The sequence below is a fragment of the Mangifera indica genome, chromosome 3 (genome assembly GCF_011075055.1).
Source record: "Mangifera indica cultivar Alphonso chromosome 3, CATAS_Mindica_2.1, whole genome shotgun sequence".
NCBI classification, from domain to species: Eukaryota; Viridiplantae; Streptophyta; class Magnoliopsida; order Sapindales; family Anacardiaceae; genus Mangifera; species Mangifera indica.
Genome location: NC_058139.1, coordinates 12,381,608 through 12,452,297, shown reverse-complemented (window position 1 = coordinate 12,452,297; position 70,690 = coordinate 12,381,608). Strand labels below are relative to the sequence as shown.

At 31.6% G+C, this 70,690-nt stretch overlaps 8 protein-coding genes, 3 long non-coding RNA genes, 1 other non-coding gene and 1 pseudogene across 18 annotated transcripts in view; 6 read left to right on the top strand and 7 right to left on the bottom strand.

The window, feature by feature from the left end:
* LOC123210565 (GATA transcription factor 1-like) overlaps positions 1–353 on the bottom strand; it is a 1,990-nt gene extending 1,637 nt beyond the window's left edge. Inside the window, exon 1 of the mRNA XM_044629004.1 lies at positions 1–353. This exon is cut by the window's left edge and continues 32 nt beyond it. Coding sequence (XP_044484939.1) covers positions 1–172 — 172 coding nt within the window. The 5' untranslated portion in view covers positions 173–353.
* A 9,822-nt stretch (positions 354–10,175) lies between these two features.
* LOC123211706 (protein PAM71-homolog, chloroplastic-like) lies at positions 10,176–22,626 on the top strand. Its single transcript, XM_044630548.1, has 10 exons — positions 10,176–10,494; positions 14,757–14,916; positions 15,663–15,846; positions 16,414–16,461; positions 20,388–20,484; positions 20,605–20,768; positions 20,987–21,052; positions 21,475–21,525; positions 22,084–22,188; positions 22,282–22,626. Exons 1-10 carry the CDS (start codon positions 10,377–10,379, stop codon positions 22,345–22,347), a joined length of 1,059 nt encoding a protein of 352 aa, XP_044486483.1. The 5' UTR covers positions 10,176–10,376; the 3' UTR covers positions 22,348–22,626.
* A 1,588-nt stretch (positions 22,627–24,214) lies between these two features.
* Positions 24,215–25,332, top strand: LOC123212581. The gene is made up of 4 exons (XM_044631757.1): positions 24,215–24,552; positions 24,634–24,670; positions 24,760–24,881; positions 24,954–25,332. The coding sequence occupies exons 1-4, from the start codon at positions 24,235–24,237 to the stop codon at positions 25,014–25,016; spliced, it is 540 nt and encodes a 179-aa protein (XP_044487692.1). The 5' UTR covers positions 24,215–24,234; the 3' UTR covers positions 25,017–25,332.
* Positions 25,272–30,771, bottom strand: LOC123212582. The gene is made up of 3 exons (XR_006501566.1): positions 30,382–30,771; positions 30,130–30,205; positions 25,272–25,859 (listed from the first exon to the last, which is right to left on the bottom strand). It is a non-coding gene; the product is annotated as an uncharacterized LOC123212582 (long non-coding RNA).
* Positions 30,667–30,738, bottom strand: TRNAM-CAU. The gene has a single exon. It is a non-coding gene; the product is annotated as a tRNA-Met (tRNA).
* A 10,811-nt stretch (positions 30,772–41,582) lies between the features above and the next one.
* On the top strand, positions 41,583–44,540 carry LOC123209998 (hydroxyethylthiazole kinase). Of its 5 annotated transcripts, XR_006501188.1 has the most exons (4): positions 41,583–42,086; positions 42,524–42,936; positions 43,658–43,902; positions 44,012–44,540. XR_006501188.1 is itself a non-coding variant. In XM_044628137.1 (3 exons), exons 1-2 carry the CDS (start codon positions 41,619–41,621, stop codon positions 42,914–42,916), a joined length of 861 nt encoding a protein of 286 aa, XP_044484072.1. In that variant the 5' UTR covers positions 41,583–41,618; the 3' UTR covers positions 42,917–42,936; positions 43,658–44,540. The 5 variants fall into 5 exon arrangements, 4 of the variants coding, with proteins under 4 accessions (XP_044484072.1, XP_044484073.1, XP_044484074.1 ...); XM_044628137.1 differs by having other exon boundaries at positions 43,658–44,540; XM_044628138.1 differs by lacking the exons at positions 43,658–43,902; positions 44,012–44,540 and adding an exon at positions 43,204–43,398.
* LOC123211561 lies at positions 43,575–44,987 on the bottom strand (annotated as a pseudogene).
* Positions 44,988–45,186: 199 nt separating this feature from the next.
* LOC123209999 (dirigent protein 16-like) lies at positions 45,187–46,050 on the bottom strand. The gene has a single exon (XM_044628140.1). The coding sequence runs from the start codon at positions 46,021–46,023 to the stop codon at positions 45,289–45,291; it is 735 nt and encodes a 244-aa protein (XP_044484075.1). The 5' UTR covers positions 46,024–46,050; the 3' UTR covers positions 45,187–45,288.
* Positions 46,051–46,484: 434 nt separating this feature from the next.
* LOC123212607 lies at positions 46,485–48,203 on the bottom strand. The gene is made up of 2 exons (XR_006501570.1): positions 48,149–48,203; positions 46,485–46,789 (listed from the first exon to the last, which is right to left on the bottom strand). It is a non-coding gene; the product is annotated as an uncharacterized LOC123212607 (long non-coding RNA).
* Positions 48,204–51,794: 3,591 nt separating this feature from the next.
* LOC123210547 (PHD finger protein ING1-like) lies at positions 51,795–56,380 on the top strand. 3 transcript variants are annotated; one of them, XM_044628972.1, is made up of 7 exons: positions 51,795–51,925; positions 52,522–52,593; positions 53,232–53,419; positions 54,407–54,470; positions 54,615–54,708; positions 55,783–55,933; positions 56,025–56,380. In XM_044628972.1, the coding sequence occupies exons 1-7, from the start codon at positions 51,898–51,900 to the stop codon at positions 56,133–56,135; spliced, it is 708 nt and encodes a 235-aa protein (XP_044484907.1). In that variant the 5' UTR covers positions 51,795–51,897; the 3' UTR covers positions 56,136–56,380. The 3 variants fall into 3 exon arrangements, with proteins under 3 accessions (XP_044484907.1, XP_044484906.1, XP_044484908.1); XM_044628971.1 differs by having other exon boundaries at positions 52,498–52,593; XM_044628973.1 differs by lacking the exon at positions 52,522–52,593.
* Positions 56,381–57,370: 990 nt separating this feature from the next.
* On the top strand, positions 57,371–59,517 carry LOC123212170. The gene is made up of 2 exons (XR_006501505.1): positions 57,371–57,647; positions 59,292–59,517. It is a non-coding gene; the product is annotated as an uncharacterized LOC123212170 (long non-coding RNA).
* A 680-nt stretch (positions 59,518–60,197) lies between these two features.
* Positions 60,198–64,945, bottom strand: LOC123212169 (chaperonin CPN60-2, mitochondrial). The gene is made up of 18 exons (XM_044631233.1): positions 64,719–64,945; positions 64,523–64,547; positions 64,293–64,424; positions 63,519–63,678; positions 63,228–63,403; positions 63,029–63,124; positions 62,817–62,921; positions 62,614–62,700; positions 62,419–62,508; positions 62,230–62,310; positions 62,067–62,135; positions 61,748–61,825; positions 61,558–61,653; positions 61,336–61,435; positions 61,133–61,236; positions 60,793–60,898; positions 60,621–60,699; positions 60,198–60,516 (listed from the first exon to the last, which is right to left on the bottom strand). Exons 1-18 carry the CDS (start codon positions 64,754–64,756, stop codon positions 60,411–60,413), a joined length of 1,728 nt encoding a protein of 575 aa, XP_044487168.1. The 5' UTR covers positions 64,757–64,945; the 3' UTR covers positions 60,198–60,410.
* A 2,444-nt stretch (positions 64,946–67,389) lies between these two features.
* On the top strand, positions 67,390–68,574 carry LOC123210047 (F-box/LRR-repeat protein At3g26922-like). The gene is made up of 2 exons (XM_044628210.1): positions 67,390–68,299; positions 68,401–68,574. Exons 1-2 carry the CDS (start codon positions 67,391–67,393, stop codon positions 68,572–68,574), a joined length of 1,083 nt encoding a protein of 360 aa, XP_044484145.1. The 5' UTR covers position 67,390.
* Positions 68,575–70,690: the final 2,116 nt, after the last annotated feature.

Below are 70,690 nucleotides of genomic sequence, written 5' to 3'. Positions count from 1 at the left end.
CGAAAACATCGAAGGCGGTGGTGGTGGCGTTATGGTTAAGGGGAGACAAAGCCTTTCTGGGTCTTTTGTTGGTGTTCATCATCTTGTCATCATCGTCCTCTTGCTCGCCTATGTCAGAGGAGAAGTCGAGCAACTCGTCCATGAAAGAAGCCTCGGTGTCTAAACCATCCATGTCTTTCTTTTCCTGTTTGTTCGGTTGGTTTTGAAAAAAAAAAAAAACACAAGAACCAGAAATGTCGACGAGGGAAGAAGATAGTTTTTTGGTTAGGTTATTATTGAAGGGGTTTGCCTTTGGTGGGAACCAAACGAGGGGATGTCGATTTTTTCCTTCGTTTTTTTTTTTTTAATTAATTTTCTTGAGTATAAATAAACAATAAAACTATATGTACCTATTTTGGATATACAACTATGTACATATTTATATGTGTCATTATATGATTGGATGATTTTAAATTAAAAATAAAACAATAACTAATCATATGATGACACATGTGAGTGTATATATATTTGTGTATCCAAAATAGGTATACATAGTATTACTCATAAATAAAACTCACTCACTTTCAGTATTTCTGTCCCAAGCCGCACACAATTCAGACTCAGACGGATTTTTAAATTAATTTTTTTCTATTATTACCTAATTACAATTAATGTTGGGATTCTGATTAATTTTGAGAGAATGAGAGCCGTAGGATGATGATTAGATGGTATGAAATCCACACCTAACGATAATTAAGGAAAAAGATCTGAAAGTGAATTTCCAATTATATCACGTGGATGTTTTTCTTTGGGTAGATAAGGGGTATAAAGGTAAATTCGGGGCAATGTAGAGGGTAAAGGAGGAATAATAATTACAAGGCAAAGAAGCTAGGCGGGGCGGGTCGCTAACGAAGGCCTGCGCAAAAAGGACGACCAAACCAAAGCTCCTCCCTCCCAATCAGCTCCAATAAACACGTCATTGATCCAATCAGATACCGACACGTCTTCATAGAAATGTCAATTGTTTTATTTTTTTTAACGAAATTATTTGAAGTCATTGACTATTAGTGGTTAGTCTAATAGTAACCTCCGAGACAGCGCACGTGGCGGCGAAGATCTTGTGATTCTGTAGTGTGCAGTTGCATGTTAGTCCAAGTAGTTTCAGGGTCAGACACACCGGATTTGACTTCTTTGTGATTGTTGTTTTATGGGGCCTCTTATCTTGCATGGTGTACAGTGTTTTGCATGTGAGTGGGGCCGTTTCCTATTTTAATTACTAGGCCAAAAGACTTATTCATTTATAAAGATACTGAAATCTTAAACTCTCACCCTCCAATTTTTTAAAATTTAAATACTTATTTATAATCAAATTTTTATTAAAAATTTTAGTTAAGATTAGAGATAAAACTATCTTTTATCAAAAAAATTAAAGTTTCATCATATTTTTCTCTCTCATATTTAAACGCTTATATTTTTTTACAATCTAAAATTTAAAAAGTGACAAAAAAACCCCTAGAGTTTGTTCCTCTTCCTTCAAGGTCGATTTCTTCTTCTCTAGCCATCAGTCGTCCTCTCTTCCCCTTTTATGTTTCTTACAGTCTTTTTCCCTTGCCTCTTCGGCCTTCTTCGGTAGGAGAAGAAGACGAAATCATCTTTGTGTCTCAGACGAAAACATTGTCTTCGTCATGTCGTCTTTGTCTCTCTGTCAAAGACTCATCGTCTTCGTTTGAGAGACAAAGACAATACGTCTTCATCTCAGACGAAAATATATCGTTTTCATCTAAGACATATATTCGTCTCTACGAAGATCGACCATCTTCATCTAAGACAAAGATAATTTCATCTTCGTATCCGACCGAAGATGGTTGGAGAGATAAGAGAGAGAGACTGGAAGAGAGATAAAGGGGGAAGGAAGGACGATTGATGGCCGGAGAAGGAGAAATCAGCGTATGAGAAAAAGGAACAAACCCTAGGGAGGTTTTACATTTTTCAAACTTTGGGTGGGGGGGGGGGGGGGAATGTAAGTTTTTAAATATGAGAGAAGAAATATGATAAAACTTTAATTTTTTTTTATAAATAACGGTTTTATCCCTAACTTTAATTGAAATTTTTAACGAAAATTTGGTTGTGAGTGAGTATTTGGGTTTTTAAAAATTAGAAAGTGAGAGTTTAAAATTTTACTATACCTTGAGTGGGAATAATCTATTGGCCTAATTACTAAATGTAAAATGGAATTTTAACTAAAATTATCTCCATAATAAAATTAAGATAATTTAATAATTACACAATAATTATAATTTATGTTTATTTTCAGACACTCCAACTTTTGTTTTTCTTGATAATATCCACGCTTGAAGTATAGAAAAAAATTAGATTCTGGAACTTACTTTTTAGTTGACAAATGGACTAGAATTTTAGCCTAACACGTCAAATGACAAATGTCTTTGGCTTCTTTAATTTTATTTTCAAATTTGATGATAAAATATTGAATAAAATAAATATGTTGTTATCGTATCATCAGGTACAGGATCAATGGCAATTCCATGCAATTGCCGTCTTGGATTGAATGTTTGAATGCTCAATTCTGTTATGGTTTGGTCAGAGGACTATCCCACCTAAAATACCGCCTAATTTTATGTTTCGCCCTATTAACTTTAAAAATTTTATTTATATACCTATAGATAATTAAATTAACAGAACTTTAATCCATTAAAATTTTATTTTATTTTTTTCTAAGCTCTAAAAATTAACCATTTCTCTTATAGACCAAGTTTTAAAAAATGACATTTCTCCTATAAGGTTTAGTTTTCAAACTCTAGCTTCATTGTTGGTGTCTTTTCTCTCCCAAAGCTTTCTCTTTTTCTGTTGATCTCTTTCCTTTTAGTTAGACGTCCAATCAGCATCGAATCAAGCTACAAAGACGAAGAGCTTCGTCTTTCCGATAAAGCTTTAAGAGGGAGAGACCACCAACAATGGTGTCAGAGATGACGTCATAGTTTGAAAACTAAACCCTTTGAGAGAAAATATCATTTTTTAAAATTTTGCCTATAAGGAAAATGGTTACTTTTTAGGGTTTGGGAGAAAAAAGAAATTAAATTTTAATTTATTTTTAATATTACAGATAAAATAATGATTTTATCATTAAAACTAACAGACTTAACTCTCAATAGGTGAGAGTTTGAGATTTTTATAATTAAGGGTGAAAACTTGATATTAGAAGATAATTTGGATAGGAATAAGTCCTTTGGCCACATGGTTTCGCCCATATATATAGTATTATGTTATATACGATATGTATCATATAAGATAATATAATACAGATAAAAAATAATATTTATTATAAGATATATCATAATTAATATGATATAATAAATATATCATATAATACGATATTATAATTAAGTTTTTGATATATAACCCTACTATTATGATTTCAATAAAAGTAGAATTGATGTAACTTGTCATTCCATAATTTCTTGTCATACGTTTATTTATTTTGAAATTACCAAACGTATTGGCAATTGAAAAAACGAATTAAATGTATAAACAATTGGATGGATTTTTCAGCATTTTGTCTCAATTAATGTGTCAGGCAACAATGAATCAGTTGTTCACGCTCCAGGTTGGTTCGTCTCGGCAAGGTCGACGGACTATCTATTATCCAAAATATCTTCTAATATTAAGTTTTTATTTTATAATTTTAAAAATCTTATTTATCTATTTATAAATAATTAAAATTAATAAAATTTTAATCTCTTAAAATTTTTTTTCTAAATTTTAAAATCTAACAATTTCTTTTATAAGCTAAGTTTTAAAAAATAATATATCCCCCCCTATGGTTGGTTTTCAATGATCTGATATCATCTTTGGTAGCGTCTCTTCTCTCTTCCTCTAACGGTCACTCTCTCACCATCTTTTCCTCTGGCCAACAGTCTTAAACCTTACAAAAGACGATGTTTCGTTGGAAATGGCGAAATATCATCTCCCCCAATGAAGACAAGATCTCTTATTTTCATCGGATCTTATTTTCATCTTTCTGATGAATCCAAGTTATTTCTGATATCAATCAACATCGTTTAAGCTTCCAAACGAGGGAAGTTTCACCGCCGAAAGGAGAGAAAGCATGGGGAGATATTTATTGTTGACAACCGCATTGAATTTTATTTTTAAAACCATTAATTTTAATCATTTTTAAATGTATATTTAAGATTTTTAAAATTAAGAAGTGGAAATGTGAAATCAAAATATACTTTGGGTGGGAATAGATCCTTTGGCCTCTCAACAAAATTTAACCCCAATTAAAAAAATATTTTAGCAACCATATTTTTAACATTTTATTATTATATCTATCTATAATTTTTTTTTTAATTTTAATCAATTTTAGCGTCAATACTATTTTAAGGTCAGTGCATAGGGAATTACGAATATGCATCATTAACTGCACAGTTACAGGTATTGCTATCAATCTATTTTAAATTGTTTACTTTTAGGACAAAAATATTTTAATTTTTAATTAAAATAACAACATGAAATTATAATAGAAAAAATAATTAATTAATTAATTTCATAATTTAACAAGAAGTCCTAATATATTATTAAGATGAAAAATATTTTAAAGAATATATAAAACAAATATATAACATAAAGACATGTTAGTATAATTAAACAAGATATTAATTTATAATGAATAATCTTTCAAAAGTATTTAAGTAAAATAATATATTAATATTTTTTATTATTATTATTCAAAACAATAATTATTTATATACAATAAAGTTTTTGGTAATCTATTTTTATGATAATATTTTTTTAATAAATAAAAAATTATACAAACCAAACACACTCTAAAAGTAATTTATAAAATTACATTGTAGAGATGTTGTTATGTTTGCAATATAGTTTATACAATTCCATTTTTTTCTTTTTTTTTTTTTCTAATATTTTCTGTCCATTTTTTATAGGTGTTGAAAAACTTCAAATGGTTAATAATCTTAGAGAAAGGTGAATAGAATTATTTAAAACTTTTTAACCAAATAAAAATCTTGAACAAATTTATAATCAATCACAATTTCACAAACAATTTCAATGAATATACTCAAACTAAATCAATGTCCAACAAATTTACTCAAGTAATTAAATATAGATAATATTCAACAATTTATCAAAAACATATAACATAAATATAATACATAAAGTAAAGAGAATAGAGAAAGGAAATGTTCAATAATTTATAGTGGGTCGGAATTTTTTCTTCCAAGCCTCTTACGTCTACTTTTTCGAATAACCCGTTTAAAGTTTTACTTGTAAAGATAATATCTCTTTACAATAGTTATCCAAGATTTTGCCAACCACAATAGTTATTCGAGATTTTGCCAACTTTTGTTTGAATACATAAAAATTAAATGTAAAATGTCTCTATAAGATTGATACAAAGATTAAGTGTAGGATGTCTCTCAATGATATGAGTTATAAGCTTTTGGAGAAAAGAAAAGTATAAGATTTTACATTAGTAATCTCTAACCTATTCTCTATTAAAGAGTTTTTAATTTATAGTCTTGTATTGTTGGAATGGCTCAAATGACTGTTGGTTGGGATAATGTATTCGTTAAGCTTCGAAAATGATATTTTAGCCTTGAAAACACGACGAGACAGGTGTCCACTTACACATTTCGACTTTGATAGCTTTAAATCAAACATCGAATGATCGAATTTTTGAAACATACCACTCGAGGGATCAACATCCCCTTTTTTCGAGATAGACAACCTGCTTTGCACCTTTAAAATTCCAGAATGCTTCAGAAATGAAAGGATGACCACCATGTTGACTTTGTTGACCATCCCAAATTAACTTTCGAATACATTGGAGACGTGCATCACATGGTTGTTGTCCAAGCTTGGACAAGCATCCCTTAATTTAAAACGAACGTTGTTATCCATTTGACAAAAATTTCTGAGAGCTCCAAACTTACAAGGACGAGCATGGAACGGTTAGAGCAACTAGTGTCCCACAAAGGATGAGCATCTCATATCTGAAAAATTGAAAACATAAATTGTATCCATCTTTCATTCATAAAAATTTAATGTTATAAATTTATTTAACTCATTAAATATTAATTAACAATTTTAAACTTAGTTTTGACATAATTAATCTTTCAGTCATAAGAACTTTATGTTATAAAATTAATTAACTCATTAAATATTAATTAATAACTTTCAACTTAGTTTTGACATAATTAAAACACCTAGTGATCCAATAGGTATAACTTATAATTATTATGTTATAATTATGAATTTTATATTATACCATACAATCTTTTAAATACTTCTTAAAAATATTTTGTATTATTAAGTTTTCTCAAAATAATTTATACGTTTTCATGCAAAAAGTTTTTACGCAAAATGTGTTCTATTTATCAAAAAAAACATGTGTGTGTGTCTCTCTCTTTATATATATTATATATAAAAATAAATTTACTAATTTATTTATATAAACTATGATAGCAATATATGATTAGGTGATATAATTTACTTTTTCTCTCACTTTAAAATCATTTAATCAAATGTTAATATACTAATTTGTATAAATAAATTAATAAAATTTGTTTGTATATGAAGTAACTGTTATATATATATATATATATTAAAATAGTGATTTACAATTAGATTTAGTTTCAGTTGACTCAAAGAACCACTATAACAAACTAATATATCCCTAAACATATTATCTAATGTCTTTACTTGAGTGTAAATTTTAGATTGCAATAATTCTCTTAATGTATTTGAAGAATGATAAATGTGATAAATCAAAGACAAAACTCAAATGAAGAATTTTTTAAGATTTGAAGAAAAACTCAAGTTTAGGTAGATGTATTTGTAATTTTGAAACATTAGTTTTGATTAGAATATTTATTTGAATGTAAAAGCTCTCTTAAAAATTTTTGGGTTAAAGTGTTATTTTTCAAACCTAATGAGTTAAATAGCTTTATGTCAAATTCTAATGATCTATTTGAAATTATAAAGTTTTGTGAACTAAAAAATTATATCTCAAATTTAGGTTTGAATAAGTTTTCTAAAAATAAGTTAAATTGTAATTTTTCATATCTTTCAAATTTTTGAGTTAAAAAATCATTTTTTAAACTTAATGAGTTAAACCAGTTTTGATCAAATTTCAATAATTCATTTGAAATTATGAAGTTTTGTAGACTAAAAATTTATATCTCAAAGTTGGTTTTAAAGAAGTTTTCTAAATTGGGTTAAATAGTCATTTTTCAAAGTTTTAGCAAGAAAACTATGAATTTTCAAAATTTTAGGGGTCCAAATGTAATAAAATTTGGTTGATCGAATTAACCAACTAAATTTTTAGAATTATGACTATTGAATTATCTAGAAGTCATGTTTTTTATTTTAAAAAATTCAGTTTACCAAATTCTTTTTGGTAAACCGAATCGGGCAATGAAATTTCTAATAGCTAGTGTTATATAGACATACAAAAGTATCATGCCATATCTAGTTGACCAAAATACAGTTGATCAACTAAATTATGGGTTTTCTAAAAATTTAGTTTTGTACATAACAAATACTTTCTATATTTTTTCATATATAAACTCAATCAAATCTACTTGAAAATGACTTTTGCAAGCTAAAATTTTCATATATTTTTGAGCTATTCACTTTCAAATATTTCATTATAATCAAAGCTCGTGCTTATTCATTTTTTTGAATTTATTAGTATTGAGTTGTACTAAATTAAAACTTTATACACTTTTTCAGAGAGTTTTAAACTTAATATTCTTATAAATTCATATTGTAAAAGAATGAATTTCACTCTTGAATTAAACTCTAACATTGTAAAGATTAATAATACCTTGAAAAATAAATGTATTGTGAAGAGAAACTTTATTGAGATTTTGTTAATAAAAAATTAGTAGAATACTTAAAAAAAGATAGCTTGGATGAGTGAACATAAATCGGATTGAACCAAACCACTATATATCATGTGTTTGCTTTTCTAATCATTTTACCTTTTATTTTACGTTATATGTTATCTTGTTTGCATTGATAAGTTGAATTAATTTTGGACATTTTTATAAAGTGTATTAAAAATTAGTCAACATTTATTAAGTGCTCTTAATTGCAATAATATCTTAAATTGGCATAAATATTTTTAAAACCCTAATTCACCCCCTCTTAAACCATCTACCCTAATTGAAATCTTAAACAGTTTTTAAAAATTTTTGTTAACCCAAAACAAATCAAACCACGAATTTTGAATAATTTAATCTAATTTTATGATTTAAACTATTTTAGGTATAGTTCTAATATTTATATTAAAAATAAATTGAAAATTAAACAGTAAGAAGTAAATAAATACTCAAGATCTAGCCATGAAATTCTTTGAATGCTAAAAATATATAATAAAATTATGTGTATATATTTTTAATATACAATTTAGATACATAGATTATGTATCATCATGTAATTGAATAATTTTGAATTAAAAATAAAATAATATTTAATAATATAATTACGTATTATCTATGTATCCAAATTATAAAAAGTATATACATAATAACATTACTCAAACATATAACATGTAACTCTCTCATATGGTCAAATCAAATGTGGCAACGTGTCACTCTTCTAATGATTTCATTGTAGTATAGCGTGGACATATGTATATATATGTTAAGGAGGAAGCGAAACAGATAACGATTTGAAAATGGAGGAAAATGACTTGTGATGGGAGGCAGAGATTGACTATGGAGTTTATGCCATATCATCCGTTACATTATTGCATTGATTGATTGATTAAGGAGTGTATGTCTTTCTATAGATCTGATATTTACGTTTCTATTGATTAGTGACAGACTATCGATTAATGGTATAAAAAGATTCTTAAGGATTTAGTGTCCCTCATATTTTTGTATAATTCTTTTATATTTATACGGCAAAAATGTATGGTTACCGCTTTTATACGTTATATTTATTAAACTGATTTTTTTTTCATTTTATATGAGAATATGATAATTATATGACTTTAATTTAATAATAAGTTGTTACTTTTAAATAATGAATATAAGAGAAGAGAAGAAAATCTTCAGATAGATCACCGTTTTTGGACAAAGGGTTTTTATCTATAGGTAAAGAATAAAAATAATTATTATCTATATAACTTGTTACTTTTAAGTGGTTTGTTGTCTATTATGTGTTATTAAGTGAGTTTGGTTTAAAAAAAAAAAAGTTTTAATATATAATAACTAACCCATATTTTATAGTGTGTAAGTGCAACTTAAACTTTTCACCTTTATTTACGAATGCATGACACATAGAGACTTAAGGTCTTTTTTTTTGTACATTATGAAAACCATGATTTTGTTTATCTATTTAATTTGTCATACACTTCGTGTTATGCACTTGTTGTGGCAATTCAAATCATCATAAGTTCTTGTTGAACATGTCTCATGTGCATCGTCAAATTGATGATATGTATCATAGGTTTAGCTCACGTTACTTATAGAAATAATTTTATGCTTTAGTTTCATAAAGAAGGGTTGTTATCCACATTTCAAGTTAATTCGCTTTTGAAGTTGTTTTAAAATGATTCATCACTTTATGATAATTTGTTTCCTTTCAGATGTTATTCTGTGAGTTTGGTTAATAAAGAGTTATATCGTATAATATTAATATATATATATAAATTTAATTATATAATTAAATGATAACATTACTATAAATAATATTGTTTCATGAGTACCCCATTCATGTTTTGTCATTAAAAAAAAAAAAACAAGTGGATCAACTAAATCCCTTCAACTAATCCAACCATAAACATGATAGAAAGTTCTCACCTTTCATGAACTTTTAAACATAACTAAATTTCTCAAATATAGGCCTTGGGCCCAGAGTTGATAAGCCGTAATTTATGAAATAACTACTTACTGTCGGGCCCTTCTAGGCCTGGGACCAAACTTTAATTTAGCCGTGATTTATCTCAGCTTTAAATGGGCCTAGGCTAAAATTTTGATTAGCCCAAATTTAACTGTGGCCTATATGGGCCTGCGCCCAAATTGACTTGGTTCAAACCTCCATTCACAAAATAGTCAAACCTTTATACAAGTGCCAAAACCCAGAAGTTGGTCAAAACGTCGTCGTTCTATTCACCCATCTAAAAGCTTCCGATTTTATCTCCACTATACAAGTGGCAGCCAGCCAAAAGCGCTGCATCAGCCTTCCAAACTAAACTGAACTAATACTCTCTCCGCATGTTCTCCAGTCGAACGAGCAGAGTTTGGTGTTGCTCTCGTTATCCATTTTCAGGATTTTGAAAACCAAAAACACTTTTGAATGGATGTGAATTGAAATTAATTTATGTACCTCTTTGAGTGAAAACAAAAAATATGCAGAATTTGGCTCTCAGTAAACCATTCGTTTCAAGAGGGAAATTTCCCTTGTTAGTCCTTGCTGATTCATTGCCATATGGTGGTAACTCATCTAGAAACCCCCTGTCACGTTCATGTAAGTTCTATCTTATCTTTACTAAAGTGTTTCTTCTCTTATTTTTTTTTTTCTGATTTAAATACGATGTCAACTGTGTGTATATGAATTTCTTGTTTTGCATTAATTTTGATGGGTAATTTTGAAGTCTGTTGGCGACAAAGAAATTTTACTTGTAGTAATTAAAGTGTTGTATGTTCATTGTTACACGATTTAATGAGTATTTGTTGAATTTGAGCTATCTGGGTTGAGGGTTTTAGAGGCAACTGATATTGGGTGTAATCAAAATCTGAAAAGTAACTCATGCATATTCACTTCTTCTCGATTTGTGCGTACCTCTGTTTGTTGTCGACAACAACGTCTTCACTTATCTGTAAACCAGTTTCTTTCTTTTTACTCTTTGCCTTTCTTTAATTTCTTAATTTCGAAATCTGATTGGATTTTTCCGTGTGTTGTGAGATAAAGGACCTGTTAACACTTTCTTCACCCACCTCCATCGAGTGGCTGGTTATGGTTCCTTGACTTTAGAGTAATTTTCCAGTATATATATAGGGTTCTTTAAATGAAAATATTATATTATAATTTCGTTATGGTCCACGATAATGACTTATTAGGGTATTTTTCTTGTTAACATTAAACAATAATGTATAGCTAAAAATTATAGAACCTGAAAACTTATAAATTACAGATATATATTATTGAGCTAAAGAGTGTCACTACAAAATATCATTACAATCAAGATTCATCCTAAGAACATGTTCCTTAAACAACTTGGGTTGCAAACCCTTTGTTAATGGTATGACAATTATGAGATCAGTACTAATGTGCTGAATGGACAGTGTCTAGTTCTGAACCTGCTCCTTAACTGCAAAATACTTCAATCCATTTGTTTGAAACCTCTAGAGTAGTTGTTGTTTTTGGAGAAGAATATTGTTGTGGAGATGTCATAATAAAATTTTAGTTGTCAGGCCATGGTGTTGACAACCCCAAACTCTGAAATGAATTTCCGCATTTATAACTCATGAATATGAATTGTAGCTTCAGAGCAAGCAACAAATTTTGCTTCCATTGTGGATGAAGCAATGACAAAATGTTTGACACTTTTCCATGAAACTTTCTTTCTGCTAATAGAAATAGATAACCAAAAGTGGACTACTTGTTATTGAGACATCCAACTGAGTATCCGACTATCTCCAGTTGATCAAATCTCCTGTATGTGAACGTGTAATTCTTTGATCATTGTAGTGCCTCAAAACTTTCCTTTTAGCCTTCTAGTGATCAATTCCTGGATTGCTTTGATGTCTTGCATATTATTCTTACTGCAAAGCTCATATCTTGTCTAGTATAAGTCTGCAGATTCATTTAGTTTTCAACTATGTAGGCATAAGGAATTGATTCCATTTCGTTTTGTTCTAATTCATTTTTTGGACATTGCATGAGACTAAATTTATCATCCTCTAAATGGGAATATCCTTGGTTGAACATTTACTTATATTGAACTTTTTGAGAATTTTATTGATATATGCTTTCTGAGATAGACCTATAATTCCTTTTAATCTTTTTTGGGATATATTATCCCAATGACGTAAGAAGCATTTCCCATATCTTTCAACTCAAAATTCTCTAAGAGAAAACTTTTACTCTCATGCAATATGCCTAAATAATTTGCTTTAAACAAACTATCATCAACATATAAGGCTAAAAATATAAATTTTCTCTCACTAATCTTTTGGTATATACAACTATAGCATTTTCCTTAATTCCAAAAGACATAACAATGATATTGAATTTAGTTTATCATTGTCAGGAAGCCTATTTTAGTCCATATATATTGACTTCTTAAGTTTACACACCACGTGACCTTTGCTTCCTAAGTGAAAACCTTCAAGTTGATCTATATAAACTTCCTCCTTCCATTCAGAAAGACCTTTTTCATATCTATTTTGCATAGCTCCAAATCATACTGAACCACCTTGCCACTTCAAACCCAAACAAAGAGAAAGAAACCCCATTTGGGTTTGCAATTTCTATGTCTTACATTAAACCCAAATGGGGTTTGATGCCCATTTTCTTTTTCATACATTGGATTCTTTAACTATGCTACATAACTTACTAATAGATTGAATTAGACATAAAATTGCAAGATTTCATCAATTTAGCAAAAGAAAATTAAAAAAAAAATATGAAACATTTTGCAAAATACATTTAGTTTTAGAACAACCATTCTCTAAAACCACATGTAACCAAAATCTAAAACATAATTAATATCACATAACATCGTAGGATTTTCAATAACTAGATAACTCATGCAATGTCAATTTTGTAAATTAGTTTCTCATTTCTCACTCTCTACCTTTGTTTAATTTTGGAGTCGGATTGACTTTTCCTTGTGTGAGAGGACCTGCTTATGTATTTGTTCATAAACACTTTCTCCACCAATGTCCATTGAGTGGGTGGTTATTATTAGCAGATTTAGGTAGCGTCAAGAAGGGTCACCTCCTTGACTTTTCAAAAAAATCCACAAGTTTAGAAAAATTGAAACTTAACCCTCTTTGAATTTTTAAAAAAATCCATAAGTTTAGAAAAATTTTCAGTTTTACTCGTCCTATTAGTTTCAATCATATAATATAACATATCCCTCTTTCCATCTTGATAAAAAGTGTTCTACTCTCACTCCAATTAAAACGAAAGTTGTTGTCAACCACTCTTCTCCTCTCAATTTTTGCTAGTGCCAAGTGTTAAACATTTCAACACACCTCTATCAAGATTCTAATTAAATAACTCTTACAATATGCCCTAAAGATGAAATCACGTTGAGGTTGTTTTGGAAAAAGAAAGAGCATCATGTCGATAAAATCACGTTGTAATATTCTATCAGAATATCAAAAAATGTCTAAATATATTGTTTTGTGATTTAATGAATTTATCAATGGATGAATGATAGTTCAGTTGTTTATAGAGGTGGATATGAATCGAATCGAGCTTGAATACTCTTTGACTCAAGTTCGGATTGAATAAAAAATAGTCTGACTTGAGTTTGACTTAAGTTAATCAAGCCAAAATTAAGAGTGGCTTGAGATTGGTTTGAATAAAAAATGGTTTGGTTCGGTTTAACTTAAGTTCAACTTAAATTTATGACTTGATTCGGTAACTCGAATTTGTGGGTTGGATTCATGGGTTGAGTTTGTGACTCATGTACAAAATGCATCATTTTGCCCATTATTTGAGTAAAATAATGTCACTTCATCAATGAACCATGAACTTGAATCACGAATCTATGCCACAAATTTGAATTATCGATTCAAGCCATGAATTCATATTGAACTTGAGCCACAAATTCAAACTACATATTTCAACTATGAATTTAAGTCAAATTTGAATCGAACACCTAAGCTTGAGTTTGATTTGATTTAAAAAAATAAGTCAAATCTTTCTATTGGAATTTAGCTTGAATTCGAACTAAACAAATTTGAATAGAGCTGAGCCGAATCGAACTGATTTTTGAGATTAAGCCAACTCGATTCGGATTTAACCCGGGTTGCTTGTATAGAAAAGAATGTATTTGATAATATTGATAATAAAGTCATTGTACAACACTTTCAAAAGATGAAATTACGTCGAAGACAATTATGAAGAAATTACTTAATGAATATTCTATTAATACAAATATTTGACTATTTGTTTTTATTTTGATATAAAATTCACCTGTGTTATTCTAACCATGACCCCCCTAAGTTTTATCTCTGGGTATATCACTGGTAGTTATGGTTTCGTGACTTTAGAGTAACATCCCAAATTTTTCAGGCCACTCAAGATAATGGGTTTATCTTACAAATGGGAACCCAAATTTCTGAAAGTGGACAATTTTAGTTTACTTAAAGTTAATGCTTATGCATCCCAGTTCTCCACAGAATATATTCTTGCATAAAAAGTTAACAAGTTTATGTGTAATGCTACACATTACAAAAGTTATCTCAAAAGCCACATTCCAAATGATGTGTCACCTTTCTGGCATTGTGATATCATTTACCAAATCACCAGTTCTTTTACAGCTCAACACCATATAGGATTACACATCACTCAGGATAAGAATTTTGGAATTACTTTTAGGATGTCTAGCATTATTACAAGTTTATTCACCTTGAGGTTTTACTTAATTATATGCAGGCTTCCTTTAATTCAGTTACTTTCTTAAATCTTTTCAGTTCTACTTTTTGCAAGTATATTTGGTGTTTATGGTTATTTAGCGTCATTATGTAACAGTATGCATAACTTGTTTCTAGTAAGATGTAGAGAAATATCAAGATTGAAGTCTTCACGGGGCAACGTCAAAGCCCAAGCATCTAATGTTGGTATTGGATCTGGGGGCTATGAAGGCAGAAAGGAAAATGACGATGAAAAGATCTTTGTCAGTCGTCCACCCAGTGAAGGTTCATCTGAAAAGTGAGTTACACTGAACTGAATGATCTTGTGATGCTAATGGATGATGAATTCGTATGGTCTAAACTTATAAAATAACATTTTGATTAGTGTTAATGATATCTCTCTATGTAGATTTTAATCTAAAATAAATCTTGAAAAGCAGTTCTGGATGTTAGTTGAACTTTGAGGGCATGGTACTGTACAGATAATTTAACAAGCAACAGAAAGATAAGAATCTAAAAGTAGTATCTTAAGATTCTAATGTACTAACTACTAATTTTATATGCAAAGAAGTAATCTAGTTCTCCTGCTGCCCTTGTTGCAGTTCCTGTTCTGTTCTAGTCTAATAGTTATTGTATTTTATTTGAATAACTTGAAAAATAGCCCTCCTTAGACGGTTCTAGATTTCCCTCTCTTGAAGAGATAGCATATTCCTGCATCATTTCCAATTTTATTAACATTTTTAAGATTGGGTTTTTCTGCCCTGCAGTTTACATTTTTACAAAACATTCTGTAGGATTTAGTTTGTCTTGACAAGAACCTATTTTCCAACTCTTCATATATATGTTCAGATTAGGTTATAGTTGTAGTTTGAGCTCATGAATTCAATGAAACTTGGCTTTTAGTTTTCAGGCACACATAGTAACCAAATTCTATTGGTAAACAAACTATTGAAAATGATGTTATATGTCATCAATCTTCTTGCAATTGGGCCACTGCTGATCACCTTCAGTTCAACTCTTGTATATATTTTCATGAATTTGCAGTCAAAAGCCTCCAGGTCGAATTCCATATCCTCTCTCTATTGCTATTGTGCTGTTTGGGTGCACTTTAGTATTTTCATTGATTGCCTTTGCCAAAGGAGGACCAATATCACTTCTAGCTGCAATCGCAAAGTCAGGGTTTACTGCAGCATTCTCATTAATATTTGTTTCTGAAATTGGGGACAAGGTATCTAATTTACCATTGAAATCTCATATTATCTTTCTTCTTCTACTAATCCAGCCACTTGGAGCTTTTTCTGGTGCTTTTAGACTCTGTGTGTATGTGTTTCTTTTTTTAGTGCATATGAATTATTGCTTATATATCTTAATCTTTTGGAATACTAAAATTTAAGGTTTGACAAATTTGAAGTACTACCTAGTTTTTTTTCTCAATAAGAAAACGGAAGTTCTAATTCTTGGTGGCATAGATGGTTAAATTACAAACAAAAAGTGGTTAAAAATACTTTTGAAACGCTTGCTATAAGGTTTTATTGATTTGAGTTGGCTTCATCTGTTTTACTAATTGCAAAGTCATTTTGTTTGATATCCAAAAAATAATAAAAGGAAAATGGAAAGTTTTCAACTTGTAATTGCCATTACATTTGAAATGTTAAGCCTGGAAATATATTGTTAAAGCTACTAAGTTTTTATTCTTAGGATGAGTACCCTATTGATTCTTCTTTCTGTGTAATATCTAGACCACTTTTATATGTGCCTGTAGTATTTGAAATTTTGTGCTTTTTTATCTGTCCAGACATTTTTTATTGCTGCACTCTTGGCTATGCAATATGAGAAAGGATTGGTATGTTTTCTTCTAACCTTTTTTACTTACTGCAGTTTGTCTACTTTCATTATTTGGTTTAGATCACTAGTTTGGTCTTTGATTTTATATGTGAAAACCTACATGTTTCTTCTGTTAACAAAAACTTTAGGATACATTTTTGTTTTCTTTTCTGTGATAAATAAATCATTTTAACTCAGAAAAGAGAAGTGAATGACACATAAAAAAATGTCTAAGCGTAGACAACCAAATCTAAAACCTATAATCATTTTTAGAAGATATACTTTACGGAGAAAGAGAGACTCATAGCAACATTATTACTGTCACTGCTGTAATTTCTAACTAATCAAAATTTAGTACTTCACAGGAAGAGAACATTTTCCTAGATTCCAGTTTTTATCTGAACCCAGGGTGTCCCAAACAAGTGAAAATGAATCATGAATTATATGAAATGCCAAATTTGAAGTGGTTTACTGATATTTCTGTGTGATTGATTGCATTAAAACTGTTGATTAGTTGCTTTTTGTGTAGGTTTCCCATGTCCACCATTATGTTTAAAAGAATTGACTGCAGGCCCTGATAGTTTGAGAAGTAGATTTGTTCACTTTTTTTATTCCTTTGGGTGAAGTGCCATTTGGAGTCTTGGGTTGATTGAGTCTTGCTTTTTGGATCCAGTTCTTGCTGTTGTTTTTCGTGGATAGCTTGACTTGAGTTAGAGCTTTTTTATATTTAGGCTTGTAGAGATTTTAGATGACTTTTTATTTATTATACAAACATAGGTACCATATATATACACACTTTTGCGTCCCTCTCTTAGGGTGAACTGACTTCTTTAGTGCATAACTGGTCCAATATTGTATTTCTCTTTTTCCTAAATTAATACAATTTCTTAATGTTTTTCATCCTCAAATGAAAATCAAGCAGGAGACTATCTATCTATGAGAAGGTAGAGCAACCATGGAAGGGTTGTAAAATTGTAACAGCTGGAAAGGGCACTGTTTAGATATCATATAGTCATGCAAATTAATAGTTCCTTGTAGGACATGACTTTTTGCTGGTCAAGCAAGGGATAAAAGTTCTATCTTGGGACTTTGATAGGAATCTCTAAAAAAGAACATATATTCCAATATGAAACAATGTTGGCAACAAAATATGTCAGTTCTCCCCAACGTCATAGCCTCCCACTCAACCAAAGACTACTCTAAACTCAAAGACAATATTTTTCTTTTTTCTTTTAAAAATCTAACTCCCCTTTATATATACTATCTATACCTACTATACATGTTTCATAACTCCTCAATCTCATTTATTTCATCTAAATATTATTCATAATTAATTATTAACCTATATAAATATTATCTCAATTAAATAGTATCTTAATATTCATATTCAAATATCAATTCCTATCAATTATTTAAATTAAAATATCAATAATCAATATCATTAGTATCATAATCACGATTAATCAACATTAATTAATTATTATAATCTACTATAACAATATTCGTCTTTTTGAAAACCATCTTGTCTTCAAGGTGAAAAAATGGAAAAGTTTTTATATTTGTTTTTTATTTTTTCCCTTTTTTTTATCCAAAAGCCAATTGTTGAAAAAATTAGAAAATTTGGTTAGGTTGATTTGGGCTTAGACTGCAAGTTGAGCTTAGGTGGTGGAGTATTAGGATTACTCAATTTGGTTTTGGATTGGGTCTAATTTATTGAATTGTGGGTTGGATTGATTTAATTTGGGTTGGATTGGGATTATCTAGATTGGATATCGGAATGGGTTTAATTGAGTTAGACTTGGTCTGGATTATTAAATGTGGGTGGGACGATTGAAATTGTGGAGCTTGTGTGAGTGTTGATGTTTGGGTGTAATTGAAATGGGTTTCAGTTTGAATTAAAGGATTTAGGTTCTGAACTGGGTTGGGTTGGTCTAATCATAAATTTTACTTTTCCATTTTCACATATCTTCATCATTATCTTCTTGTTTTGCTCCCATTGTTATAGAGACATGATAGTCAAGTGAATGAACAACTTACAATAATTGGATTTCATTAAAATCGACCAATTTTCCATCTGAACTTGTTGATTACAATTCTAGACATCTACCAGTTTTAAGATGTCACCAGAATCTTTCAATTTTCCATTTGGGCCATTGTCAAGTTTGAGGTTACTAAATCAACTTCTCCACACTTTTCTTGCTTCTTGTCACTCATGATCTATATACTGTCATCATTAGATTTGCCTTCATCCACTAGACATATTGTCAATGACTTGAATCTACAGCCATGATTTGGTCTTTTATTTGCTCACCAAACCAACAAACACCTTCCACTCTCATTCTTCACAAAATCAAGTTTGCTCATTCTTAGAATCACAACACTTTGATACCAATTTGATAGGAACCTCTGAAACAAAACAAATACTCCAACAATGCTAGAAACAAGAGGTATCAACTCCTCCAAAGCTCTTAGCCTTCCAATTAGTCAAAGACTTCTCTAAACTCAAAGACAATATTTTTCCTTCTTTATTCTACAATCTTAACTCCCTTTTATGTATACTGCACATACCTACCATACATGTTTCATAACTCCCCAATTCCATTATTTCACCTAAATGTAATTCCTAATAAATTATTATACTCTATATATATTATTTTATAATACGAAGAGTCAAGACTATATAAATCCTACACTAGTTGTCCATATTTTTTAATGTAGGATCCAAATCTCATACCTTGTATTTGGGATCCTTAAATATCACCACACTCCATAGCCCCGACGCCCATGCGGGTTGGCTGTGTGCTAGCTCCTTGCTAGCCTTGGACAAACACTGCAATGTCGGCGTTATTACTTGCGCCGCATGATTGCAATTGGGAGAAATGATAATGACTTTGATCCCAAATGATACGAACCTTAGAAAAATCACACTTTAAAAGCTAGCTATTGAGATAGGAGAACCCAAACTCATATAAATCCCACACTAGTTGTCTATACTTTCTAATGTGGGATTCAAGTCTCATACTTTACACTTAGAATTTTAACATTTTAATATTCAAATTCAAATATCAATAATCAGTAGTATCTAAATTATAATCATAATCAATAATAATTCATTATTATTATTATCTAATCCTAGCAAACTTACTATAGGGGTTTTGTAAGGTATGAAAAATGACTTTCTTGGGAAAAGCATTTGGCATGCTTCAATATCTTACAAGCTTATCTCTTTCTCTTCTCTTTTTCTTCATTTTTGTGGAGCTATATCCTTGAGTCAAATCATTACAACTGGGAAGTCAATAAAAACCATAATTACTAAGTGCAATAGTGCAATAGTAAGTGTTTTTGATTCATGTATTCTTCAGGGTATGCCTCATTAAGTGTTAAAATTTTTGGTGATAGTTAAAGAGATACAATAGTACCATAATTGTTGATGCATAGAGAGTTCCGCTGCCATATGCCATTTTGAACATCTCAAAGTTGAGAAATGGTAGGTCCATTGATGGAGGGAAACTTCATTTAAGCTAAATGAAATGTTAGTAAGGTTGCTTATCTGTTTACACTAGATTTACTTCTTTTGTGGGAAACTTTGGATTTCAAGCAACAGACCTAAGTATTGAGCTTTCCCTTCCATAATCTGCGTATAAATTTGTTATCCCTCCTTTTCGTAATCTGCTTGAATTTATAAAAATTCAAATAATGAAAGGTAGGGATCCTGCGGGTTTTTGTATCAGGACCTTCCTTTTCTTGGTGTTTGGGTACAAATAGTTAGGCTACTGAAGCTGCTGCTATAGATATTAGCCATTGGAAACCACTAACTAATTTAATATAATGTTCAAATTATTGCCAACAATGTTTAGTAATATCTGAATTTTTGGAATCCCGTGGGGCTATAATTCTTTTCATTTGGGACTAGATTTTGTTCTCACAATGTTTTATGTAATCAAGGTTCTTCTGGGATCAATGGCTGCTCTTGCTCTAATGTCAATTCTGTCAGTTATAATAGGAATAATATTTCATTCGGTACCCGCTCAATTCCAGACCAGTAAGATATAATTGTTACTTCTCTCTCTCTGTACAGAATTGCTAATATTTATGTCTGTTAATTATTTCTGAAGAAATATTTTGATGTTCCTGTATTAAATTCTTTTGGTCATTGCAACAGCCTTGCCAATTGGAGAATATGCAGCAGTAACTCTACTGATGTTTTTTGGCCTCAAATCAATAAAAGACGCATGGGACCTTCCTTCAAATGTAGCTAAGAGTGGTGACAAAAGTGGCCCTGAACTGGATGAATTTGTTGAAGCTGAAGAACTTGTGAAACGGAAGGTAATATCCTAATTTTGAATCTTTCATGGTATAATATTCAGAAATGAATTTATATTATTATGGGTGCATGTTTTCAAGATGCATTTCTGAGGTACAAGGGGAAAATTGCCCAATGGTTTTCGCTATACATCTGTATGTCAACCTGTCTGTTTGTATTGCATCTGTGTTGGTTTAAATCGGAAAGAAATAACAATGAACTGTGCCTTCAATGTCTTCAGGTTTCAAAACGGCTTTCCAATCCACTGGAGGTAATCTGGGAGTCATTCAGCCTGGTGTTTTTTGCTGTGAGTATCTTTTACTTCTGAATTGCTGTAATATTAAGGATTGGGTGAAAGAGGCTGGCATCAAGTTTTCTTTTCTTCTAGCAAACTTTAATACAAATCCACCATACAACTCATTGATTTAGATCTCTGTGAACAGTCTTTCTAGCCTCACTTTGTACTGGAGGTTGCTTCTGTCATGTAATACAAAAAACAAGTTCTTATCAATGGTTTTATTTAACAAACAAGGCAAGCAGTCTCTTTGTATACAATCAATATAGGTGGTACAAAATCCCAAAAGTTTGTAGCTTGAATTTTTTATTTTTTTCACTGCTTTACTAATCACAAATTGACAATTTGGTCAGGGCATGGTCATGCACAAGGTTTTATTTTCTGAATTATGGATCCCAAATATTACCATTTTTCTAATTATTTTTTATTTCTAGGAATGGGGGGATCGCTCTATGCTTGCAACAATTGCTCTCGGTGCAGCACAGGTGAGCATCTTGCTTCTCAGAATTTTAAACCCTATATATATAATGCCGTAATAGTAACTCAATTGTACCATAAAGGTGCATTTGATTACCATACATAAAGATGGATTACTTTGAAGATTACTGTCCATGTTTGATAAAAATCAGTAAGTATAAATCATTATTATATTTATTGAATATAATAAAAGAATATTAAGATTTTATTTTACTTAAATATCTTTGAGAATAATTGTTTTATAATATTTTTTATGTTACTTGTTATATTAATTGGAAATAAGGGTATTTTTGTCTAAAAAAAATAATAAGAAATGATAAAATTGAAATAAAATCAAGATTACATTGATAATCTTTTAATATATAAAGTAAATGTGATAACCATATCACATCTTGTATTACCTTTTATATTACTTAACATATCACCATTAGAAATATAAGAGTATCGAAATATTTTATAACTTAACAAGACAAACAAAATAATATCAGTGATTAAATATAAATTACCAGAATAATCTCTTTTTACCTTGAACCAAATCCCACTAAGTATTTTATTTCATTTTACAGTCACCTTGGGGTGTAGCTAGTGGAGCAATTGGTGGACATTTACTTGCAACATCTATTGCAGTTATGGGGGGAGCTTTTCTTGCCAACTACATTTCTGAAAAACTGGTAGGAGCCTGAAAAAAATACCTTTTTCCTTGGTTGTTACTATTAATGAGGTTTCAGTTGAAAATTCATGCAACTGGCTTTATTTTGAATCAGGTTGGGTACTCTGGTGGAGTGCTGTTTCTTGTTTTTGCTGTGGCCACATTTTTTGGGGTTTTCTAGTTTGTTATAGGGAATGGTTACTAGAAAAAGAGGTGAAGGAGCTTGGAATCAAGAGTATATCTGTATTTGAAAAGCAAAAGTAAAAAGAGAGATGTAGAATTGTGCAGCCATTTTTTCATGTCTTGACAATGAAGACTACATGATGGTTTCAAGCTATGGATTTGTATGTGCAAGAGAATGCAAAGTTGGTCTATCTTTTTATATTTCAGAAGAGTATAATTTTATTATAAATGTATTTATATTCATTTAAATAGAGCAATGAACTAGTTTCTTGATTCATTAAACAGAAATCATCCTGCTTTGGTTATTATTTCTTCTATTTTATGTATAGCAAATGGGAGACCTGACGATTTATGTCATCAGATTTTGTTCGTATCGTATTAGTTTAGATTTAATGTTAGAAACTTTTAACTTTAACACAATCTGAATTTGAATTACATCAAAATATTTTAACTTTAATTCAATTATTTAATATTCATGTAGATTCGATCCGACTTAAATTGATTGGAATTTATTTTTTGTTTCTATTTTTTAAGATATTTTTTTTGCTTCAATTTCTTCACCAAATTAGTTAAACCTATTATTAATAAAATACAAACTATAACATTTTGTTTTATTGATAAATGATCTAAAAATTTACATAATATGACTTTTAAAACACGTTAATAATCTGATTAATCAAATTAAATTTTTTTCTATTAAATAATAAAATAAAATATTTAAATAAAAAATATAAGTAATTATAATTATACAATAATATAATTATATACACTTTGTAATAATTTCAAATTTTTATTATAAAGATTCAATATATAATTATAATATGAGTGAAAACTTTTAAAATACGTCTATACTCTAACTAATCAAATAAAATGATTACTATATAATAATAAAATAAAATACTTAAATTAAAATAAACAATAATATGAGTAATAGTAATTATACGAAGATAAAACTATATGCAATTTATAAAGATTGCAACTGTTATTAATATTGTTTTTTAACATTTTATAATTTATCTATAACGAATTCAATTAAAATAGCAAATCTTCAAAACATTCGAAACGATTCGGATCATCTTGTGTTACTTTCATATAAACTTTCACACTATCTGATTTAATTTCAAGTTGTGTTGAGTTGACCTAAAATAAATTTTATATTAAAAAACTCAATCCTAATCTGATACTTTTCGTATCTTGTTGTGTCGTGTTGGATTAACGAGTCTTATTGAAAATTAACAACTATAGCAAATGGGTTAATTTCATTAGAAATATTTATATGTCAATGACACTACCAATTTTCATAAACGTTATATGACATAACAAAAACTCCCTAAATAAAGTTTAGAGTAATCCTAGTGTGATGTGTTATAATAAAGTTTATTTTTGACTTATTTGATCTGTAGTTGTAGACTCTCAGAGTTTACTATAAAGATTCTTCGGGTTAATAAAAAAAACTCCCTTAATATATCAAAAAAATTGTTACAAATAATTTCAGAGATTAATAAAATTGATGAAACACTAAAATTTTCAAGAGAAAAGATTTGTGTTTAAATCTTTATTATATTTGCACAATGATTATAAGTCTGATCATTTGCCTTTCTATACTGTTTGAACACTTTTTTTTTTTTTTAAAAAACAAAATTATATTTTAGATTAAAATTAATGTTTAAGAATTCAGCAGCTGAAAAATAGTAATTTAGTGTAGTAGAAATTTGTGCTGACTAGAACTGTCATCCTCTGGTTATATTTTGAAAAAGAAAGAACCAAAGGCAAAAAAAAAAAAGGAGACTATCTTCTTGACAATCAGCTGGTTGGTCCAGAAGTTGCCACGCACCATGTACATCTACTTTATGATCTTGGGAATATGTTCTACTTGGTTATAACCATGACTTTAAAATTGGTGTTGATGGAGCCATTCCCTCTCTATTTTGGCCATTATTCTACGCCCAACAAACTCTTATCAATCTGCCATAACCATCATGTCTTTAACAAATATCAAATCCATTACTGCCACCTAAAAAATCCCAGAAGGAGGAAGCCATTCTTGTTGAACATAAATGGCGATAAAAGGAGATTATCATCAATAACAGCTGCTTCAACAGCAGGAGGAGGAGGAGGAGGAGGAGGAGGAGGAGTTCCACTTCCACCACTGGATTTGACAGAAGATAACGTTAGACTAGTCATGGCCGAAGCTCGCGTTGAGGCAAGTTGCTTGTTTTTTTTAGACTTTTACCATGCTATAAGAAAATGCAAAATGAAAGAAATTTTGTGGTTGTAATTGCAGCTCGCACAGCTCTTTGACACTTCTGTTGGCATAACAGGTGATTTGAATCCTTTGCTTTCTTAGTAATTATTATATGCATGTTGTTCTGGTGAGATTGAAAAATAATCATCATAAAAAATGTTATAGGAGTGGCTGAACTAGCTGAATTGGATGGACCATTTGTGAAGATTAGTCTGAGGGGTCGGTTTTGGCACCAACGTTCCACTGTTGTTGCCAGACTTGGCAATTATTTGAAGCAGAGAATTCCAGTAAGTCTTAAAATTGCTGATTTGAGAAATAGTATTGAATTATGTAATGATTTTGTTGATATTGTGTCGCAGGAAATCTTGGAGGTAGACATTGAAGATGAGAAACAACTGGATGACAGTCCAGAAAACTTTTAAGGACTCGGTGCTAATTTCTTTACATGTTTGACACTTCCACCACCTGCATTTTAGTCCTCTTCGGAAATTCAACTTTTACAGTTGATCCCAATGTCATTCAGATTTCATCCCTGAAGGTGCTTCAACAAAGCCTTTTAAGTACATGAACGAAGTGTAGAATTGTCATCTACCGGCCAGTATTGTTCAGGCAATGCTGACGATTTTCCAGGAATGTTTCTAATTTTTCTATCAGTTGAAAAGGAAAATAAATCATTATGTAATACAGTTGGATCTTTCTTGATAGAGCATCATGGAAATGATTCCTTTTACATCAAAACACAGGTCTGTTTGTTGATCTACAATAATCCCACATTGAATGAGCTACACTTTCATTTTGTCAAAAAATGAGAGGGCTGCGGTTAATTTTTACAAAGCTTTGAATTGGAAGGGAAGCTCAAAGCTGGTCAAGGATTTTTTTTCTATTTCATTTTCTTTTTCACCATACCATTTGGTGGGATTGTGGTCTAAAGATCAGTCAATCATACATGACCGAGACCGAAAATTACCATATGAGAGCAGATTAACTAGATGTTTTTCAAGTCTTCTTGATCCCGGACCAGGCCTCAAAACATCAGCATCAACCCAAACTTAATATGTGTTATTCCCAGATTCACCCAAGCACCATCCACCAGGTACAACTTGGCCAGGGTTACGATTTAAAATTTCTACATCAATGCGGTCCAGCACTGGATCATCATACTGGAATTGTGAGCCAAAGACTTGTCCAGACTAAACATCGTTCCTTTTAGAGGACTTGTCCAATGCTATATGCAGCAAATTGTGGCTTATGATAGTCCTGTTGAACTGATGAAAATTACAAAGGATGATCAGAAGATAGTTGGAAAGTGAACTAGGTATGCTTGTTAAATACATCAGCAGAATCCTAGGAAAATTGTATGTACACAAAATGCAGAATTCAACAAAGTTACGATTCAAAATTGAAAACGATGGAACTGCAAAAGAAAAAAGAGTATGACCTGTTAGTTCTACATCATCCATTGTCAAGTGAGAAGTCTTAATACTAAAGATTGATGATTGATTGTCAGCTAGCCCAAAATTGTGTAGTGGTTATATTGATTTGCATAAGATGCAATGACTCCATCAAAAGGTTGAAATTTTAAATAAGTTACATTCCGCAAAGAGCTACCTATGTACTATAAGAATATAAGGGGTCAGGAAAGATTAACAAATCTTAGTATAACAGTGAGAGAGCTTCAATTATCCATGGTTTTATTCCTGCCAGAGCCCAAAGGCAGTCATCACCATCTTTGCATAGAAAAGGGCATGAGTGGCGGAATCTTAAATAGGTCGAAGAGTGGAACTAACAAACTTTATATGACACATACTGTAATGGCATTCTGTTTAAAAGATAACGGTACGTCACAATATATTACCTATTAATCCTGATTAGAGCAATGTTATACCAAATCTTTCCACCTCATTGACTTTAATAATGTTTACAAATGAGTGATACGAATTAATAAAATGTAGCAATGCAGCTCAATGTTAGCTGCATGACTTGAATAGTGATATGCAAATAAGGAAGAGTAGTGATAATCAGAGTCATTTATTTGCTTCAGTAAAGATAATGAAAGCCAAAAACAGAAAGAAGAAAAACTATCATAAAAATTCTTTCGGTAACTGCGAGTTTGCCTAGAAGCTCCCCAGACTTTGAATATACAACAGTCAACAGCAGCAATTCTGCTGCAGTAACACTCCCTGAAAACAGCTAAAATTGCCACCTGAGATTATAAAAGTTGAGATTTCCTTTTACACATGTAGCTAACATACAGGAGATGTCATATGGCTAAATTTTTATTTCTAGGATGACATGGAAACATCAGCAGGTAAAAAGTATAACATTGCAGTAGGCGTTATAGTATGTGTTTAGCAGGGAAGAGTTCCAAACAACATGAGCACAATAATATAAAGATATCCAAGAGTTTGTTCAGGCATTATAAATTGACCCATGGTTATATTGATATGCTACATCCAATGCTTGACTTACAAAAAATTTAATAGATGGAGGTACATTAGAGGTTAATGGAGAAAATGAAGAGAATTAATCTATGGTTGTCAGGCACATCATTAAGAAGTGTGAGCTAAAGTGAAGGATTCTAAATTAGACAATTGCACCAAGGATGTCTTGATGTGTTTGCTAGTTGCTACATTGTATGGTCTCAAAAGTAGTAGGTATTTAAATAATAAACCCATTATTTAACTGTAGATACTTTTGCCTAGAAAGAGTTCTGTGGTTTCTCCCATTGTATCTCGTGTAAACCTGTTAGGACCAAGGTTTATGTGAAGAAGAGGAGAGGCAAAAAGAAAAGGAGCACAAGTGGGAAAGCTTTAAAAGCACCAGATGGCAGAAATTCAGAGGAGAGACATACAGCAGACAACCAAGAAACATCATTGCCCAGACAATCACAAAACAGGACCACTGTGATCCTCAACGCTAAGGTGGCAACTCAAGGGAAGGCACGTGCTTATGGGATAGAGAATGAAATAGGCGGAGGAGGAGCAGAAGGCAGCAACCAAGAATTTGAGAGGAAAGCAGAGAAGAGCCCCAGCCTCTGGAAAGCTGGAGAATGAGTCTTGTGTCTTTGTTATCTTTTTATGTTCTGTTGGTTGAGTTGAGATAGTGAGACTGAGAGAGACATTGTTATTTTGAAAAGCTATTTGCATTACTGAGAATATTTTGAATATAATCTGACTTTCACAAACTACTGTTGTGTTGGAATACAATCTTGTTTTACAACAATATCTGTTTCATTACATTCTGCATTTCCATTCACAAGCACAAACAACCAAATCAGCCACCTTCAGCTCCAGCAAGATCATCCGAACAGCAGCAGTTTCCTTGGTTCCCCATCAAGTTTGTAACAAAATCTTGTCTCCTAGTGTTTTCATGATTCATTTTCAGGAATAATTGTTATACTTGCTGGTTGCTGTAACAGGTTTAATGAATTAGTTTCTATTGCTAAGTTTTCATATTTAAGCTTTCTTAGATTAGACACTTGTCCGTTTTTGGATTAAGCGATCTGATGGATTGTCCATAAAAAGCTAATCTTGGATTTCCAACTCAACTCTAGACTGACAACTGACAACAAGTGTGGTAATTATTAGCCATAACATTTCAATCAATTATAAGAGGGGGTGAGCTACAAATTTTTACCTCTTGTTGATTGAGGAATAACGGGAGCTTAGATCTGTGAGCTCTCTACACATCACCACTATGGAGTAATTACTACCATTTAAGTAGAACGATCTCTCATAAACGAGACTCCTGACTCTTGTTCACTAACATTTCACCCACTGACCAGATTTTAACAGCTACTTTCTGAATATTGTTCTCACCACTGACAACAACTGAACAGAGACAGATTGCTTTAATTTTATGTTTATCCACAAATTTTGGTAAACCGTTCTCATACTATAATCTGACTATGACTTGCTAAGGTCCAATTAATAAGTAAAAGCCTGACAATCTAAGCTCCGGCACACCCCATTCAATAGAAGCACCACCACAAACAAAACCATAATTATCATCATGAAATTAGTATAATAAGGGAATTCAGACTGCTTGTTTTAAGATATATTTAAAATACAACTTGTCCCGATAAGTAAGCTTACACAGAAAGTCAAAAAATATTATTTAACTTTTAACTTAATGCAAAAAAGAAGAAGAAGTTTTAAGGTCATAACTGCTTCCAATCCCAGTGCTCCAAATGCGACTTTGAGTCTGGGACCAGTAAACAGTTAAAGTAACTAGAAAAATAAAAAACAACAAACTTGACTCTATGCTTAACTCCATCAAATTTGAGTATAATGGTTGCTGAATCTACCAAATAATGCAGCCTCATAATGCTGCAACAATTTCTCATTCGCTTTCTTAACCTCTTCTTTCCACCTTTTTTATAAAAAACATGCATTTTCCTTGTCCCATTTAACCAGCCAAAACGAAAAATTCTAGATTTACTGGGAAATCACTTGGTCTAAATAAGTAAATGTAAGATAATGCAATTAATATTCTCTTAAGTAAAAAATAGTTGTTCAATTGACAACTTTGCTAGAAAATGATTGCCAGAAATATTTCAGACTTGGTAATTGTGTTCAAAGGGGTTTTCATGTCTATTGTTAGTTGCTCATTAGCCTTGCCCACATTATCTCACCAAAATAGAATGTATGAGCCAAAAGTATAAAAAGTTTATTAAAGAAAGAGAAAACAAACGCCTAAAAACAATCTGCAAACTTTGTCAAATCCCCTCTTTGGAATTGCCTAAATACAAAAGGCACTAAAAAGTGCTTAAAATGCAACAAAAAATTGTAGAGTTATGTTTAGTTGAGTCAAAACTGCTTCATGTGCCTATTGCTTCAAAAACAACTGGAGTTTGGAACCAGTAATCAGTAAAACAAACTGTAAAATTAACAAGAAACAAGCTTAACTCCTTTCTGTGAACTCCATCGAATACCAAAAGCATAGTTTCTAAATCAACCTAATTTACTTTCTTGACCACTAGCTTTCTTCTTCTTTTCTATGTGCAGTTTCCAAGTCGCATTTTACCGGATCCAAATTGAAAAGTCTATTTAAACTGGATAACCAATTGGTCTAAATAAGCAAATTTAAGATGATACAAAATAAAATTTTCTCCTCAGTAAGCAGTAAAAATTTGTTTCATTGCTAAGAAATTTCAGTCTTGGTAATCATGTTCAAAGGATTTCTATGTCTACTGTTTGCACAATAGCCTACTCCTATATTTTCCTCACCAAAACACAATGCAAGAACCAAAACTGAAAAAAAAAACTCATCAAGAAAAGAGAAAAGAAAATACACACCTGAAAACAATCCGAAAGTGTTGGGCAAATCCCACTTTTGAGTAACATAAAACATTGGAGATTTTTCAGAAAGATAAAGCCCTAGATCAACAACTATTCACCTCAATTTACAGGACCTATAACACCAAAACGCACTCATACCACAAATAATCACTTAAACAACAATCATTACATTATTATCAACCTGCAGACTGAATAAAAAAACCACAAATCTAAGACGTGAATTCATGGAACTTACTCTCTCTAGCCAATGTAGCTGGTGTAATTCACAAAGTTTAGTCCTTTAGGTATATACGACAATATATGAAGAAGATCTGAAAAACACACAAAACAAAAGATAAACACCAATGAAATATGAATTTGTTCAGAAACCTTATTACCCAAACTAAAAATCGGTAAAAGCCCGTAACTTTATAACGATGCTAGTAAAAATAAAAAATAAATGATTTTCCTAACACAAAATGCCGCCCAAAATAAATTAAAAAAATACCATCTTGTGTAACAAGCAGATAATCAGCGGCATTTAAGCTGACAAACCGATCCCAGTTCTTAGATAACTTCAATAGTATCGATGCAACATGAAGGACGGAAGAAATCGTGGAACTCCCACTCGAGTAATTAAAACCAGCTTTCCCAATCACATCCACATTCTGAGAAGATCTAAAAATGAGAACCAACCGATCCCTTTGCGGAGCCGACGGGACCGAATGGAGAAGAAAGAGGTGGCGATGATGGCCGCAGTGAGGGAAGAAAAAGTTATCACCGGAAGCCACTCTATCAGAGCCAGGTTTCGATCCTGGGACCTGTGGGTTATGGGCCCACCACGCTTCCGCTGCGCCACTCTGATTGTTGATGTGCACTCTTAAAACATAGGTTTTAACACTTTTACTCTGATCAGATTGTTTGACATAACACTTCCTTAGTAACATTTTGAACTTATTTCGTATATTTATACAAAATTTTGAGTATAAAATTGATATTATTGATTATATATCATCAATAACTGAGTAATATAAAATGAAAAATAATATAACACTCATCATATGATAATATATCATTTATATATTTAAATATGTATTCAAAATTATGTGTATATATCATTATTCGTATTTAAATATAAGAGTTTCTCCTGTCAAACTTGGTCCACTATTATTGAAGGGTGGAAAGAGTATTTCCACCTAAATAACAAATTCCCATTTTAAAAGTTTCAAAAAGTTAAATTCTCACCCATTATCTATTTTCATTTGTAAATTTTGTTAAGTGAAAGGGTAAAAATGTTATTTTACATAATTTTTTTGTATTTTCTCTCTATTTTATTATTTTTCCTTTTTTTAATTTACCCCTCTTATTTTTCTATCTTCCCTTTTCAAAAATTTTGAGGACAAATTATTATTTTTAAAGATAAAAGAGGTGTTAATGAAATTTTTATGGATTTTTGAAATTCAAAAAATTTAGGGGTATTATTGAAATTATTAAAATTTTAATATGACCCTTAATATTTTCAAAAATGACAATCATACCCTAAAGAACTAATCAAAATACAATATTTTAAAATTGGTTAAAGTTTTGATTTTTTTTAGGAGTTTAAATTATAAACTTTTAAATTGGTAAAAATATATTGATAATTCGATATCTATATTAAGTGTTAATGAGAATATATAATTTTAATAAAAGAGTAAAATAATCAATTAACAAAATTTAACAGATTTACTAATAAAAGTGAAAGATAGGTGAAATTTTAACTTGTTAAAACTAGAAAGATGAGAATTTGTCATTTTATCAAACTTTGGATGGAAAAGAAAGAGTCATTTGGCCTTATTGAAATTTATATACTTAGGTTACTTTTTATTCAAATAATATTTTATTACCAAAAATAAAAAATTACTAGAAAGATGTTATAAAGATAATATCCAAGTATATAAAGATAATGAGATTAAAACAAAAGTGAGAGAAAAAGGAGAAGAAGAGCAGAAGCTATTCAAGGAAAAATGCTTTCCCGGATGAAAAGAAGAAGAATGAAGAAAAGCAATATGCAATTAAATTGAGAGAAAAGTATCTCTACAAATGAAAGAAGAGGGCTTTATATAGAAAACCTGCTGCCCCATTTTTTAACTTTAATGCATGCTTATATTCTTATATTCACACTAATTTGTCAATCTTGCCTACATGGTGGAAAATCCACTATATATAACACTCCCCCTTGGATTTCCACCACTCACAGATAATTATATTAACTTTGCTAAGGAAAAACTCAGTGGGATAAAAGCCAAAGCAAAGGAACATAATTATTAAATGTCTTATAAGTTGGTGTTGAACGTACTTAAACTGGCTCATTAAAAACCTTACTAGGAAAACCCAGTAGGACAAAACCTAGTGAAGGAAAAAAGAGTACATGACACCTTTTGTCCAATATTGGATAAACTTCCAAATTTTGCCTAATGAATGCTCCCCCTGATGAACGCTCCCCCTTTTTGTAGTAGGATTAACTTGGTTGCTTGTTGAGCCGTCACATGTCGATGTTATACAGTAACTTCTCAAATGTTGATATCGGTAATGTCTTAGTGAACAAATCTGCAAGATTCTCATTGGATCTTATTTACTTGACATCAATCTTTTTACTCTGCTGGAGCTCATGAGTGTAAAAGAACTTCGGTGAGATATGTTTGGTTTTGTCTCCTTTGATGTATTCACCTCTAATTTGAGCAATACATGCTGCATTGTCTTCATATAATATGGAAGGAGTGTCTGTTGTAGAAGGAAGACTGCATGCATTTCGAATATGATGGATGACAGACCGTAACCATATACATTCTTGGTTGGCTTCATGGTGAGCTAAAATTTATGAATGATTTGAAGAAGTTGCAACCAAGGTCTGCCTGGTGGAGCGTCATGATATAGCTGTGTCATTATAAGTGAAAATATATTCCATCTGAGAACGGGCCTTATGGGGGTCAGAAAGATAACCAACATCTGTATATCCAACCAAACTAGGATTTTTAAGGGATTTGACAAAATAAAATAATCTCAAATCTCTAGCTTCACATAGGTAACGGAGTATTTGTTTGATTCCGTTCTAGTGGCGACGAGTTGGTGCAGAGCTAAATCCGGCCAATAAATTAACTGCGAAAGATATATCTGGTCTCATGCATTGGGCCAAATATAATAAGACTCCAATGACATTAAGATATGATACTTCAGGACCAAGTATCTTTTCATCTTCTTCTTTATGACAAAATGAGTCCTTTTTTGGATCAAGAGACCGAACAATCATTGGGGTGCTCAAATGATAAGTCTTATCCATATTAAAGCGTTTTAATAATTTTTCAATATACGCTGATTGATGGATAAGTATTCAATTTGAATTATGCTTGATCTCCAAACCGAGACAATATTTTGTTTTCCCCAAATCCTTCATTTCAAATTCTTTTTTCAGATATTCAACAATTTTTTAGAGCTCTTCAAGAGTCTCAATTAAATTCATATCATCAACATAAACTGTTATAATAGCAAATCCTGATTTTGACCTTTTGATAAAAACATATAGGCATATAGGGCCATTCACATAGCCATTTTTTTCGAATATTCACTGAGGCGATTGTACCACATACGTCCGAATTGTTTTAATTTGTACAATGATCATTGTAATTTAATTGAGTACATGCCTCTTGAATTAACCCTTTTTACTTCAGATAATTTATATCTTTCAAGGAGTTTCATGTAAATTTCAGTGTCCAAATTTCTATACAAATAAACAGTAACTACGTCCATTAGACGCATATGCAGTCCTTCAGAGACTGTTAAACTGATTAAATATCTAAATGTGATTATATCCATCACAGGTGCATATATTTCATCAAAGTCTATACCGAGCTTTTAGGAAAAGCCTTGGGCTACAAGCCTGACTTTATATCTAGTAATTTCATTTTTCTCATTTCTTTTTCTCACAAATACTCATTTATATTCAACAGGTTGTACGTCTTGAGGTGTTAGAACTACAGGCCCAAACACTTGACATTTCACTAGAGAAGCTAATTCTACTTGAATTGCTTCTTCCCATTTAGGCCAATCATGTCTTTGTTTGTACTTAGCCACAATACGTGGTTTAAAATTATCATCATTCAGAATTTTAGTAACTACTGCAAATGAGAATATATCATCAATTATAATTGTTTCACGATTTCACATCTCTCGTGTATGAACATAATTTAAAGATATTTCAATATTCTCATTTTCTTGTTCTACAGGATTTTGTACCACTTCAGGGTTTTGTATCTCTTCAGGGACCATAACCTATTCTGGAGGAATATTAGAGAGTGTAGATTTTTTAATTATCTTAGGATCATCATGATTGATATTTGTTTGATTATTTGTCTTTCTTTTTTGAGGAACAGTGTCCTTCGATCCAATAGGTCTACCACGCTTCTGGCGTGAGGCGGATGGATCAGTTACGGCTCCAATAGACTATTCAGCAGTCACATTAATTGGTGCATTAGTAGTTGGAACATGTGATCTTATCATTTTTGTTGTATCTACAAATGCATCAGACATTTGGTTGGCAATAATTTGTAATCGCACTATCCTTTACACTTCAGTTTCACTTTGGGACGTGCGAGGATCTAAATAAGACATGGTAGGTACATACCAAGTAAGTTCATGCCTAACTTTAGGAGGCATTTTCTTTTTCCCTAAAGACAGGAAAATTGTTTTATCAAAGTGACAATCTGTAAATCGTGTAGTAAAAAGATCACCTGTTAATGGTTCCAGGTACCTGAAATAGATGGTGAATTGTATCCAACATATATTCTCAAACGATATTGGGGTCCCATTTTTGTTCGTTGAGAGGACACAATAGGGACATATACAGCACAACCAAATATTCTCAAATGAGATACATTAGGTTGGTAACCAAGAACCAATTGTAGGAGAAAATATTGATGATAATAAGAAGGTCGCAAGCGAATTAATGCTGCAGCATGTAATATAGCATGTCCCCACATAGAAGTAAGTAATTGACTTTTTAGTAATAAAGTACGTGCAATTACCTAGAGTCATTTGATAAGAGACTCAACTAATCCATTCTGTGTGTGGACATACGAGACTGGATGTTCAACCTCAATCCCCATAGACATGCAATAATCATCAAATATTTTGGATGTAAATTTACCAGCATTATCTAGCCGTATTGACTTGATCAAATAATCTGCGAAATGTGCTTTTAATTTGATAATTTGTGCTAACAGTTTAGCAAATGCAACACTTCGAGTAGGCAATAAACAAACATGAGACTATCGTGCAGATGCATCAATTAAGACCATAAAATAACGAAATGACCCACTTGGTGGATGAATGGGTCCACATATATTCCCTTGAATCCTTTGCAGAAATGATGGGGATTCACCTCCAATTTTGGAGTGGGATGGTCTTATTATTAATTTGTCTTGAGAATAGGCAGTGCAGAATTGTTCACTGGACAATAAAATTTTATGATTTTGTAATGTATGTCCATGTGAATTTTCAATAATCCTACACATCATTGTAGATCCTAGGTGGCCTAAACGATCATGTCAAAACATAAATGCTTTTGGATCAACGAACTTCTGGTTCGATACTGCATATGTTTCAATTGCCTTTATGATTGTATAAGACAATCTAGATGATAAAGCAGATAATTTTTCTAGTATAAGCTTTCTTCCGGAGGCATTACTAGTTATATAGATGAATTCTGTATCACTTTCACTCATGGTTTAAAAATGATAACCATTTTTTCTTATATCTTTAAAACTCAATAAATTTCTTTTGAATCTACTTGAATATAATGCATCATTGATGATTAATTTGGTCTTATTGTTTAACATAATTGTGGCTCTTCCAGAGCCTTCTATCAGATCAATTGATCATGATATGATATTTACTTTAGCTTCAATTAATGCTAAATTTAAGAAAAAATTCTTTTCCTTGAGAATTGTGTGCGTTATTGCACTATCCACCAAACACATGTCTCCCACATCAGCTTTTGAAGTCAACGCTTCAATTTTGGAGTCCATTTCCTTTCATTTAAAAATTACGTTAGTTATAACATATACAAAATATTGAAAGAAAGAGAACATGATACTGAGAGAAAAATAATATTTATGACTCCAAAATAAATATGATGGACTTATAATAATTTGGGCATCCTGATCACTATTTAAGTGACCCATATTGTTATTCTTTGAAAGAGGATTTTAAACATCAAGAATCATTAGATCGACAGGATTTAACTTATTAAAAATTTAATTCTTATGAGTGCTTAATATAAATCCACCCAATGTTTATGTGTACTACAGGTACACCACCAATGACATTTATACCCATGCTTATTATTTTGTGGTTTACTCTGCATACAACTACTTCTGGTAGTTGCGTTCACTTCAGGGAACGATATATAACGAGAATTCAAAATTTTCTTTTCCGATATTCCTACTACAAGAGCATAAAATAAAATATGGGAAATATTTTATCTTCCACATTCAGGAAAAGATTCTGAATATTGCAGAGTTATATTAAATATAGAGTCATTGGGAGTATTATTGAATCTGATATTCAAATCTATCTTTCAAATTTCTCCACAAATTTAATGAATTTATCATTATGTCCATATTTCGGCTTGCAATCCTTCAGGGATATGATGCCCAAAAATAATAGTCTTGTATTTGTCCTTCTGAGACATTTTATTTAGTTAGTTTTTCAAGGCTCATAAATTTTAGATGGAGACCCATGCAAAAAGCTTATTTAATATTGTCCATCCAATTTTAGGAACTTCAGGTTCAATTATTGTCATATTTACAAAACTTCTGATTTTGCAGACAATATATATGAGTTAATCTTTAAAACTTCAGGTTCAAATACTATCTCATATTCACAAAATAGTTGATTTTGTAGGAGAAATATTAGGATTAATTTTGGAAGCTTCAGGTCCATATATTATCTCATATCTAAAAAAACTTCTAATTTTGTAATTTGTATTCAGAATATTATAATAGTATTCTGATTATATTTTGGACTTCAAATCCATATTTTTCACACTTTATGCAAACTTCAGGTTGCAAAGGTGATATCATTATAAAGACTTTGATGAAACTTGGGACTTCCAGCCTATATATATGTATTCTTATGATTTTACAAACTTCAAGTTGTAAATCGTAAAACTTGAGACTTCAGGCCCATATATATATATTCTCACGATTTTACAAGCTTTAGGTTATAAATCGGATATAAATAATTCAAATAAATAAATATTCAAATAAATAGAATACAACAAAAACAAATATTTAAATAATATCAGGATTTTTGGTCTAGATTCTTGGTTTTTGTAAACTTCAGGTTACAAATGATATTTATGACTTCAGGTCTAAATTTATGATTTCGTACACTTTGGGTTACGAATGATATTCAGGATTTCAGATCCAGATTCATGATATTCAGGACTACAGGTCCAGATTCATAATTTTGTAAATTTCAAGTTACAATTAAGATTCAGAACTTCGGGTTCAGATTGATGATATTTCAGACTTCAGGTCTAGATTCAAGGGTTTTAGGACTTCAGGTCCAGATTTATAAGTTTACAAACTTCGGATTGCAAATAGAGTACAATTATAATGAAAAATTAAATAGAAGCATAACATAAATTAAAAATAATTAGGATATCACAACTGGGATATCCGTATTTATAATATATAGGCAGCATAACGACATAATAGAAAGATATAATATACTTGAGCTGATCGTGCTGATAACGTGTTATAAAGATAATATCCAAGTATATAAAGATAATGAGATTAAAATAAAAGTGAGAGAAAAGGAGAAGAAGAGTAGAAGCTATTCAAGGAAAAATGCTTTCCCGGACGAAAAGAAGAAGAATGAAGAAAAACAATATGCAATTAAATTGAGAGAAAAGTATCTCTACAAATGAGAGGAGAGGGCTTTATATAGAAAACTTGCTAACCCCTTCTTGACTTTAATGCATGCTTATATTCTTGTATTCACACTAATTTGTCAGTCTTGCCTACGTGGTGGAAAATCCACCATATATAACAAAAGATAAATTATTTATAAGATTAATAAAAATAAATTATTAATATATTTGATAAAATTTAATATGCATGAGTAATTATTATATTTGATTGGTACTTATAAAAGAATATTAAGATATTATTTTTCATAAATAGCTTTAAATGCTATTGAGTATAAATTAATATTATATTTGATTTTATATTGCTTATTAATTTAATTGAAAATACAAATACTTTATTTTAAAAATTAATAAGTAAAAAAAAATTATAAAAAAATTAAGATTATTTTAATAAACCTTGCAAGTGATAATTAAATTATTCATATATTACTTATTATATCATTTTTAATAATGAAATCTTTTTGTTAACAAACTAAATAATGTAACATCAAAAATAAAAAATTACCCTAGAAACAGCCCTTAATGGGGAGTTTAGCGAAAGTATTGAAAGATTATTTTAATAATTTAGTTTTTTTTTTTTACTGATATTATTTTGTTTGATTTATCAAGTAACAAAAAATTTCAGGATTATCAATGATGTTATAACAAGTAATATATAAATAAATCTGATTATTACTTTTATCTTAAATACTAAAATACTATCAAAATAATTTTGATTTTGTTATAATTTTATTATACACAAAGATATTTAAGTAAATTAATATCTTACTATTGTTTTGTTATATCCAACAAAAAAATAATTATTATTTATTTTTATCAAATTTTTTCAAAAATAATAATAATTCATATCAATAATTTAGAATGTAATAAATTAGTTTAGTGTGAACCTAACCAGACGGTACGATAATAATGAAATTTGATTAATATTGTATTTGGGATGATGAAATTTGATTAGATTACTCTTGACATAAGGTTGATTTAATCAAAATCATACCCAAAATGATATTATATGGCTTGAATCGCGTAATTCAATATGTAGTTAGCAACCGAATCATACTATTATATGTGAGGTTTAGTCAAAATCATACATAGATTAGTGTGATCAAGTAAATTTTGGCTTGAGAAAGCCTTTATAACTCTTAAACTTTAAACCTAAATCACTTTTGCAAGAGTACGATTTGGTTAGAATTACACTTGGGATGATAAAATCCAACCAAAACACACTTAGCATAATGCAATTTGTTTACAATCACAACCTAGGATAATACCATTTGGGCTTAAATCTCATTGTCTTGGGTGTAATTATAGTCATAGTCTAATCACACCATATTATCTGAGATTCAATCGAAATCACATTTGGGACATTACAATTCAGGCTAAATTTGACCGGATAACACCATTCCATTCCAAAATCTGGCCGAATGGCACTAATCTTTCCATCTAAAATAATGTTGGGTTTAAGTTTTCATTTTTTCTTTCTTATGTTAACAGAAAAAAATTATATGTTTGGATGTATTGATGTATGTGATATTTAACTCTATAATATATTTTTTAACAACAAACAAAAATACCTTTGTGCCACTACAATTAACCCCAATTTAAATTAATTCAAAGGTGTAAAGATAATGCGAGATTAAGGAGATAGATTAAAACCATAGCAAAATAGAGGTGGGAGGGGGGTTGGGTGAGATAAGGCTTTTGCAGGGGCAGGAGAGATAAGTTGTGAATGAGAATGATAAGATTACACTAGGAAAGTCCAGTAAGTATTGTGAGAAAGTTATTGTCAACACAATTGAATCGGCAAGCAAGCGATGTTAGGCGATGATACAGTCGAAGCAAGGTTCACAATTTATAGGTTTTACAATCCTAAAGTTGAATTTCATCTTCTCTCGGTCTCACTTTAGCGAGATCAAATCGCTAAACTTAACTAAATTCGTCGTGAAGATCCTAGCCAATTGTCATTGGTTCATTATTGTGAGGAGGGTGGCGCCAGAAAATGGAACAAGACATGCAGGCAATGGCGAGGAGGATTGCGCGCATTCAATAGGTGTTGGAAGGGTGACTATTGTGTTGATGCCGCATATGCGGTAGATGACAAATAGGGGTGTTCAAAACCGATTAATCAAATCAGTTTGTCAATTTTTTAAATCAAACTGAATTTTTTATCTGAAGAAATTATGAACTGATATCAAACTGAATCGAAAATATCAATTAACTTAACCAAATTTTTGGTTAATTGGTCTTTTAACTGAATTTTAAAAAATTATCATATATTATTATTTTTTATAATTTTTTGAAAATAATAGTTTATATAACTTTTAAAAAACCGGTTTGGTTCAATTAACTAGTTTCTAAAATTAGAGAAACCGATAATTGAATCGAAAAATTCATTTTTCTATATTTGTAAATCGGTATTAGAACCGATTTTTTAAATAACCTATTTTTCAGTTCAATTTTGAATTTTCATTTAAATCAGTTCAATTTGATTATCGGATAATTTTGAACATCCCTAATTATAAGAAGGATGATTTATAATTTTAATTTAATAATAAAATTATATATACAAATAATATGTTTAATTATATATATAAATAATGATATGTCACTATGTAATTGAGTATTATTTTATTCCTAATTTAAAATTATCTAATAATATAATAACATATTTTTATTTATATATAAAATTATATATATTATTTGTTTGTATAATACTATTCTTGATACCCATGTTCCCTTATAATGTTATTCTTTAATCACACTATTAGCACCAGACATGGCAATTGGGCTGAACCAAATAAAGGTTGGACCCAAAACTGTAACACCATAGGTTGGGTCCATTGGTTTTTCGGATTAGACTGTGAGTTTTAATATTAAACCTATAAACTGACTCGGCCGGCCAATAATGTTTAAAATTAAAAAAAAAAAAGGAAGGGCAGAACAGAAGCTAGGCTTCTGCGCAGAAGCCATGAAGGCTTCAAGGCTTCTATCCGCCACAAGCGGAAGCCTTGGCTTGTGCTTGTTGGCAATTATTTTTTTTTAATTTTTAATTATATTTATTTTTTATATAAATCAATAAATATTTTTTTATTTCCAATTTTAATTATAAAAATTTTTTTATTATATTTTCAATCTTATTTTATCTCATCAACTCTTTTCTAAAAATTATCTGAATTTATAAATAATAATTTTTCGTGTTTATAATTATATTTTTATTTTATCATTATAAAATATTATAAATAGATTCAATATCAAATGAATTCAAAAATTTGGATGTTGAGGACGAGTAGAGAAATTGTATAATATATATATTTTATTTATATTTATAATTATATAGTATTTAAATTATTTTATTTATACTATATTATAAACTTATAATATTTTTGATCATGTAATTATGATATTTCTCTGTCACAAGTACGAGATTTTAAATAAAATATTTAAGGTATTGTCTTTAGTTTTAATAATAAAAAAATAATTTATATTTAAAAATTTTAATTAAAATTAAAAAAATATTTAAACGGGTTGACCGATTAAAGCTGTGGGTCGACTTGTTTAAGACCCAACCTAGCCCCTATGTATCGAGGGCAGGGCCTTGGGTTTACAAAAATTCATAAACTAGCCTGACCCAAAGACTCATTCTGCACGGCTCTAGGGCTCGATCCGGCCTATGAGCCCGATTAGTGGTGCTAGAGCCCACCCAGCCCTTTGACGTCTTAGCATCACATTTTATAAAGTAAAAAAATTGCAGTCCCCACATTTTCCAGGAGTAAGCTACCATGGAACCCAACTTTAACGACCAAACACAACAGCAACAACACCACCACCTGGTCGCGTGGGCCCCTACAGCGTGGGCCCAGCTCTCCGCAGTCCGCCACCAATCGCCTCTCATCCAGTGTATCACTAACTACGTCTCCATGGATTTAGTGGCCAATACTCTTCTCTCCGCCGGTGCCTCACCCGCCATGCTTCACTCCGCCGAAGAAATCCCGGACTTCACTCCTCACGTCCACGCGCTCTACATCAACGTCGGCACACTCTCCCCCGACTGGCTACCCGCCATGAAGATTGCTGCGGAGTTGGCCTCAAATTCGGGTAAGCCCTGGGTTCTTGATCCGGTTGCCGCCGGCGCTTCTGGTTTCCGGTTGAAGGCTTGCTTGGAACTCGTCGGCCTGAAGCCTACCGTCGTTAGAGGGAATGCCTCCGAGATCATCGCCCTCTCTAATGCCTCTGTCGGCCCCACAAAGGTAGTATCAAATTTGTAACCTTATAAATTTTAATATGTGAAGTTGATTGATGAGCAATGAAAATAGACTTGTAATTGGAGTCAAAATGAAGCAAAAATTTTTCAACTATTGAATTTTGAATGGACGAATGATTCAAGATTTGTAGTTAAATGTTTCTGTATGATTTTTGATTCAAAAGTTATTTTCAAATACTACTCAAATTTGAGTTGTAACTTAGTATTTTCATATTTAAATTGTATATAATAGTTTTCAACTATTTTCAAATAATTGAAAAAACATTTTTAATCGTTTTTTAAATTTTATAATGGTTTTAGACTGTATTTAAAAATATTTTTGTTTGTTGTATCCCTTGTTTTAAAATAGAAAAAAAGACTGTATTTAAATTCTATATCAAACAGCCCACGTTACACTTGACTGAAATTGGGTTTGGTTTTAAGGGAGTAGACAGCTCTCATGAGTCCATGGATGCAGTGGATGCGGCAAAGAGGCTGGCTGAAGCAAGTGGGAGCATAGTTGCTGTGTCTGGAGCTGTTGACATCATAACTGATGGGAAGAGAGTTGTTGCTGTTCACAATGGGGTGCCCATGATGCAGAAGATTACTGCAACTGGATGTGCAGTCACTGCACTCATTGCTGCTTTTGTAGCTGTTGATCCTTTGCATGCTTTTGAAGCCACAGCTTCAGCATTATCCGTGTTTGGCATTGCTGGTGAGATGGGGATGGATGTTGCCAATGGTCCAGCTTCATTGCGAATGCAAATGATAGATTCCCTCTATGGAATCGATCAAGCAGCTGTGCTTTCTCACGTTCACATCAAGAGTTTGCCATGAATTTGAGGAGAATATAAATGGTATGTATCACTGATGATCAATTTGAGTTGTACATAATGCTCTTATGTTGAGCCAATAGAGGACTAGTCAATAAGGATATTAACCCTGTGCACCCAATGTAATAAATAGTAAATACTGAGATTGACTATGTGCACATTTAGTCATTTGAAATTTTTAGTTATTCCTTGTCAGTTTAGTATCTGGTTTTGTTTATTTATATCTGATTCTTCTCTTGTACATGTTATAATTACGCAAAACCTCTGAAATTTTTGGGATATACTGTCCAGGGATTGCCATGAGCATCAGCCTTCCAGTGTCCAGAGCATTTTTTCTTCTTAAAGAAATGTCTTGTAAAATCAGAGTTCTCATTATCTGTTTTTTTTTAATGGGTTAATGACATAGTTAATCCCTGTTATGTTATATTTGGTATGCACAAAATTCGCATTCTATGATATATGTATTTGTCTTTGTTGACAAATCAAGTAGGATGACTTTGTTCTCATATAGCATGGTCACATTTCTGCATGCCTAAGAGATTATAAAAACAGATGAATTGCTAAGATTATCACATACACTGACTTATAATAGCCATATTGACAGAATGAAAATGTAAACTGTGCTCACATTCATCTTCACACCAACAGATGCACATGTAATCTCAAGTTCTCTTACATCTTCTGTATTTGAGATGGACAGTGAATCTGAGCTATGTTTCTTTACCATCTGTGACATGTTGACCAGGTGGTATTAGAGGTTGCACCTCAGCAAGCCCACAAGCATTCTTGAACTTTCCTGTATCACCAGTTACTGACAAAATGGACATGGTACTACCGATCTTGTATGCACCATAGAAGTTGAGACTGTCACCATACTCCCCTTCAATCACAGCTGTAAATGCCATCATCTGCGTTGTCTCATCTGCAGAAGTAGCCACATAAACTCCTTGGGCTGTCCCTAGAGGTTGTGGCCCTAAGTCATGACTAGAGGTTAGTATGTCATCAATGACAGTGATTGTTCTGAAACCTAGTCCCAAGCCATCTGGTCCTAGTTGGGTCTGAATGTTGCCATTTAGGTATTGTTGATTCTGTTTTCCAGCAAAAGATGTCCCAGCCAAGCCAGTTCCTAGTGGAATGCTGTTGACCCCATTCATTGTTGGAATGGCACCGTTAGCATTGGGGATAGCAATACCACCTTGGGGGGAAGGAATCCTATTGGGTTGGCAAAGCACACCTGACATTGTAGATATTTCCTGGCAACCCGGTGATTGCCTTGCGGTAGGGTTACTGCCTCCAAGTATGTCATGCATATAAAATTCAATGCGTTCTCCACCAGCCAGGGCAGACTCAACTGCAGTCACAAATATCATGATGTTTGCTATTGCAAGTAGCAATGCAATGAAACTAAATAGTGATAATTGCTTAAATATCTTGTAGTGTGCATATCTGAGGCTTTAGGATCTGTAAGAAGGCTGAGGGTTTTTGGATGAGGTTGTAATTGACAAATTTGGTGCTTAAATTGAGAGCCTATTATCAAGACTGAGATGGGGTTGTTGGGAATTCTGAACTTAGTAAAGTTGTTGGAACCATCTGAGTTAAAAGAAGTTGAATCTTTTTGTTGTTGTTTATTTCCCTGTCGTTTATTTTTGCTTGTTTTAAAATCTTGTGGCGTTAACGGTGGGTTTGGTATGTCATGGTACGGGATTCACCAGTATCATCTTCAATCACATAGTCGCAATTACCATTTGCAGATGATTTAGTTATTAAGAAGCTGAATAAATCTGAGCCTTGAGTTTGTTGACATTGAAGTTTCATCTTCCAAGAATTTTCCTCTGAACTACCAACAAAATTGAGTTTTGGAAGACCTGGCATGTAAACCGTGGCTGGAAAAATGCAGGGAACCCCGTTATTTTCAGTACTTCACACTCTTTTCTATGGCTACAACAAATAAAGGGAATGATAAGTGATAATGAATATTTCATTTCTTTTGAACCTCTCATTCGACAATAATGTGTTTCTCAATTTGAGTTTTTATCATTTGTCTTTTATCTTTAATGAGTATTCTCATACTTCATTGAAGCTGACAGATTTATACCAGTGCTTGGAGAAGTAGTAAACTTTTAGCTTTGGTTTCAGTCAAATAGCTTATTTGTGAATTACATTTTGTTGAAAACCACTGAGAATGATTGCAAAGGGGGAATTTATATTCCGAAAACAAATTTCAATGTGATACTTAAAATATTTCTGTTGACAAATGCAAGGCTAAAAGTCTTGAAAGCATTGATTCACTGCTATAGAAATTACAAATAACCTATACCACGTTCACTTTCATTTATGCAAAGCATTCACCATTGCTCTTCTTGTTCAATGCCATTCTCAGTAGCTTAGGTGGACAGTGATTCTCAGCAATGTCTCTGCACCATCAGTAACATGTTGGCCAGGAGGTATAAGCGCCCTCACTTCAGCAGACCCAATTGCATTCTTGAACTTACCAGTTCCACCGGTCACCGACAAATGTGAAAGAGGGCTGCCAATTTTGTATATGCCATAGAAGTTAAGGTTGTCGCCATATTCACCTCCTTCAAACATAGCAGTAAATGCCATCATCTGTGTGGTTCCATCTGCTGAGCTCGCCACATAAACGCCTTGAGCTTTCCCTACTACCTGTGATCCCAACTTGGGACTGGAGGTTAGTATGTCATCAATGACAGTGATTGTCCCAAAGCCAAGTCCTAGTCCATCAGGTCCCAGTTGTGTCTGAGGGTTTCCTGCAAAAGTTTTACCTGTTATACCGTTTCCTAATGGAATGCCATTGACACCGTTAACGGTAGGGATGGCACCGTTGGCATTGGGAATCACTACTGCATCTTTTGGGGGACGGAATCCTAAGGGCCTCGCAAAGGGCACTTGACCTCTGAATATGTTGCCCAGCAAGCCAGTTATTGGTCTAGCCGTTGGGTTGATGCCACCGAGAATGTCATGCATGTATAACTCAAGAACCGTTTCTTCTCCAGTTGCACTTGCAGGGTTAACTGCAGCTGCGAATATTGCAGCTTGCATTTGACCGATCATTATTGCAAGGAATATGGAAGCTGATAAACCCTTAAACATCTTGAATAAAAGTACTACACAGGATGGACTGAGTTCTATTTATGTAGGCTCAGAAAGCAATTTGGATAATTGTGCAAAAGGAATTGAGCTTTTCTCTTTATGTAGACATAAAAAGAATCGGGTGGAGCTGCTACTACGACTAAAGAGGTGGTGGAGTTGTTTGAGTTACACCGTTGATGGGAATTCAAACCATTCTGCAAGGATTATTATATTATAAGCAGTGACTCTCTTGATTTGACTATGAACACCATTTTTGGTGAATTCTGATGAATTCACCTTCAGCATCCAATCTTCAAATGCTTTCCCTTGTTGCTGAATCATTATTTGAAAGATTGCAGCAAGAAGTGATGAATTTCTTCAGGTGTTTTGGGTACAACTAAACCAAAATCTTGTTATCATATTATTTTAAACAATGCCAGTTGACCAAGGATCTGTATCAGAGAGAATCAAACCATTCAATCTAGTGAAACTCATAAATCATCTCCATCATAAACCTTAACAATGAAATGCCTGGAAAAGCTGTAAAATCATCTCCATCATTCTCTATAGGATACATTTATAATTTTCTTTGTTCTTGTACAATGGCTTGAAGCTTGAATATTACATGATGGGCCGGCTAGTAAAAAATGGGAAAAAAAAAAAAAATCAAAATACAAGTGGATAAGGGAGATTGTGAATTAAATCACGGCTGGACCGAGTCATCCCTCTGCTGCATAGGCTCTCGATGATCCATGACTCTGGATTGTCTCACTGCAGGGCTCATCATCTGGGCAAATTAATTAACCCAATCAATCACAAATAAAGAGCATATAATTTATGTGAAAAACCTACAAACTAATGTCTGAATTAAATTCGTTATCAAGAAAAAATCAAATATAATCACTCTTAAATTAATAATAAAAAAAATCTAAATTATTTTTCTAACAAAAAAACTCATAATATTTAATGATTATGAATTTATAAACGATAAATAACCTTTCAAATAATTTTTGAAATTAAATATTCAATGATTTTAATAATACCTTATGATCATTTAAAGACCAAAGAAAAATATAATATTTTCTTTCTTTGATTTGACTAGACTATCTAGACAAGAAAAACAAATTCTTTTCGTATACAATTGTTAGTGTTTACGACCTTTTACAACAGTGGTATAGAAATTAAAATTTTATTAAAATCAAACATAAATACAAGTATTTCATAGGATCTCATTATATACACATTGATTCATAAGTATGACATATCAATAACATGGGTTTTCAAGAACTTATATCTGTGTTTGGAGAATGCATCAACGAGCGTTTTCAATCCAAGCATAAGATCACACATCAGTATCTATATGAAACATGAACAAAAAAAGTATGTATATGCTAAAAATGTCTATGTCTGAGCATACAAATATATATACGTTGAAAACAGAGATTGTGAAATTGTGAAATCGTCAGTCATGCATGATCGATGCACACTTTGAATTTCTACCTCCTCCTTATTACAAAAGTGGTTTCATTCTCCTTTTCCTCTGGTTTATAAACAAAAGTGGAGAGTTGAAGGCTAGACATAGAGAAAGTAGACACAACAAAGTGGCCCCTTTTTATAAAATTTCAGTACAAGTAACTCCAAATTAATGACATCAAGTGAATCCTGAATTACCATGCGGTTCATATGGTAATAAACGCTATAAGCCTATAATAACCGTACTTCCCTAAAGAAATAACAATCCAATAATATAAATTGTACAATCAAACTTTTTTATTTATTCATATAAATAATATAATAATATATAATTAGATAATTTTAAAATAAAAAAATAAATAATTATATGTAACATCCCTCCCTAGAAGTACTACCCATCAAAGGAGAAATGTTACGAATTAATATTCGTAGCGTCTATTTTTTTTTCTTTTTAAAAATACTTTAAAATAAACGCATCATTAAAAGTGTTTAGGAAGTATTCCAAGAAAACTAAAAATCTGGAAGCGAACAAAAGATGTATATACTCATATGAAAACTCATCTGAAAGTATCTGAAAATAGGGAGTAATCATATGTAATTGTACCATAATCTCAAAAGTCAAAAGTCCATAAGAACATGCTTCTGTATGCATGTAATAAAAACCAGAGATAACCTGCTCCAGCTGGATCTACCTACGCTGACTTGACCCTGCCTCGCAGCTACCTCGATCACCTGTACCTGCAGTCAGGAAAGAAAAGGGAGTGAGTGATAAGAACACTCAGTAAGGGGAAAAATTAAGTAAACTATCTTTTTTTTCCTGTTCAAACTCACTTTTGGGACTCAACCCCACATCCTAACCTCTATAAGAGATTGAGGGGGTAATTTAGTTCACTCTTTACTATTTGGGTTATACTTTGTCCCATCTGGTGTCTATTTAATACTTTCTGGAAGCTAACTATAGGGATTTGACACTTTTTTTTTTTTTAAGCTCAAGCTCTTTTTCTTTCACTACACTATTTCTGACTCTGAATTAAGCTCTACTGCGAGCATGCTCTACTGCGAGCGGACCCTACTGGGGGTTTATGTCCTACTACGGATGTGTCCTACTGCGAACGTGCCCTACTGCGGGCGGTGTAGTGTAAAGTGCCCCCTCATAGTTTATAGCATACATACGGGTCTTATATTTTACTACATTTGCTTCCATTTAATTTTATTCATAACTCACCAGACATTACTCTTGGGACGACCCCTAAATCTTGAGTCCTAAATTCTTTTTCTTATTTTTCTTTCTTTTTCTTTCCTTCTTTTCTTTCCTTTCCTTTCCTTTCTTTCCTTTCTTCTTCCTTTTCTTTCTTTCTTTCCTTCTTTCCTTCTTTCCTTCTTTCTTTCCTGCCTAAAATTGCAAAACACTGTTCACAGAACAGTCATTTAACAGGGCAACCTTCTTTTTCATACAATTTAACATCCCAAACGGTTTCTAATTCATACAAGCTATATATCATTGGAAAGAGGATTCAAAGAGCTTTCCAAAGACCTATAATAGCACTCATAATTCAATAGATAAGGCAGTCAAAACGTGAGCTAAACTCAGTGATAAAATTACGAAATACTGTTCACAGAACAGACATTTAGCAGGGCAGCATACTTTTTATACAATTTAACAGCCCAAATGGTTTCTAATTCATACAAACTATATATCGTTGAAAAGAGAATTCCAAGATCTTTCCAACAAGCTGTAATAGCACTCATAATTCATTCAATCAGGCAGTCAAAACAGCAGATAAAATCAGTGGCAAAAACTGCCTCCCCTGTTTTTCTTTAGTAAAACAGTCCTTTCGGTTTATACAATCTTTAACAGTCCAAATGATCTCTAATTCATACAAGCTATATATCATTGGAAAGAGGATTCAAAGAGCTTTCCAACAAGATATAATAGCACTCATAATTCATTCAATAAGGCAGCCAAAACATGGGACGAACTCAGTGGCAAAAACTGTAAATATTCTGTAACTTTCTGCCATGAACAAAATCACATACATAGACATCCCAAATGGCAAAACAACATTCCTCAACATCAAAATCAACATATATAATATAGATCTAAGGAACCAAAAGCCTAAAACATGTCACATATCAAGGAGGATACCCCTTACCTTGCTTTAAGCCAAATCTTTGAAAGTTGGTTTCCTCCTCTTTGTTTTGCTTCCTTTATCACCAAAATCACTTTAAATCAATACCAAAACACTCTAACATATTCACATAACATGCATATAAACATAGATAAAAGAAGAAGGAAGGAGATCTTTGGTTACCAAAGCTTCCAAGTGCTTCCTTTTATTTTATTTTCTTTTCTTATCTTCCAACTCCCTCAAATCCTTCCTTTTTCTTCAAGAAAGCAAAGGAAAAAATTGAAAAATGGTGGCTGCTGGAGTTTCTTACGGCAGAAGATGTAAAATGATGGAAAAGTCTTCTCTTTCTCTTTATATCTAAAGCTTCTCTTTCTCTTTTTCTCTTTTCCCTTTTTGCCCTTTTTTGCATTTTTATATATATATATATATAAAGCACACCCCTACATATATATATTTAAAATAAGAAAAATCTCAAAACAGGGTCAAAAGACATAATTACCCCTGGAATATACCTGAGGGTATTACATTATATCATTTAATTACTTTTTATCACGTCAACTTGTATAAATAAATTAATAAAATTTATATATTCATAGCTTAATTAATTCAATTAGTTTAGCTGACCAATTTTAATTTAAGTCATTATAATTGAATAAATAATTATAAAATATTGAATTAACACTTCGTAACAATATATAATTATTCAATTAACTAAAATGGGTGTCATTTATCAAACATTCTCAAATTTATCACTAAAAAAACCGATGCAAATTTAAATTTGTTTATTATACTAATAATATAATGCATAACATTTGAGTACAAATAATTGAGATAAACTATATTTGATTCATCATGAGTTCTTGACTCCGAATTTTAATAGCACAAACCCTTTTACATTTAGAAATAAATATGTAAAAAAAAATCATATAAATCGAAGTTTCTATATTATACATATAACTGACTTTAATTAAATTTTACCAAATTTTCAATCGGGCAATAATTACACAAAATTGGAGTAGATTACACAATGATTGGTTTGATTTGCTTTTCAAAACGCTACAAATATTACTCGAATACTTGTTTTATGTATATAGGTTGAATAATGGTATATACAAAAATGACAACATATTATCATATGATTAAATAATTAAAAATTAAAAATAAAATAATATTCAATCACATAATGACTCTTTGTATTGGATTAACTAATAATAATGAAATTATTTGTTGTCTTTCACCTAACAATTTGGTATCAATGGCATGTTGGATGCAAATCTAATTACAACTCTATAGTCTCTTCTATACATCTCTCATTTTTAAATGAATTCTCCTAAGTAAATAATAGAAAGAAGGCCAAGTGATTATTTTCACCCAGGGTTTGATAAAATAATAATTTTCATTTGTTAAGTTTGAAAAAACTAAATTCTCATTCTTCTATTAAAGTAAATTTCTAATTTTAATAATTAAAATATATTTATGTTATTTTTTAAATTTTATAATAGACGTGTATTGTGGGGTGTCAATGTTATTTTTTAAAAATTTACTAAAGGTAAATGAATATTTTTCCTATAGTATTTAAAAAATTATCATATTTATTCAATATATTTTTTAAAAAATTATATAGCCTCAATAGTTCGTTATATGATATTTAAATTCATCATTTATTTATTTATAGTGTATTTTTTTGGGTGTAATATCAATTTTAAAAACATTAAGAGACATTAAAAGTTTAAAAAATTTCAAAAACCCCGAAATACCCTAAATATTTTTATTAACACCCTTAATATTTTCAGAATTATATCTAGTCTAAAATATACAATTATTTGTTAGTGACACATTTATTTATTTTCATATCAATAATTTATTTATTAATTTAAATTTAAATTAATATAAATTAAAATATAAAATTATTTAATAAAATTTTGAGAGTAAAGTGTTATTTAGTTTAAGGTCTTTTTTGTTTTTTAAAGAAATTTTTACAAATAAAAAAGTTAACACATTTTGTTAAAAAATTTAATAGATGGGTAAAAATTGATGTTTCCAAACTTAATGGGCAAATTATTTTATCAAAAATTGGTTGGGAATGAGTTATTTGGCCCAGAAAGAAAATGTAATTTCAACGTGTCCACTGTTCACAATCTAGTATAAAAATCCGAAGGCTATAAATGTCATTTAGACAAGTACAAAACTCATTTTAGCGCTGTGGCGGGAAGAAATCAGAAATTTTCACCCAAATCAACACAAGCTTTACATAATCCAATCCTCGTACAAACCCTAAATTCCATCAAATCAAATGCCCTTCCTGGACGAGTTTCAAGCTAGTAAGCCTTCCTTCTCTCTAATCTCACCTGTTTTACTTAACCCTATTTTAATAAAGCCAATTCTGGTAACATCGTTAATCGATTCCATGCCTATTTCTCTGTTCCTTTATGTAAATCGAGTTTATTTTTCACTTACAGTTATCTGTGCCTCCTTTTTATGGCTTATTATGAATGCAAAATTGAATCTTTATGACAAGGGAAATTAGATTAATAATTTTATATCAATTGTTCTTCAGAATTTCTTGAAAACAGATGGATTTTTTCTGTTATAAATAAATACTTAGTTGTTTTTGAGTAAGGTTTCATTTTGAGCTAGGCTATTATCAATTTCAAGCGGGAAATTGATCGATTAGTGTGGTGACATGCAGTGATTCGCTTTTAAATTAGATTTTTTAGAGTTTATTTTTTGCATGGAATGTGAAATGTAAAGGGCGGTTACGGACTGCTGTCTGAACCATTTCTTAATCCCAAGTCTTTAGTCGTTGTCAAGTCTTTAGTCTTTCTCAAGTTAATATTTGCCTTCTACGTTTGATAGATTGCCGTTGCTGTATTTTGATTTCTTTTTATTTAAGTCTGGGCCAATTGCTCTCGTGTAGATTTGGAATCACTCCCCAACATTCTGCACAAGAAGTATTCTTTATTGTGTGACCTAGATAAAAGCTTACAAGGTAGGCTTTCTACCGACAATCATTGCGTACTACATTATATATGAAACAACTAATGATCAATGCTGTTATTCTGATCGTTACTGATGCAATCTTTTTGCTGTTCTTTATTAGTACATTTATTAAGTTCTTCTCAATTCTTATTCCGGAAGGAATGCAATAGATTTAGCATATAACAAATTATACATATTATTAATTCATTACATTGAGTGGTTTGTAAAGAAAATATGATGTGTTGACATTTATCAATACAAAATCCCAACACCCCCTCCCCTTTTCATTCTGCACCTAATCTTCTACCCCACGCAATTTTCTGAGAATCCTTGGAAAACATCACTTGCTCTAGCAGCAATGATTTAGAATCAATTCTTGTAGCATATGCTCTCTATGTCCTAACAACTCAATGGTGAGTTTACAACTCTAAGTCAGGCCCATTGCCAATTTGTATGACTGGGAATGACTTGGGTGGTTACCCTATCACATACAATCTGCCTTCTGACTTACTGATGCATGCCTTGTATACACTTGTTAGGTTTTTATGTGAACGAGTGTTTCTAAAAGGTTGTTTATAGCTTAATTTTCTTTCTCTTCTTTAAGTAGAGATTCTCAAGTGATGTGTTGTTTTCTGTGGATACTGACAGAAATTCAAAGACAAAATGAAAAACGCTGTGAACAAGAGATAGACGACATTAAACAGGAAATTAGGGCTAGAAATATTGCACCAGATACTTCACTTGTTAGATTCTCTGATGATGCTCTTGAGGAGCAAAAGCATACCGTCAGGATTGCAGATGAAAAAGTTACCCTGGCAGTTCAAGCATATGATTTGGTATGTGGAGTGATTTTGTTGATGTCTGCCTTTAATCAGTCCAAATTACACGTTTTTCCAATTTTATGTGATTTTTCTTTTTGCCATTTTCTTTAAATTTATGGTTGCAAAATCTTCCTTTATGGAATCATTATTTCTCTTACCTTAGCAGAACCTTATTTTGGCAGACTAAAATGTAGTTGATGCCGTTAGATTGTGATCAGGCTATGAAAAAGACAATGAAAATTTATAATAATTACGTTACTGGAGTCATATATGATGTAAACCCTTGTTTTTGATTTTGAGATAAAGGTTGTCTGGTTTTGGGTCATTGATCTTTGGAATTAAAAAAAAAAATCCTTTGAAGCTTCAAAGTTTTCTCATGCATAACAAATAAAGCAGACGCAAAATAAATCAAGTACTGCTACCCTGTGATATAAGTACTCTCTTTGCCTAGAATAAGTGTGAAATGATTGGTTACTTTCACACTGGTTTTAGAGCAGTGCGAACAGATTTTACTATTTCCTGAGGTGCATCTGTTTGTTTTTAGCCTGGTTGTATAGGGTAAAATTTTAGCAGTTATGGTTCCTGCTTTTAGTAGTCTTATTGTACAGTTACCAATGTGTGATTGTTGAATTTTCAAAGAAGTTGCAACTTAGAACTGTGTTTATGTGCATCTCACTCAGTGGATAAATTTGCAGACCATGAATTATACACATGTATTCTCTAAAGAAGGTTCTGGAAATTTGAAAATCTTTTTTTCTATCATATGATGCTATCTGCTAATATGTCTTATTTTAAATATATAATGCATTATACTTGCTTGATTTAGATGTAGAACTGTTGTGATCTAAAGATTGGTTGAGGTGCCTTCTGTGACCTCTAAACACTAAGCACAATCATATGACTTTGACTGGAGTTAACCTGTCAAAGTCAAACTGTCTGTACCATAACCATGTTTTTTAATTTCATTTTATGGCTAATTGGGATATCATAACCATGCATCAGGTTGATGCACATATACAACAACTAGATCAATATCTGAAAAACTTTGATGAAGAGCTTCGACTTGGTACTTCACTTACCTTTTCCACATTCTTAATCCTGTTTCTCATACCTTTTGATCTATGCTTTGACAGGGTTTATGCTTACCTTTCTAAAACAGTAATTCCATCTTGTGTTACATTTGTTTTGTGCTAACATGGTTCTTTGGCAGAAAAAGATACTGTTGCTACAACTGTATCTCCTGCACCGAGTCTTGATGGTGGCACTAAATCTGGAAGGAGTGGTGGTGGTAGAGGACGTAAAAAGTATCTTCCTTTCCTCGATATCCTTTTTTATAATGCTTTTGAAGTGCCAGACATTGGATTTAACTTAGGATGCTTTTTCTTGATCTATATTTCCTCCATAGGTAGCTATTTGTTGATGTTGATTGCAAAAGCTTCAGCTCTATTAGGTTTTGGATAAATTGTTTTCTTTTTAATGTTGTGACATTGATTTAGTGTTGAAGAAATGCAAACCAAAATGAATTGCTTTCCCTTTGAAGATAACAGTTTGAAAATACCATTAACACTGTGTATTAAAATGAAAGAAGATATAGAGTAGGTTTCCGCTGGTTGTAACAATAGGAAAGAATGGAAATTAATAGACAACGCAAAAGTGTCCAGCAGTAGAGCATGCACAAAGTTGAGAAGAAATGGTTATTGAATATGGTGCAGTTTGATAGGGCTTTTTCATTTGTCACTTAAGTTAAAAATATATATATGTATATTGAAGAGGATTGGGTTTCTTAAACTTGTGACAATAAAACAGACTATGAAGGTTGTAGAGTTAGTAGAAGGTATAAGACTTTCATTCTGTAATTGAGTTCTCTATCATGGGGATGAAGGAGGCTGTTGGGGTCCCTTGAGAATTTAATATTCATTTCGGCAAAGCTAGAACTTTTAAGCCAAGATGGAAAAAAGTTTGGAAATTTGATAAACTTCTAGGCCCAGCCATGATTACAGATTCACAGATGTCCAAGTAATAGTTTGATTCATTGCTTAGCTATATGTTCAAGACTTCAACCTACATGTTCAGTCTGATCCAATGAGGATTTCAATCACTAGGATATTCTATTTTAAGCATTTATTTATCTATATAATTGTTTCTACTTGCTCCCTTACACTGTTTACCAATTCTTCAAGCATGTCATTGATATATGTGTGAAACAAAGTAGAATTCTAGGTTCATTTGTCTGTGTATGAGTGCGTGTGTGTATGAGATGACCAGCTGGGACTGACATTTCTCTTTTAGATAACCTATAACTCATTTTAAAATATGAGAGTATCCTTGGAATGAGATGCCACATATTTCTGTGTTGAAATAATTTTGTACAACTGTAGAACACGCCGGGAAACAGCAACTGCCACTGCAGCAGCAGTTGCAAACCCCACTGGTTTGGAGTTAGATTTACCTGTGGATCCAAATGAACCTACATATTGTTTCTGCAACCAAGTCAGTTATGGGGAGATGGTTGCATGTGATAATGCTGATGTATGTTATCAATTTTTTATCTATTTATTTTCAGCAGTATCTTTTCCTTTTACATTGTCAAACTTACAGAAATGCATGTTTCCTTCTGCAGTGCAAGATAGAATGGTTCCACTTCGGCTGTGTTGGTTTGAAAGAACAACCAAAAGGGAAATGGTACTGTTCAGTTTGTGCAGCTTTGAAAAATCATCGCAGAGGCAGATGATGTCGAGGAAACCATGCTATATGCTGTTGTACACCCATGATGTGGAAGTAAATGTATTACAAATGTTAGGCTTCTTTCTTAGGCAAATATTTCAAAATTCAAGATTCTTTTCTTTGGTTGATACATTATTTGGCTCTAAGATATCTCAATATAAATCTAAAAATAAATATGTATTTGTTACTTATAGAATGATATTTCACCAAGTGTGAAAGCACTAAATGATGGGAGGCCAGTGATTTAATGCATTGATTCATTAGACACAAATTTATTATATTAGGAACAAAAACAATTAATATTTTGTGTGAACACGTTTAAGGTAATTGAGAGTTAGTCAATTTTTTTGGGCTGGATAGGTATTTGTTGGGCGAAAAAATCCAGGGTGCTACACCTTTATTTTATAAGTTTTAATGTTCTATTAGTTTTATTAATCTTTGGAATTATATCCATTAAATCATTATGCAGACTATTATCACTTCTATATCTATGTGCTTAGAAACCATGAACAAATAAAAATCTTTTTGAATTTGGAGTAATTGTCAAATATAGGAACATATGAGTTGTTTTGACAAAAATAATATAACAAGCAATATGATAATCTCATTCAGATTATCCTATTATCTCAAATAACATTTGATTGTTGCTTCTTTTCAAGTTATATAAGGTTTCTCACATTTGTAATTGAGCCCAGAATTTACAAAAATCCTATTTTGATTTTTCCTTTATAAAATGAATTATCATAATATTGTTATAAATATGATTAAATGAATTGAAAAGATGTAAGATTTATGTAATTAAGATTTTGTGATAAACGAAAAAACAGAAGATTGCAAAAGAAATTGGGAGAGTGATTAGACTTTAATTGAAAGAGAGAATGTTGTAAGAATTATATACAAATACAGAAAGGATCCCCTATTATTAAAAAGAAAATATTTAATGTATATAATTGATGAATTTTCTAATCTAGTGTGTAAAGGATAATAATAATTTCTCTGTGGGACCAATACTGAAGTTGATGCCCCTCAAGAATGATGTAGAGGAGGGTAATGAATACTTGCAAGATGAGCACTAATAGTGTAATGTAGATGTAGACAAGTCAGTTTTTATGTATATGCCTAATTTAAATTTATTGAGAATTGCAGAGGATTGGGTTAATGGATGGAGGGAAAATGCATCGAATTGGGATTGTTTTAGTCATCATGATGAAATGAATGATGTTTTGATCGGTGAACTTAAGTTTGAAAAAACAATGAATGTCAACCAAGTTGTAGATGGTATCGAATGTCTTCAGCAGTCAAGTCTACAAACATTGCACACAACGCCCATGCCCATAAATGAAGTACCACCATCTGATGACATAGGAAAAACAGACTAGATGTGATGAATGCACCTAATACCTTCACTCCTTATTTGCTAACAATGTCTATTACCAATAGGGTGGAAAGAGGACTCAATAATTTGCAGGTCATGGAGATTTTCATAAATAAAAAAGACTTCGCAAGATGCATTAAAGAGGTATGCTTTGATGTTTGGTTTTCAATTTAAAGTCTGTAAGTCAACAAAGTCTAGATGGGGGAGGGTTACCATGGAATGATGTATTCATTTTTTTTAAGTAATTACCATTTTATTGTACTAGATGGGATAGTGTTATTCAATGCTAGAGTTATTCATTTTTATTTGATATATGATGACATTAAATTGAGGGTAAAGGATAATAATAATTAAAAAAATTATCATACAATGTTAATACAATAAAATTATCCTAATAATTTAGATGACTATGAAATATCTAGATGACTATGAAATATCTCGATGACTTTTTTAGTCCTAATAAATGAAGGTATTGCCTACAAAATGAACACTCAATTTATATTAGTTACTTGATGACTTAAGCATAAAGACATCAAGTAGCCTGACCCCATACCATCTTGTGACACATTGTCTCATCTTAACAAAGTTAGTGGATTGGAATGAACAGGATTCCTGAATTCACCCAATAGATGAATGTGCTAACATCTTCAAGATGTACATTATGTATGGATGCATCAGGTCTTTGAGCTTATATGAGTCTTCTGATGGACCACCATATGAGGCCAACTTCCCCACACTCAGTGTTCATTCTTGAAGTAGTTAGAATATAAACCTATAAACATTGAGCACAATGTTAGTTCCCATTACATGATATTGAAGCAAGTAACACTTTCATAAAGGTAATGAAAGTTTACCTTCTCAACAATATTTTATGTTAAGAAATATTGGCCTTGTCTCATCCCCTCCATTAAACCCATCCCTCAATCAAACCCATAAAGGCATTCGGCTAAGATTTTTTTAAATGCAGTTTCAATTTCATCTTCACTACCTGTTCAAATAAGGTAGGAAGATAAACATATTGTCTTCAAAGAGAGATATTTAAACTTTAAGATATTTTAGTTTTGTTCTATTTAGTTGTCATGAGTGTCCTAGACCAAGAGGTTATGCAATTAGAAAAAGTGGATTTGTTGTTGCAGCTACCATTGCCGCTTCATTTGGAGGTATTTTTTTAAAGGATTGACTAAGTTGGCTGCATAATCAATACAGTTGGAATTTCCTGAATACAAAGGAATATATTAACCAAGTAATTTATCTGAACTATGTCTGGCTACCTTCGGACTTCGGTAATGTGTATATAATTATATTTAAGGAATTTATTAGCCAAGAGGTTTTTTATATTGTTTTTATCTCAACAACTCCTTTAAACAAAAATTTGTAAATCTTCCCTGATCTTTGTGGGGTTGCTTCCCTCTGCTGGTGGTTCTATATTATGTGGAACTCCATATGTTGTCTGTGGATAAGAGGTGATACTTTCATTATGATGTTGTGGCAAATCCAACTGCATCAGGAGTGCTTTCTATTGGCCTAAATTACAGTATGTTAGCAAAACACACAAATGTAGAATTTGTGATACGCTTGTTTTTAATCATAATCATAATTTAACCATCCAGGAATCTATTAATAAATGTAATGTGTATAGTAGCTTGAAGATCCATCTTGTTTATAACTTTATCATACATAGCTTCAAATGGGTTTTGAATGTGTGCATCACTATTGGGCACTACATCTTCCTCAGTTTATATTTGGTTTCATGATGCAAACTGAAGTTGTTTCTTATTTTGTTTGTAGGTTCTCCATGCATATTTGGTGTCCTGACTTGTGAAAACATGGAGAAGGTAGATTTACAGTACATTAGGTTATATTTGAAACTATGCTAAGAAGTCTCCAGAGTTACTTTCTTCATGCTACTAATAGTGTACAATTTTTTATTGTTGCATTGTATAATAACCACAAGCTTTAAGCTGTGTTGGTGGTAAATCTGGGAATAAGGGTGCAGAGGCAGCTTTAACTGCTATCAGTCTGTTCTTGAGTAACTTTTTCCCTATAGGATGGTACTGAAGTAACTGCATCTTAGTTGGCTGCCCACAAACATCTGAATTTTTAGAAAGTCTTTTGAGATGGCGATGAAGATTTAAAGTATAAAAATTGTATTTTTTAAAAAAAAAAAAAAAAACTCTAGGATATTATCTTCTAGTGTTTCCTCAAGGACAATCATTTCATCTTTGCAGAAGCCAATTAGTAAGTCCTTTACCCTATTTGTTTATTTCCCAGAGAAAACAACAGAAGAATTGTATTCAGATCTACTCACATATTCATTTCATAAAAAATGAGAACTGAGGATGGCATTTGACTTACACTTGTAGCGGGTAAGAATTAGAGGTGCGCAACTCCGGTATTCGGTTGAAAAAGGCATGAATCAGAACCAGAACTAGAACCTGTACAAACAGATTCTTACCCACAGCCTTCCTAGTCAATTTTGAAGCATAAAATTGAAAGAACAACGACATTTCAGCCTCCTTCACTGCAGTTCCCCCCTTCACCACCACTTAACACTGCGGTTTCTTCCTTCTCCACCAATCAATCCCAATCCCTCAAATTTTAGCTTCCACAACACCAAACCCCAATCCTCAATTGTCACCCAATTTCGAAAAGAAAGAGAAAAAAAAAATGCCCCTATGAAGATCCTTACAAATATGCAGTGAAGTGAATGTTTTATTAAGAAAGTACATTCAATACAAACTAATCCTTCCTACTTAACATCAATCAGAAATAATTATCCTGAATTGACCAACTAACTACATTTCAACCTCTCATTATGATTACAAGGAAGCCCTGTGACAATCAATTAGAACACTCATTTACCAACTGCCGCAAAAATTTAGGCAACTCTGTTATATTTGGGGGCTTTCAATAATCCATGCCACCCATGCCGCCACTCATTGCTGGAGCTTCCTTCTCATCCTTGGGAAGTTCAACAACAACAGCTTCAGTGGTTGTCATCAATGACGACACACTGCACCAACAACCAACAAATGACTTAATATCATTACAAACACATAAAATGATGATTAAAACAATAACCCACTAATCAGACCCAGATAAGAGGTTGCCACTTACCTTGCAGCATCGACCAAGGCAGTTCTGATAACTTTCAATGGGTCAATAACTCCAGCTTTCACCATATCAACATATTCACCTGATTGGGTAACAATGTATCCAGTCAAAAACTGCTCTTCTATTGGGGGAAGGAACCTACAGGATAAGGGAGAAACAAGAAGGGACCACAAACCTTTGGCTGCATCGTAACCAAGATCTGGATTGTCCTGCTCTAATAGCTTACCAACAACAACAGCTCCCTCAACCCCGGCATTAGAAGCAATGGTATGCACTGGCATCTGCAATTGAAAATAAATTGATCAATTACTAAGTTCACAGAACCACATAGTATTTATTGTGACAGAGCACCATCTGAACCAAAAAAACAAGCAATATTCTAGAAGAAAGAATATTTTTGAACATCAAAAGTTTCATTAACATAAAATTAAGGTCCTGGAACAATGATATCTCATCTCTGCATATCAATTCTAGGTGAATGCCCTAAATATATACACAAAAAGTCAGATGCAAACCTTTAGAGCATTTTGAATAATCTGAACACCAATTTTCTGGTCAAAGTTGGCAGTGGGCAATTTGTCCAACTCTTTTGCTGCATAAAGAAGTGCCACACCCCCACCTTATAGAGATTCAGCCAAAAGTACTAAAGTTAAGATTTGTCCACATAAGATTCCACAAAATTCACAAGAATAATATAAAAATGAGGAAATTTAAGTACCTGGTACAATGCCCTCTTCTACAGCTGCCTTTGTGGCATTTAAGGCATCAGTAACTCTATCTTTTTTTTCACTAACTTCAGCTTCACTAGCTCCTCCAATCTACAAAAGAAATGATAACAACTCAGCAATTTGAAAACTATATACCAGAAGAACTCAGCATTTAAACCAGGTTGAGTAAAAATGCAAATGCATGCAGCGGGATTTAAAGGAAAGCTTCAGACCTTCAATACGGCAACACCACCAGAAAGCTTTGCCAATCGTTCTTGCAATTTCTCCTTATCATAATCAGAAGTGCTCAATTCAATTGCTGACCTAATCTGTTAACATAACAGAAAGGGAAAAAATTAAGCAGGCACATAAATCAATTATAATTTTACAAGTTTAGTGAAAGGTAAACAAAGTGCACCTAACCTGCTCGCATCTTTCCTCAATGACCTTCTTATCACCAGCCCCATCAAGAATAACAGTGTCATCTTTTGATATTGTAACCTACAAAATACAAAGTACATGTTGAAAACAAAAACTATCACAGATTTAAGAATATTCAAGCTATTACACTATTCCTGATCTCAAAATTGAAAGGGCAGTAATCTTTATCTAAGATTAAAAAAGATGAAGGAAAACTACAACAATACCAAGGAAAACTCATGTACATGGTAAAACATGAATTTTTTTAATAAAAAAAAACTAAAAAACCAATGAGCCACTTATCAATGACATTTTGTCATACCTTTTTGCATGTTCCAAGCATATCTAGATTCACCTTTTCAAGATCCATACCAAGCTCCTCAGTTATGAGCTGCAATGCCCAACAAAGCATTTCAATTGAATGTCACATCATTTACAACACCATAACCCAAAAATTTTAAGCATGAACAGGAAGGTGCACTTACTTCACCACCAGTGAGAGTGGCTAAATCCTGCATATTGGCCTTCCTGTTCTCTCCAAAACCAGGGGCCTTAATGGCACAGACCTACATAACGCATAATTCACATCAGATGATGAAACAAATTAAAATCCCTGATCAAAAGAATACGCAACATACTGGAATAAATATTGTTAAAAACGAAAATAATATAACCTTGATCCCAGCACGAAGCTTGTTTAGGATAAGTGTAGCTAGTGCATCACTTTCCACATCTTCAGCAACAATTAGTAAGGGCCTTTGTCTCTGAACAAAGATAAGAAAATTTAGACACACAACAGTAAAGATTACTATAAACTCTAGTTTCAATCAAACAACCATAAGAATATTCACTAATGGTAAAATGCTTACCTTCAATGCCAGCTCCAATACTTTCACAATAGCATTTAAATTTGAGATTTTCTTCTCATGGATCAGAATAAGAGGATCTTCTAATTCCTGCATTAAAAGACACAGGCACCATCAGCTGTAAAGATGATTCTAAGAAAAAATAACGCCAAGACTTTTTTCACTTTATGCCAAACCAATCAGTCATGAGAAGATAAAAGGCTTACACATTTTTGAGTTTTCTGATTGGTGATAAAATATGGGGATATATAGCCTCTGTCCAGCTTCATCCCCTCAACAACTTCCAACTCATTAAATAATGTCTTCCCATCCTGCAATATTTTGTAGATAGAATAAGACCAATAGATCCAAGAAATAAAACTAAAATAAGAAAACAAATCCAAAGATAAGAAAACAGAGGTAATTCAACAAGACTTACTTGAATTGTGATTACTCCCTCTTTCCCAACCTTTTCCATAGCTTTTGCTATTAACTCACCAATTTCTCTCTCTCCATTTGCTGATATTGTCCCCACCTATCACAGTAAATTCATATCAATAACGTCAGAGTACATCTCTGAGCATTGCTACCACTAAAATAATCAAGATGCTAGAGAAATGAATACCCAATAAGCAAACCTGTGCTATTTCCTCTGATGTGCTGATCATTCTTGCTCTACTCTTCAAGTTTGTCACCACAGAATCAACTGCCATAGTGATACCACGTCTTAGGTCCATTGCATTCATACCGGCAGCAACTGATTTGCACCCTTCAGTAAATATTGCTCGGGTAAGAACAGTTGCACAAGTGGTCCCTGCAATCACATTGAAAATGACACTGGTCAACGTATTTAAGTAATGCAAAATCAAAACAGATCTGAACTTAAACAAAAAGTCCCACAGGTAAAGATTTAAGGGATAAAATCTCACCATCACCAGCAACATCATTGGTGGCATTTGCAACCTGTTTCACTAGGCTAGCACCAATATTCATAATTTTATCCTTGAACTCAATGCTTTTTGCAACAGTTACACCATCTTTGGTCACCTTGGGAGCACCCCAGCTTTGTTCAATTACCACGTTACGCCCCTTTGAACAAAAATTTGAGGTCAATTCACATCATCATATCAACTTAATTGACAGAACAATTGTTCGCAGAAGAATGAAGACTATCAAGGAAGTCAGATACAAAGACCAACAACACAGAGCTTCCTTGACTTTGAGACCATTCATTTAATCCAATCTACAAAAAGTATTCATACTTACCAGACACATCAAAGCCATTAAAATTTGGTCCGCATAAAACATAATTGGACCCATCTTCATATATTCAAGACATAATCACACTGATCTTCATATACTCAAAACATAATCACACCCATATTCATATATTCAACTAACATTAAACAAATAAAACGCATATAACTTAACAGGAAAACTAATAACTAGAAACTTGAACCCAGCAAACATTATAAACAAAAGAGTTTAAAGCAAAGGACACATTCTTCATCACTTCAAAACAAGTTGTAGCACAATATGTGCAGCTAAACAAATTCGTGTTCACTTCTCAACTTCAGATGATCGCAATTGGTATTTGTAATCAAGCCCATTACTTTTAAATAGAAAAGAGTTAAAACTAAAGGGGAGGGGAGGGGGTGAAGGAAGGGAACACAAAACTTGGCAACGTTTGGTTAAATAAGAACCTTGGGTCCCATGGTGACTTTGACAGCATCCGCAAGCTCTTCAACACCCTTAAGCATCAAAGCTCGAGCCTCTACTCCAAATCTAATGTCTTTGGCTGCATAGTTTCTGTTCCAACTCAATCTACTCCCAACCTGATAACATTAAAAAACGTCTTAAGTATCAATAACAAAGTCCTCATACCGACTCATAATAGAAAAAATAAAAATAATGACTTAAAATCAGCAATCACCTGGTGGGTATTGTTCCTCGCAATCCTGAAAACCGAAAAGAAAAATGAAAAAAAAAAAAAGTCAGAACCATAAAGAAATTGAAATGTCGTTTTGATCTTATTCCTTTAGTTGGCAGAGTCGTATTAGACCTTTAAACAAAGAATAAACTACTATACTATAAAGCGAAGTACAGTACGCGATAGAAAAACGATTTACCTAGCTTTGGAAGCGAGACTTGAAGCAAGGCGATACATTCTGAATGTTCTGGAGATTCAGATTGAAGAGATGAAGAGACGAGGTATAGATAATGTGGTGGAGAACGGATATGGAGATTGTGATGGTTTGGTTTTAAAGAGGAGCGAAGACTCTAGAAGCAGGAGGTGCAGCTTCTAGTATATTGGTAGGGTTTAGGGTTTTGCGTTTTCTTTCTTTTGGTTTCAAGAGTTTCAGATATTTTAAACAAAAATTAAGTACATTCGCTAAAAGGGTTAAAATGACTATTGAGACACTTGACATTTTCGTCATTTTATATTGAAAGGGTTGTTGCTCTCGGGATTTCCTTGCTTCATGCTAAGCTTTATTTTTTTTTAGCCTTCGATTAATTTGACATTTTTCGTTCAATATTTAAATTAATCTCTCAAATATTATATTTTTTTGAATTTTAATCTTGTCTACTGACTTTTAACTAGGGGTATTCAAAACTGGTTAACCGAACCGCTTTGCCAATATTTTAAACCGAACCGAATTTTCGATTTGGAAAAAATCATGAATCGAAACCGAATCGATTTAAAGATTAACCGATTTTAAACCGAACCGAAAATATCAATTAACCGAATTGAAATTTCAGTTAACCGATTTTTGAACCGAATTTCAAAAAATTATCATATTTTATTTTATTTTTCTAATTTTTTGAAAATATATTCAATATTTTATTCAATTTTTTAAAAACCGATTTGGTTCGGTTAACCGGTTTTCAAAATTAGGTAAACTAGTAACCGAACCAAAAATTCGGTTTATATATATTTTTGAACCGGTATCCGAACTGATTTTTCAAATAACCTATTTTTCGGTTTAAAAATCGATTTGATTCGGTTACCGGATAATTTTGAACACCCCTATAGATCATTTTATTTTCATCACTTTCTATCTATTTTCATTCCATATCAAACTAAAGCATATCCTATTATTTCGATCAATTTTACTATAAAATATATTGATAATTAAATTTATTAGAAAATTTCATAACAAAGTATATAAATATAATAATCAAATATTGTTTTGTTGCTTCCATGACTAAAAGATCAATTTAAGGGATTTTAGGTTTTAGGGATAGTAAGGTTTTAAGATGGTTTGAGTTACATGATTTTATGGATCTAGAGTTTTATAGGAAAATATTTATTAAACCTATTTCAAAATTCTATTAGATATCGTAACTAATATCAATTCGATACGAATTTTGAGTAAAGATCAATTAACCCACCTCGCAAGATATCAATATACTCGACATCATAAAATATCAATTTACCCCTCCATAATTTATATATGTGTCACTCATTCATAAGTTTCTCTACGTTAAGTAAGTATTAGCATTTCAATTAAAAATTATACAAAATTTGTGATAAATATAACCCCCAATTTCAGAGTAAAATTTCCGTACCCCTTATATTGTCAATTACAAATAACCCCATATTGTAAAATATCACTTTTCCATTCATGGTCTAATATTTATTAACACCGTCACCTTATAAAATAACATTTTACCCCATATATGGTCTAATATCTAATAACACCTTATATTATAAAATATCATTTCACCCTATATGGTTATAATACTGAAATACTATCTATGATTTAGCACAGCTCAAATTATTGCATTATCAACAAATAAATAAAGTTTAACTTAATGCTCGTCAAATATTTTGTTTTCATGAACTTCTTTCCTTAGAATTAAAATCACAATATTGGATATTGAGTAAGATTGTGTAAAGATGACTGCAATTTTTTGTTTTAATGGAGGTTTTAGGATATATATATATATATATATATATATATATATATATATATATATATATATATATATATATATATATAGATGAAGGGAAATTTCGGTATTAAATTAAATATTTTGGTCATATCTGTTTAACACAAAAAAATGCGGTCAATAATTTAGTTTTGATACATAAAATAGGGTAATTGATTCCCAAAAATGTTGAAGATATGAATAGAAAGAAAAAAGGGAAAAGAAAAGCAAGCAACACCACCAAGCATAGTTGGCAAGAAGTTACCATATTTCCTTAGTCCAAATGGTATTAGGTTATGGATTTACTTACCATTAAATTCAGCATTTACATTCCATAACCTAATTAAGTATGTATATTACCATTAAATCCATATTTACTTTCAATAACCTAATTAAGTATATATATTATGTTCTTATAAGAAACTTCCCATATTTAGAATTTTGTAAATTATGATCTTATTCATTCAATATAATTTGTTTTCTGTTATTATTTTTTTGTTTTTTAATTATTCAAATTGAATTTATTTTTTATTCTTCTGATAAAACTAACACTTTCCAACCTACCTACTATATCATTCTCCCTCTCCCTCTTGCTTTTAGAAACATACTTATTTTTATATATAATTTATTTATTCTCCAATTTTTAGATAACAAATTCGGATTTCAAGAAAAAAAAAGGCCAATCACTTCTCACTTTTTTTTTGGTAAGTAGTTCTCACATTTTTCACCTTTTCCTTTCCCTTTTTTTTTTGGTAAGTTATCATATTCTCCCCTCTCTCTTCTACATATCCTATTCTTTTCATAAAATTTCAGAGTAAAATACTAACCCCACCAACATTTGTTTTTGTGTGAAAATCTCTGAATCAAAATGCCGAAGAGGAACAAGAGAGTCAAAACATGCAAAGATAATAATCTTAGCAATTTACCAGATGATATTCTTCATCAAATCCTCTCTTTTATAGATACAAAATTTGTAGTTCAAACTTGTGTGCTCTCTAAGAGGTACCGAGACCTTTGGAAAACTATTCCTGATCTTAGTTTTGATAGCACAAATTTCAATAGAGTTTTCTATTTCAAGAAATTCGTCCTTGATGTTTTAAATCGTCGAGACCATTCCGTTGACATCTGTAAGTTCTCTCTTACTTGTCGTGGTAGGATCAATAAGTCCTTCATGACAAAAGTCATTGATTACCTTGTTTCACACAACGTTAAACATCTTTGTTTGCATGTGAAATGGGGAGAATTTCATCTCCCACAAAGACTTATTGCCTGCAACTCTATCAACAGTTTAGTGATGGAAACTTTTCGTCCTGAAATCCTACCAGGAAATTGGTTTGGTTTTGTGGGGTTGCAAGATTTGCATTTGAGTAAAATGCAATTTAATTACGAAAGTCAACAACCCTTTGATCCGTTCTCTAGTTGCCAAAATTTAAGGAACCTGTGTTTATGTGATTGTTATTTGTCTGGATTTAGTGTTTTTAGAATCACTGGACCTCAGCTTATTACCTTCAACCTATCAAATTTTGTACTAGCAAACCCTGGCAGAATTGAGCTTCTTGCACCAGTCCTTACTTCCTTCAGTTTAGTAAAATCAATACCTCTGAATTTTGCCTTAGTTGAACTTCCTGCTATAACAAATGTGAATGTTCAAGTCTTTGTACCCTTTCAATTCTTCCTTTCAAACCCTAGTAGACAATCCGTTGCAAATACATTGACCAATATGTTTCGAGTGCTTCGTCGTGCACGTTTTGTCACATTATCTTATGGTACACTCAAGGTATATATGTTAATTAATTATTTATATTTATTACATGTATAGAAAGATTTACTTATTTTTCTCATCTCTTACAATTAATTTATTCTATCTATGATAATTAGATTCTAATCGACGCTCCTAATGGACTACAACCTTCTCCTTTCACGGAACTAGAAAAAATGAAGCTGAAAATGCAATATGGACAAAACTCAATAGCGATTCCTCCTCATGTCTCAGCCTACTTACTCAGTGCTTCTGGTTATCGCACAACTTTAGAAATCCAAGTGGAAAGGTAACGTCGTAACTATAATTTTGATGAATATAAAAATATATATTTTTGATTGCTTTCTTTTTTAAATATTTATCTTACGTTTTAGTGAAGTTCAATGTTCAATGTATTATTGCGCTGTAAACATAATATATTCTTAGTATTTTATATAATATATGGAATATTTCTAAGCATTCTATTTAAGAGAATAACTATTTATGAATTTATATAATCAAATTATTATGTTGCCCACCTACTATGTTGAGTTGTTATTTTCCAAATTCAGCACTAAAGTTTCATCAATATGTGTTTTTAAATTCTTGATAGATAATGTTATCATATATATTTCAACTGCCATAATTATCAATAGAGAATATTTGAACACTTAGTTTTTTTTGCTCTTTTTGGATTTGCATGCGGTAATCTTGTCGAGCTCACCTTTGCTTTTTTGGTTAAATCTTATTATTATTATATTTATCAAGATTTGCTATTTTTTTGTTTGTTGTTTGTAATTTAGATGGTGGTCATGTAATTACAATGGTTAAATTGGTGAATTAGTAGTTGTATATTAGGAAATAGTTAGAATGGTTCAAGCTTAGAAACTTTATCTCCGATATGTGATTACAAGTGTAACCCTAGATTTTTGCGAGTTGGGCATCTTTTCAAGGGAAATTAATACTCACACAGGCACTGGAAATTCATTAAAAGCCGATGTCAAGAAGATGCCATTGCATTTAAAAACGCATCCTAATACTAACCAAGCCCTAGGAAGCTTGAATGTAACATTTTTACTAATACTTCATGTGTTCATAATAAATGCAAATGCAAGTTCACACGTTAACATATCATCATATGACTAGTTATTACTTTATCTCTAACAAAAAATTATTTAATTACATAATAACACATCAATATTTGCATCCATTGTTATCACATAGAGTATACTCTTAGAGAATTCTTGTGAGGCCCCAACTTTGCTCTAAAATAGTTTAATAACGTTTTGATAAAAAGACTATTATAAGAATAACTCTACGTAGACTAACCCTTTTATACAAACTAATAAATTTTACTATAATTAGATGGTTTTAAGTAGATAATATATATCAAATATGTAAGGTTGTCACATCAGTTTGCAAAGAATACTATATGAAATTAGTTAGTGAATCTAGCAATACTCCTATTGTAATTGATTATATCTTTTATCACGGAAGAAGATAAAGTTCGAAAATTAATTTTTAATGCACTTCCTCACTGTCTTTAGTCCTAGGCAAAATATATTTTTTCCATCCATACCTCTAAACTTGAAATTTTCGTAGGATTTCCATTCTTTTATAGCCATTAAATATGTGCGGTGGTTACATTAGTTTGTAGTATACCTTAGAAACGGGTGGATTGGTCGAGTGAAGGCCAAATCACAAGAAGTATGATAAAATTATGTACAAGTAAATAACAGATATGACCCATTCCTAGCCTTGTGGGTACATGTGGACCCACATGTTACACTTAATTTTCACTTTCATCTCACTGCAATACAAAATTCATTTTATCTTGCTTTTCCATTTAATTAAACTTGATTGAATATCTTTTCAATATTAAAAGTCAAAACCAATCAATGAAACAATTCCTATTAAGGTCTCCTAAAGTTTTAGGTAACTAGACCTAACATTACTTTCAGTCTAATTTAAACTCTATAATGGAAGGACTAAGAGCATTAACCTTTTGGGAATCAATGTTGATACCATAAGATGCATCCAAAGAACAGATACTTCAGAAATTGTGTTTTTGACACCATTGTGATTGCTGCAAGTGCAAGAGATTGTTTTGTACATCTCAAAAATGGACTTCAAATTAAACACAAAGCAATTCAAGGATAAACCCAACACCATAACATCTGGTGGGGGGATTAGGCTTCTGACAAGTTTGTCTTTATCAATAGTTGGCAATTGCAAAGGGGGAAGAGGACCTTGCCATTTTCATTGAATAAAAAAGAGAAAGAGAAATGAACAAGACAAAAAAGTAATATATCAAAATTGTCTTGATAAAGGTAAAACAGTAAATTGTAGTTTTGTAATTACTCAATTTATGGTTTTGGTTGGCTAAAGAATAAAAGATTAAAGAGTGTTGAAAAAACAATATAAATTCTT

Coding starts and splice junctions, on each gene's coding strand:
- LOC123209998 (XM_044628137.1), top strand. CDS start 41,619: ATGGAACCCAACTTTAACGACCAAACACAACAGCAACAACACCACCAC. Junction 42,087..42,523: donor CCTCTGTCGGCCCCACAAAG/GTAGTATCAAAT, acceptor TTTGGTTTTAAG/GGAGTAGACAGCTCTCATGA.
- LOC123211706 (XM_044630548.1), top strand. CDS start 10,377: ATGCAGAATTTGGCTCTCAGTAAACCATTCGTTTCAAGAGGGAAATTT. Junction 14,917..15,662: donor AGTGAAGGTTCATCTGAAAA/GTGAGTTACACT, acceptor ATGAATTTGCAG/TCAAAAGCCTCCAGGTCGAA. Junction 20,769..20,986: donor AAGAACTTGTGAAACGGAAG/GTAATATCCTAA, acceptor CAATGTCTTCAG/GTTTCAAAACGGCTTTCCAA.
- LOC123210047 (XM_044628210.1), top strand. CDS start 67,391: ATGCCGAAGAGGAACAAGAGAGTCAAAACATGCAAAGATAATAATCTT. Junction 68,300..68,400: donor TATCTTATGGTACACTCAAG/GTATATATGTTA, acceptor TATGATAATTAG/ATTCTAATCGACGCTCCTAA.
- LOC123210547 (XM_044628971.1), top strand. CDS start 51,898: ATGCCCTTCCTGGACGAGTTTCAAGCTA. Junction 53,420..54,406: donor CAGTTCAAGCATATGATTTG/GTATGTGGAGTG, acceptor ACCATGCATCAG/GTTGATGCACATATACAACA. Junction 54,709..55,782: donor GGTGGTAGAGGACGTAAAAA/GTATCTTCCTTT, acceptor GTACAACTGTAG/AACACGCCGGGAAACAGCAA.
- LOC123212581 (XM_044631757.1), top strand. CDS start 24,235: ATGACTTTAAAATTGGTGTTGATGGAGCCATTCCCTCTCTATTTTGGC. Junction 24,553..24,633: donor TGGCCGAAGCTCGCGTTGAG/GCAAGTTGCTTG, acceptor TTGTAATTGCAG/CTCGCACAGCTCTTTGACAC. Junction 24,671..24,759: donor CACTTCTGTTGGCATAACAG/GTGATTTGAATC, acceptor AAAATGTTATAG/GAGTGGCTGAACTAGCTGAA.
- LOC123209999 (XM_044628140.1), bottom strand. CDS start 46,023: ATGTTTAAGGGTTTATCAGCTTCCATATTCCTTGCAATAATGATCGGT.
- LOC123212169 (XM_044631233.1), bottom strand. CDS start 64,756: ATGTATCGCCTTGCTTCAAGTCTCGCTTCCAAAGCTAG. Junction 64,548..64,718: donor AGTCTCGCTTCCAAAGCTAG/GTAAATCGTTTT, acceptor TTCGGTTTTCAG/GATTGCGAGGAACAATACCC. Junction 61,654..61,747: donor TTGAGGAAAGATGCGAGCAG/GTTAGGTGCACT, acceptor TTATGTTAACAG/ATTAGGTCAGCAATTGAATT.